Genomic DNA, 72,089 nt, shown 5'->3' on the forward strand with positions numbered 1-72,089 from the left:
ATTCCGAGGGAATTTTCTTCCGACGTATACAAGGAGTGGTGGACTCAAGTTTGCGGGTCTTTCTTTGATAAGTATATCCCGTCGGTACAAAAGACCACCGATCAGACCAAGCCATCGGATAAAGCTCGAAAAATGCCGCTACTTATCTCGGGTGTTCCTGAGAGGAACAATGGAAATTCAAGTACTCACAATGTCGGTTCTTCAAAGCGGACGGTACCCTCGGTCTCTGAACGAAGCAGTAGTGAGCATGATGTTCATTGGAAGCGAGCTCGTCGAGATCCTCATATCATCAACCCGTCAAGTCCTCGTTCGAGCCGACACCATTCTTCGAGCGATTTCGCGAGAGAGGTAACTTCTATCTCTTTTTTTTTTTTTTTTTTAACATGATCCGTTTTTTTTATCCCCTTTTTCAGTTGGAGCAAAGAATCCCGAGTATGGATGAAAAGATGGCGAGCCGAGATTCTATTGTTGAGGTGATTGGAGAAACTAGAGGTGTTTGCAATAAGCAAGTAAAGGATCCTCCAACCAAGCCAATAGTTGTTCATTCCGTTGTGCCCGCGGTTTCAGAATTCTGTGGCGCGAATTTTGTGAAAGAGATCCAACGCGAATATATAGGAAAAGTATGGTCGGATCTTCGGGGTAAGCTTTTGAGGACACCAGCTCGTTTGCTTTCCTCGATTAAGGACGAGGTTGATGTAGTGCTCCAATCAATGAAAAGCTTTCAGTATTCTGACATTTCTCATATTGAGGGCCGAGTCAAGGCCCTTTTTGATGACGCTGCATCTTTTGATGAGGCATGTTCTGACTCGATCGACGCCGTATCCTTAGCGGCTCGTAACCAACAGATTTCCGAGATCAAAGATCGACTGTCGCACCTTGAGACGAGGCATGTTGAGGAGTACGAAGCTATTAAGGAGTTAGAGGGGTGTGTGGAGAATATTGACGTGAAGCTTCGCTCTTTACAAGAGCAAAAAAGAGAGAATGTTTCCCTTATTAAGCGACGTCAAGGAGTTAATGAGAATATCACCATTCAAATTGCTGAAGTCAAGGATGAACTCGCCGCTGTAGAGAATGTCCCCGCGCAAGACGAAGAATACTTAAAAAGCTTAGAAGAGTTGTTGGATATTAGCAAAGAAGAGTTGTATAATCTTAATGTTTAAGATCAATTTGTACTCTTCATTTTGATTGCCAATCAATAAATTTAAATTCTCTCTTCTTTTTTTTTTTATATATATATATATTTTTTTTTTGAGCATTTTTTTTTTCACCCAAATCCTTTATCACTTATTTATTTATTTCTTTATTTATTTGACTGAACTTGAAGGTATATCTCAAGCTGCCTACGTACCCGGTAAAGGGATCAAGTCATAACGTAGTTCAAAGCAACTTGAATTTGCTTTTATTGTTATTTTGCAGTTTATCCTCATGCTAAGGAGTCTTGATTTGATTTGAAGGTCTCACGCATAATATCTTTTGAGGAACCTCCCGTTGATTGGCCCTATCCGGAGTCCGTCTTGAGATGTCAACTTGTATGCACCATTCGTGTAAACCTGAGTGACAACGTAGGGTCCATCCCACTTGGATAAAAATTTATTTCCCGAACGAAAGTTGATCACAATGGGCCTTCTCACAGCAAGAACCAAGTCCCCAATTTGAAAGGATCGTGATTTGATTTTTTTATTGTAAGCTCGAGACAATCGTGCTTGATAACACTCCAGTCTTTGTTGAGCTTGTAGTCTTTTCTCGTCGAGAGCCTCTAGCTCTTCGAGTCTTAATCTGACATTTTCTTCAGTCGTCAATTCTTCCTGGAGAGCAATCCTTAGTGAAGGAATTTGTCTTTCCAATGGGAGGACAGCTTCGACCCCATATACAAGTGAGTATGGTGTCGCTTGTGTTGGAGTGCGGAATGTAGTACGATAGGCCCACAAAGCTTCACCGATGCGGTCATGCCAATCTCTTTTTGATTTGGAGACAACCTTTTTCAGCAAGTTACAAAGTGTTTTATTGAATGCCTCTGCGAGTCCATTTGCCGGTGCATAATACATCGAGGACTTCTTTTGTTGAAAGCCAAACTTTTCACAAAGCTTGTCGATGTGAGTATTGGCAAAAGATCTTCCATTATCAGTGATGATACACCGAGGAACCCCATAACGGTAAATGATGTTGACTCGTATGAAGTCAGCTACCGTCTCCTTTTTGACTTCTTTCAAAGGAACTGCTTCTGCCCATTTGGAGAAGTAGTCTGTTGCGGCCAAGATATAGAGATGTCCAGCGGACGACTTTGTGAGTGGTCCTACAACGTCCATGCCCCAGGTATCGAATGGCCACGAAGCAATAGTTGGGTGCAATGGTTCCGGTGGTTGATTGATAAAGTTAGCATGGAATTGACACGGTTGGCAGCTCCGTGCGAATTCTATACAGTCTTTAACCATGGTTGGCCAATAATACCCCATCCTCTTTATTCGGAAGTGTAACTTTGGGCCAGCTTGATGAGCTCCACAGATTCCGGCATGAGTTTCCTCCATAGCTTGTTTGGCTTGATGATTGCCGAGGCATCGAAGGAACATGTTCTCGAACGACCGACGATAGAGTATGCCGTTGAAGTAGGCGTAGCGTGCAGCTCTTCTTCGGATATCTGCTCGTCTGCGCGGGTCACTCGGGAGCTTGTCATATTTTAAGAAATCTAATATTGGTTGCCGCCAATCTTCTTCTTCTTCTTCAATTTCAAACACCTCGATGAGGTGATTTACTTCTTTTTCAACACATTCTTCTTCTTCATACTTGCAGGAATCCACCCAAACTTTGCGTATCGGAATATACACCTGTTGATCCGGGATGGATAGAGTCGATGCCAATTTAGCCAGGGCGTCAGCTTGCCCATTCTCTTTCCTTGGGACATATTCAATAGAGACATCCCCGAGCAACTCAATGAGTGCCTTAGCATACTTTAAGTAAGGCATTAGTTCTGGTTTCTTCACTTCAAACTCTCCAGTGATTTGATTTACAACCAGCTTGGAATCCCCGTATACTTGAAGTTGGCGTTGCTTGATATCTACCGCCATTTTTAGGCCGAGGATGAGTGCTTGATACTCAGCCACATTATTTGAACACTTTTCTTTTAAGGCAAAAGAGTATGGAAGGACTTCTCCTTGTGATGTGACAAATATTACTCCGGCTCCAGCTCCATTTTTGTGTGATGAGCCGTCAAAATACATTTTCCATGGTGGGGTGATTTCGAGAAAAAGCGCGTCTTCATCAGGGAAGTCGTCAGACAACTCCCATTCAGCGGGGATGGGATGATCAGCAAGGAAGTCAGCCAATATTTGTCCTTTTACAGCTTTCTGTGGTACATATATGATTTCGAATTGTTGCAGCTGCAGGTACCACCTCGCAAGTCGATCAGAAAGGACAGGCTTTGACATGACATATTTCAAGGGATTTGCTTTGGACACCAACCGGATAGTGTGCGCTTGGAAGTAATGCTTCAACTTTTTTATGGCGAAGATGAGCGCCAAGCATATCTTTTCCACCGGTGAATAATTTAGTTCATTTGGTGTCATCATTCTGCTGAGGTAGTAGAGGGCATTTTCTTTCCCTTTATTGGCTTCCTGTGCTAACAAGGCTCCAACTGAACGCTCTTGTGCAGCGATGTAAAGCGTCAACGGATGTCCAGGAATTGGGGTTGTCAGCACTGGTGGTTTTGTCAAGTAGTCTTTGATACTTTGGAATGCCTTCTTGCATGCTTCATCCCAATGGAAAGGCACTCCCTTCTTCATGATTCGGCTGAAAGGTTGACATCGTCCAGCGAGGTTAGAGATAAATCTTCTTATATATGCTAATTTTCCTTGTAAGCTTTTTAGCTCGTGGATGTTACGAGGCTCAGGCATTTTTGTGATGGCATCTATCTTTGCTTGTTCAATCTCAATTCCACGACTATGGACAATGAATCCGAGGAATTTTCCGGAGGTGACTCCAAAAGCGCACTTGAGAGGATTCATTTTTAATTGGTAGCGCCTCAACCTTTCAAAAACCTTTCTTAAGTCTTGCAGGTGATCTTCTTTTCTCTTGGATTTGACAACCAAGTCGTCAACATAGCATTCTACATTTTTGTGTAGCATGTCATCAAAGATCTTTTGCATTGCTCTTTGGTAGGTTGCCCCAGCATTTTTCAATCCGAAAGGCATAACTTTGTAACAGTAGATACCTTTCGGTGTACGAAAGGCGGTTAACTCTTCGTCTTCAGGTGCCATACGAATTTGGTTATATCCAGATGATCCATCCATAAAAGAAAGCGCTTCATGTCCTGTCGTTGCATCAATCATCAATTCAGTTATGGGTAAAGGAAAATCATCTTTTGGGCATGCTTCGTTTAAATCTCGGAAATCCACACAAACTCGGATTTGTCCATTCTTTTTCTTTACAGGCACGATGTTGGAAATCCATTGGGGGTATTTGACTTCCCGGATGAACCCCACTTCAATGAGTTTGTTGACTTCATTTTCAATTTGAGGGATGAGTTCAGGACGGAATCTTCGTTGCGCTTGCTTCACAGAGCGAGCTCCTTTCTTCACGCCTAGATGGTGGACCGCAACTTTCGGGTCTAAGCCGGGCATTTCTTTATATGACCAAGCGAAGACATCTTGGAATTCGTTGAGAAGTCGGATGTAGGCATTCATATCATCCTCACCCAGCTCTTTGTTGACATAAACAGGTCTTGGGTGATCTTGATTTCCCAAGTTGACTTCTTCTAACTCGTCCACTGCAGCTTTGATCCCTTCTTCAAGCGCGGCGGGTGCATTTCCTGCATCTTCTTCAATCATTGTCTCTTCTCCCCCTTCAGTGATGTAGCAGGATGATGCAACACTTTCTTCATTATCTTCTTTGGGTTTGGTGAAGACAACGGTTTGCCATTTAGCCTTTAAAACTTTACCGCAATGTATCGTCATTTTTGTTTGACGCGTCATGCGGGATGGAAAGCGGCTCTTGATTTCTTCATCCATCTCCACATATTTTGTTGATGTGGAGTTCGTCTTGTTTTTCTCTTTATTGATCTTTGGTCCTAACCTTGTGAAGACAGAAGGTTTTAGCCTCTCGAAAACCGATACTCTTGCATTCTTCCCCTTTTGAGGTGAATTGGAAGACAAAGTCTCGCTTTCGGTGATATGATGATTTGCAGCCCTTTTGATAGCGATGCGTACGGGAGCTTGTGGCATGTACCCAAGACCAGCCCTCGAACCTTGGGTTGTCTGTGGTGGTAACCTTCCCAGCAGTGATTCCTCATTTGGATTATATCCAGCTTTTGTGAGAAGTTTGTAGGCTTTTGGACCAAAGCTTTTGTCCTTTTGCAATCGCATAGCCTCTATTTTTTCTTCTTTTCCATTCCTTGTTTGTGATGGGGAGATTGGGTTGAGTGGGGTCTTCGGAAGAGTCAAATCTTTCAGAGGCTCAATTAATGAGTCTGCAGAACCTGAGGCAGGTGTTTTTTCTTTATCTCTTAAGTTTGCCCCCAAGTTTAGTTGTGGTGCTTTGACATTTTCATGTACCTTGGATTTTTTTGCTTCTGTAGAGAAATATTTGGCGTCCGCAAAGTGTGACTCGGCTTCTGCATATGGCTTTGTGTCTCCAAGAACTTTCTTTGTCATTCCATTTTGAGTGTATTTGAAGCATTGGTGCCACGTTGATGGAACTACACCATTCTCATGTATCCATGGTCTTCCCAAAAGAACGTTGAAAGATGTCTTTGCGTCTATCACGTAGAACAAAGGGTTAGTTTCCATTTCATCGATTAAGAGTCTCAATCTTATGGTGCCAAGTGCTCTTTGCCCCTCTTGATTGTATCCATGTATTGTCATACGACTCTCGAACAACTGATCTACTGGTATTCCCAATTTTTGCAATGTGTATAGAGGAAGGACATTGACTGCAGCTCCTCCGTCTAAGAATATCCGGTTAATCCTTTGTTCATGGATATAACCCACGACCAGTAATGGACGATTATGGGGTTTGGATCCTAACACCAAATCTTCATCAGTGAAAGTTATCGTGGCACATTCTTCACTCGATTTGTCTCTGATCGCCTTGCCACCTTTCTCGGTAGTGAGACAATATGATTCTTTGTCTTTTATGTCAACTTCGAGAGACCCGAACATGATTGAAGTGACATTAACAGAAGCAGAATCGTCTTCAAGGGTGATCTTTCCTTCATGAGCCAACTCCATGACTTTGTCTTTAAAGATGAAACAGTTATGGATGGGATGTCCTACGACACGATGGTATTTGCAATATCTTGGGTCATCAACCTTTCCAGCTTCCTCCGGTCTTTTTGAATTCGGAAGTTCAATGAGGTTTTCTCTGAGTAGATCGTCAAAGATTCCCGAGACGTCAGAATCCAGGAAAGGATAAGTTTTGGATTGCAACTCTTTAAGGGTTGGCCTTGGCGGTCTTTCTGTCTGAGTTGATTGTCTTTTCCTCGCAACTTCCTTTTCTTTACTTTGGATCTTCATAGGTGCTTTGGTCGTCGCTTTTATGGCCAAGGCTTCTTTTCCAAAAGACTTGATAGGGGCGTTGTTCCCCTTCTTTGCGGCATCATATCTTTCGTATCTTTTTGTTTTTGAAGATTCTTGAACTGGTGGTCCGTGCATCCCGCTTGAAGCCATACTTAACTCCATGTCATGAGCGCGGGTAGCAAGTTCTTCGAAAGTGTGGGGTCGGATCCCTTGCAGGATGTATTTCAACCCCCAGTGCATTCCTTGGACGCACATCTCTATACCGGAGGCCTCAGACAACCGGTCTTTGCAGTTCAAGCTCAAACTCCTCCAGCGGTTGATGTAGTCGATTGCTGGTTCATCTTTCCATTGACGAGTATTGGTGAGTTCTGTCATACTGACGGTCCTTTTTGTGCTGTAGAACCGGTTCAAGAACTCGTACTCCAACTGCTCCCAACTGTCGATGGAACCAGCCTCCAGGTCGATATACCAGTCGAAGGCGTTGCCTTTTAATGACCGTACGAACTGCTTTACCAAGAGATCGCTGTATGTCCCAGCGTTGTTGCATGTTTCCATGAAGTGTGCCACATGCTGCTTTGGGTTGCCTTTGCCATCAAATTGTTGGAACTTTGGTGGTTGATATCCCAACGGCATCTTGAGGGCGTCGATCCTTGAAGTGTAAGGCTTGGCATACATATTTGTTGGCCTTGAACTTCCTTCAAACTCCCTTTTGAGAGCTCCTTTGATATACTCGTCAAGTTGGGATAGATGGATGAAAGAGTCAGATGATGTTTGAAACGGCATTGGTCCCGCCATTTTTTCTTTACCGTGGCGTTGATCCATGGATGTTTCTGCTTCATTTTGGGCCTCCGAAGCATTCTGGTTGGTTGGTTCCGGCTTGTCCAATTTTGCAAGCAGTTTTGCGATGATATTGTCTTGTTGCTGCATGTGTTGAGACATCCCTTCAACAACTTTGGCCAGTGCAACAAGTTGGTCTTCTATGTTTGAAGCGTTCGTGGTCATCACCGGGGCATAACTCGATGCGGTCGAACGAGTTGCAACTTCTTGAGGGGTGCCCGGTGCGGAGGTACTCTTGAAGCTTTCGCCCTCCTCATAGAGTGAGTTTTGCTCTGTGATTTTCGGATGTGCATCCTCGGAAAATGACAGTACTCTTTTAGCCATACTTCGTGTCATCACTCCAGCATTCATTGAAGCACTTGAGGTTCTTGATGTAGTAGCAGCGACTCCTTTGGCGGTGGCGGCTAGAGCAGCAGCTTTCGACACAGCATTGGAAGTCTTGATTTTGTAGGAAGCCATTGATTGTTTGAGAATTCGACGGAAAGAGAGATGAAAGGTAGAGATGTCCCACTGGGCGTGCCAAAAATCTGTAGACAAAAAAATTGTGTTATATTTTTATAAACACAAAATTTGTACAAATTATATTTGTATTTAAATTTAATGCGGGTCCTATTCTCTATTCGGATCCTTTGATTCTCTCTCCGGGTCGATCCATTTTTCCAATTTGGATTTGGGTGGCTTCTTTGATCCGAAGGGATTTTGGTCTTCGGTTTGACTTCGCCGGCTTTTGAAGGACTTTGGTATCCATGTTGGCGATTTTGATCGTCGGCTTCGGATTGATGCCTCCTTTGGATGATCCGACGGAATTTGATCTTTGAGGGAGAGATTTAGTGCTCCATAACGCTTTTGGCGGCGTGTCCCTTTGACTTTTGGATCGAAGAGGGCCTGGTTTGCGCCTTTTATGAAGAACGCGACGAACATCTTCAAGCTTTGGGAGCGACTTTGGAGGCTCTTCCTTGGATTTGATGGATTCCTCGATAGCTTTGAGAGATTTGATCCTTCCTCCGGCTCGGACATACGACGAAGAACGTTAACTTCATCGATTCGTCAACCAATATTGGATCATTTGTCCAAATCGGTGACTTTTCGACGAAGAACGCTTCGAAGGACACGAAGAACAATGAAGAACATTGCAGAGAGTCTAGAGAGACTTACCCTTGCGTGAGTCTTCAAATGAACTTCGGTGTCTAAATGAATTGGCCAAGGCTCCTATTTATAGGGGAGGGTGGCATTGGCTTCCTTTTCGGATGGTGCTACGTGGATGGAAAGATTTTATAATCTTTCCTTTTCCCTCGGATGCCGTTTTCCATTTTTGACAGATTTGATTATGCACCTTCCTTTCTCGTCAAAATCTTTATATCATTGCCCTTTTTGGAAGATATTAATTTATATACTTCCTTTATTGACAAGATTAATTTACTTTGCTGCCAAATTTATTATGGCTCTATTTATGCACGTAATATTTGTACGATATCTTCCATTTTAAGCAGATTTTGCATTAATGGTTGATATTTATTGTACAAAAATTAACATATGTGCATAATTAAATACCATATATTTATTTTATTGGAATTTTATTTTCTTCCAAAATACATGATATTTAATTGATTTTAGACATATATTTTTAGTGTCTACACGTACAAAAATAAATAAATAAAATAACATTCAAACTTGCCCATACAAAAGAAAATATCAATTTTTGTGGACCAAACATGCCATTTTGTGTGCTTTTTTTCTCCATCTTCAAACCTGTCATCAGCTGCACCACCTTTTTTTTGACAAATTATTTTTCCGGCACACCATAAATATTTTTCCTGAAAGAAAAAGAAAAAAAAACATCAACATTAGTTGACATGATAAAAGAATTGAAAAAAAAATTAAAAATAAAGAAAGTACATCAACATTAATGTACATAATGTAAGAGAAAGGAATTGAACTACAACCTCGTTCGAACACATACAAATGTCTTAGTTGTGTTTATCTTATATATATACTATATAGAGATGTTAGAAAGAATAAAAGAAATATATAAAAAAAACTTTTCGATTACTACACTATCATTATTAACTGTTACTGTAATCATTAACTGCAATATTGAAAACTTAAAACCTCTTCGTTTTTCACCTTAGCATTATTATTTAACACTTAATTAATATTTTTATTTTCAATGTTATTTATAGATTTTTTATAGACTAAATATGTTTTCATTGTTTATTTTATTATAAAATATATTTAAATTTATATATAATATATATAGAAATTTATTTTTTTATTTATGTATATGAAGTATATTATAATTTAATTATTTCAAACATATATGTCGGTAAAATAAAAAATAATTATAAGTAGTAATATTTGAGACAAAAATATTTATATTTTTATTCATTTAATATATTATAAAAAAATTATTATCTAATTTAATAAAAAATTATATTACATTAATATACAATTTTTGTATGTTAAATTAATTGTATTAATATTTTGAGTATGTTGTATATATATATAATTAAATTCACCTTTTATATGTCTATTGTATTAAATTTAAATTTTAAAATAATTTAAAATTAAAATATCATATTTATAGTTTACTAATATTTTTGAATCTATGAAAAATATTTTTTATATATTTTTAATTATATAAGATAATATAAGATAAAATAAGATATACACAAATATTATTTAATATTTAAGAAATAAATAATTATAGATATTATGTATTAATCTATATTTACGCAGTAGCCAATCAAATATTAAGATCAATAAAAATAAAAAAAAAAGTAAAAAAATATTAGAAATTTTTGCTTTTCAAAAAAATAAATAAATATAAAAATATGTTGGTCACACATAATATCTAGCAATCAATCAAACATTCTAATCAATCAAAAAAAAAAGAAAAAAATTTAAAATAGCTAAAAATTCATGCTTTTTGGAAGATAGAATCTACAGTGACTTCAAATATATATATATATATATATAGAGAGAGAGAGAGAGAGAGGATAAAAAGGAGAGAGTATATTTTACTTCAACAACTAATTAATAAATTGGAATTAGTTATATACCAAAACCATTGACGTCCGTCAAGGGAAAAAACACTATCCGATCACATGACGATGTGATGGTTCGTGTCGCATTCGCCAAAATTGTCCAGAGTCACGTGACGTCGCACGTGGCGTCGTTTCATATGCAGAAACTGTTTAACGGCAGCCGGCAGCCGGCGCGCCAGACACGTGGCACAATCCTGAGACTCGACAGGGAAACGACAAACTCTGCCGCAGACACGCGCCTGCCGTCAGTTCACGCGCCGTCTGCATGCATCGATCATTGCGCTGTTCGCGCTGTAAAGGCGAGCGAGGTGGGGCAACCAAGCGCATGCGACCATGACCTTGTACTGTGAATTACTACTGCAATGGATGCCTTTTCAGGGTTAATCATGTGCGAGACATTTTTTTCCAATACGCCGTCGTTTTAGGTCTAGGGCTTGTGTGAAATCGGTGATTAGGGCACAGTCAAAACTCATCCCCCAAGTTACTGCAATGGCTTTTAGGGTTTAGATGTTAAAATTTGGTAGTTAGGGCACCGTCAAAAGTGATTGCCAGTACAATGTGGGGATTGGGGAAAGGAAATTGCGGTCAAATTGGGGTGTCGTTGTGATAACTGAGGAGCTTTTTGAGAGATATAACTTTGCTTTTGGAAAGCAGACAAGCACTGGTCCTTGCTGCTTCTTCTGCTTCCTCCATACTTGTGTTTGCTCCATGTTCGTCCCCTTTATCTCTTCCTTCAAGCCCAGTGTTCGTTAAGGAATATGAATATCCGCTGTTCAATCTTCTTGTACTGAGTCGTGATATTCCTCTGTAAGTCGCCTATCAATTCTGCATTCATCCACTTGTAAGTCAAGTTTGAGCAAATTTCCCGAAACTTCAATTTTCTTTTTCTCATAACTGAAAACCATTGTGATGATGACAATTTGTGTTATTTGCGTTGAACTGTTAACCTGTGATAACCTGTGAATAAATCTTGTGGTTGTAAGGATAGGTTTTGGAGTAGAAATCACAAATTAGACTCATGAGTTGTTTATCAAATCAGTTCTTGTTCAATTGTTCATTTCATTGTAGAATGTGGTTTGCTGAGGCTACAGTTTCTTTCAATCTAATCTGTGCATTATATTTGGGTCAATTCCATGACCTGTTTGTTGGCATGGAGAAAAACTTGTGATGAAGAAGCTGTCCTTTTTTTTACTTTTGCATTTTTTATTTTTTTATTTTTTGTTGTGGTGGGGTTGAAGGGTGGGGAGTGGGGGGGTGTATGATGTAATGCTCTTCCCCACACGCCATTATACGCTGTCTTCTATAATCTCAGAGAAAACCAATTTCGATATTTTCATATATTTTTGTGTGAAGATATTTCCATTTTAGGCTTCATATCATTTAACTCAGCGCGGAAGGATTGGTATTATAACTTAGATCCTTGTGTTTTCATTACCATCTGGCTGAGTTTGGTCAATAATACTTCACTTTGCATTGATATCGATTCAATTATAATCGTCTGCCCTTCAGCTGAGCTCATTATGTTTATGTTAACAGAGGATAAAAATTGAGCAGATGACGCGAATTAGCCCAGAATATGGAGATGTGGCACAGCCCGCATGGGTGTTGTCATCTGATGTGAGCTTTCCCTCTAACCAGTTTCCCAAGTATAGATTGGGACCTGATAATCAAATTTGGGACGAGATCATAGAGGACAGCAAGGGTCCTCCCCTGAAGGAGGTTGTTGTGGAGGAAATAAACCATCTTTCCGAACAACACAAGCGCCTATCAGTTCGTGACCTTGCTAGTAAATTTGACAAGAATTTGGCTGCTGCAGCGAAGTTATCTGAGGAGGTTCGACTCTATGATTCGCCTAGAAAACTCACATCTATTCTGTTTAGGTCTAAATAATTTCATATGTTGGCAAAATGTGAAAAGTGCTATTTGTATGTAATCCAGGCTAAGTTAAGAGAAGTGGCTTCTTTAGACGGACACGTGCTTCTGAAAAAGCTTAGAGATGCATTGGAATGTCTGAAAGGAAGATTGTCGGGTCGAAACAAGGAAGATGTGGAGAAAGCTATCTCAATGGTCTGTTTACCCTTGTTACTGTAGAAATTTCTATCGAATGAAATGCGGTGGTCCTGATGCTTTAACGTCGATCATTTAGTCCTTTTTGGTTTGTTCTATCTGGTGTTAATAAACGATGTCCATAGGATAGTAACATATTGGTTAAAGCCATTCTTTTTCTCGTTCATGTTAAGCAATTAGGATTCTTATTGTTTCAATCTTGCAGTCTTTCCAATTTTATTTTATGCACCACGGAAATTTACTGTATGAGGTTTATACATGCTGGCGTCTATCGTCTCCAGGTAGAGGCTCTGGCCGTAAAATTAACTCAGAAGGAAGGAGAGTTAATTCAGGAGAAGTTTGAAGTGAAAAAGCTAGTGAATTTTCTCAAGCAGGTCTGCAGTTTTTATTATACACCAAATGTTCCTATCTCTTTTTTTTTCCCTTTTAATGTGTGTGGCTGTAAGAAAAGCTGCATTGACTCTGCTTTTCTATCGACTTGAAATGTTTCTGGTGATTTTAACTGATCCCTGAGACATACCTTGCAAAATTGATACACTAAATTTGATTTTCTACCGTAGGCTTCTGAAGATGCTAAAAAACTGGTCAACCAAGAGAAGTCGTTTGCTTGTGCTGAAATAGAGAGCGCGAGAGCAGTTGTGCAGAGGATTGGAGAAGCTCTCGACGAACAAGAAAGAAACAACAGCTCAGCGAAGCAGCAGGTAATCCTTCACTTTTCCCGTAGCTTTCTCTTCTTCTTAAAATAGTCAATAACTCACTGATTCTTACAATAGTTGACCTTGTTTTATGTTTCCGTACACTGATTTTTTTCTTGCTGATAGGAACTTGAGGAATTAATTGAAGAGGTCCAAGAGGCAAGAAGAATAAGATTGAAGCATGATCCCACAAAGGTATGTCAATCCTCATTCGAAGCTTATGCAATACTATGTAATTCTCTCGATTTTCCTTGTTCTATTTATTGTTAATTCCATCACTTCCTACTATATGTTTTTGTAGGTCATGGACATGGAGCACGAACTTCGGGAACTTAGGCTTCAGATTAGGGAGAAATGCACGATTTCGATTAATCTGCAGCACGAGGTTCGCCATATTTTTCTAATAAAAACTGCACAAATTGTATGCATTCGAAAACTTTATGTAAGCGAATATAATCAAAGCTTAATATTCTAGCTGGCAATGAGCAAAAAAGCAGAGGAAAATGCGCACTGTGTATATGCGCTGAATGGTTCCGAGACGTTAGGTTTGAGTTTGAGAATCCAACCCTGCTCGGAAGAAGCTGTAGAACTCGCCAAATGCTCGATCCAGTGGTACCGTTTGTTGTCTCAATGCAGCAGAAGGGAGCCTATCTTAGGTAACTCGCCAATTCCTTGTTTTCCTATTTTTACGCGACCACACGTTAGATATTATCATCTCAATTTATAACTGAGTTTATATGCTTCTGCCCATCAGGTGCTACCAAATCAGTTTACGCGCCTGAGCCAATTGATGTAGGACGAGTTCTTGAAGTCGATATAGTGGCAAATGGCCAAAAGTTCTCGCTTACTACTAATGGCCCAATTCAACAAGGTTCGATACCATTATTGCACATAGATTTAAGTTTAAATTTTTAGGTGAGACGGTTATCAGAGTTGAAATGTCCCATTACGTGCTAGATTTGTATGTAACGTATATCCACCTTGCATAGCGTGTTGGTCGACTATGTAATAAATAAATAAATAAATAATGTGTATCCCTTTAAGCGTAAATTTTTAGGCGAGATGATTATTTAACAGAGCTAATTTTATTTGTCGTAAAATTTTTTTTCCTTGCGCAGCTATTGACTTGGACAGCTACTTAGAGAGCCTTTTTCGGAAACCCAACCATGACTTCAGCGTAAATAACCCCGTCTTTTCCGTGGCATTATTTTGTTGTTCTGAGAAATAGATTGTTGCGTTATCCAAATCTGTTTCGCCTCGACAGGTAGTTATCTCCCAAATGAATGGTAGAAACTATTCGTCACATTCGACACACGTGTTTCATATTGGTAAATCGAGGATTAAACTTAGCAGGGGATGGATCACGAAGGCCAGAGAATCTTACTCCCGTTCTATGCAGGTATAAACTTAATACAGCTTTGATTAACGTCGAGAACTTTTTTAACTCCTCGATAATTGAAGGCAATGCATCGGAAATGAAATGATGTTCGTTTCTTGTATTATATTCGGTTTTCAGCTGTTTGGATTTAGAGGAGGCGGCAACTCTGCAGGTAAATCGCTTGTTTGGCTAGCCCGAAAAGGACAGTCTTTCGTGCTGGTGTTTGAATCTGAGCGAGAAAGAAACAGTGCCCTTCTTCTTGCTCGGAAATATGCTTCGGACTGCAATGTACGTCGTCACACATCCTGATATACATACATACATATAACATATATATATATATACACACAAGTGTAAAGCAGAGGGAGGGGAGGTAACGAGGGTGGAACTTCCATGTCAGGTCTTGCTTGCTGGTCCAGATGACGATGCGTTGCTGTAGCTGTAAAGACCGAACGGATTTCGACTAACTTGAGCTCTGAGGCATTATGAGGTGAGTGATGTTTGGGTGCTTCATTTGTGTGTGTCTTAATTTGAGCTTTGGTAGGCATCGTTTTTAGTTTGCCTTCATCTTGATCTGTTGTAATAACCTTATCTTATCTTACCTTACCCTAACTTCTGCTAATCTCATTCCATTCTATGCTGCTGATTTGATTTGATTTGATTTCTTTTGTTGTTGTTCGTTTATTTTCAAGTTTGATAATTTAAACGATTTCAACAAATCTAACGTTTCCTATTAGTATTTGTTTGTAATTTTGCTCATTTACATTTCAAATTAGAGTACTACCTTTGTCCCTTAATAAGGCCAGGGTGTGTTTGTTTTGTTTTTTGTTTTTTGTTTGAAAGAATTTTTCTTTTTTATTTATTTATTTATTATGTAAGGTATAAGAAATTGTGTAGAATATTAATTTTTTTCTTTGGAGAAAATATGTTTTGGGAAATTTTTGGGTAAAAGAACAAAGCTGCAGCGTTTTTGTTTATTTTATTAATTTTTTTTAATATTTTAATATTATATATACAAAAAGAGTTAAAATGATATTTATATTCCTATCAATGTGTACTAGTTTTGTAATTTTGTTAAACAAAAGTATTTATTTGTGAATATAATATATTGTAAGTTAGTAATATTATTAATGTTAAAAAGATATTCTTAAACATATACATGAGAAGCAGTACGGTTGACTACCTGTTTTTACTAAATTATTTTTAATAGTCTAACATTATATATTTACATCCGTCGTACATAGGGGTAATATTGTGGGCAAGTATGACTACTTTCGTCAGTTGTCAGTTATACTGAAGATATTGAGTGTTGTTCAGGGTTGTATTTTTTCATTTCAATTTGCTATTTTGTTGTGATTTACTTGTACTATGGATATCGTTTGTTAAATCGTAACTTTTACTTTAATACAATAACTTACTTATAACATTGTAATTAGAGTTGTTAAACGAACCGAGCCGTTCGTGAACTCGGGTCGGTTTGGCTCGGTTAAAGCTTGTTTGCGAACGTTAACGAGCCGAGCCGAGCCGAACAACATAAACAGACTCGTTTGGTTAACGAACGAGCCCGAGCTTTGTTCACGAACGTTCGTTTAAATAATATATTTATTATAAATATTATATATACATATAAAATTATACTTTATAAATAAATAAAATATTAATTTAAAATATATAAATAAAATAATTTCAAATTTTATTTATAATTTATATATAAATTTTAAAAAAATAAGACAAACGAGCTCGAACGAGCTTAATCTAGCCTAAACGTGTTGAATATGAACACGAGCTCAAACAACAAAAATTCTTAACGAGCCGAGCTCGAACACTATGAACGAGCTCGAAAGCTTAACGAACAAACACGAACCTTGTTCGCGAACGTTAACGAACACTTAAAACTTAGCTCGGCTTGGATCGTTAACAACTCTAATTGTAATACTATGATTTCTTTAAAATGACATTTTATAGTAAAAAGGGGTTTTCGAGTTTGTTGGGCACGCAAAACAAAAACAATTCAAGTTCGACTAGATGGTGGATTAATCAATATATGATTTTTCGAAGTCATTACTTAATACTGCAGAGTTAAAAGAAAAATAAGAGGTTTTTATAATTCATATATTTTTTTTCGCTTATCTTTCCGTATGAGCCGACTACACGGTTTTATTCAATGTCATCCGACCTTATCGGTCAAGCTGTATGGAAGACTACATGTTTTTAGTAAATTGCTTTTAATAGTGTAACATTTTATATTTACAACAGTTGTACTTAGCGGTAATATTGTAGCCAAGTATGACTACTTTTGTCAATCCGCACCCGCGTTGTCAGTTATACTGAAGATATTGAGTGTTGTTAGATCGTAAATTTTACTTTAATACAATAATATACTTATAATATTGTGATACTATGATTTATTTAAAATGCATTTTATAGTAATCAGGGGTTTGGGACTTTGTTGGGTACGCAAAACAAAAAAAAAACCAAGTCCGACCTCCCCAACTTTGCACTGACCGGACGGTTGTCCTTCTTATTATCCGACCTAACCCACCACTTTTCCTCCTCTTTCCATTTCCACCAAACGGACGGTCCTCCGATCAGACCAATTCTTTGAGACACATTTTTTTGAAAACTTTTCTGTCTTCCCTATTTTCTCATATTCTCTATCTTATAAGCGTTTATTTATTTAAATTATTATATTAGTTTCTCCCCTCTCTGTATCCGAACCGACTGGATGTTTCTACTTATTCTCATCCGTCGAAATTAGTCAGATTCTCTCTTCTTTCCATTTCAACCGAATGAATGTATTATTCTCTCTCTCTAGCCTAACCCACCACCCCCACCGGCTAATATTTCGCCATCTCTTGTTTTTTCTCCACCGCTTCCACTGTTATACATAAATTTTTTTTTTCTCTTTACCCCTTTTCTTTCAATCCGACCAAATCAATTGACGGCTATCTTCTGTTTTAAAAAAAAATAGCTACATTTATATTATTTTGATTTGTAGATAATATTTTTAAAATAATACATAAAAAAAGTAATCAAAGAAAGGTATAATTTCAAAACCCTTTGTGAATTTTTATTTTTTACCTATTTACGATTACAATATAAATGGATCTTTCGTTACAAACAATCGCCACGTGGCCCATATTCATTGTTCCTCCGTACACTGATACCCTTATATTATTTTACCTTAACAATATGGATATATAAATGTATGTCATTCCTGTCATACCCTACTTTGCATTTAATGCATTTATTTGCGCTATTAGTAACCTTATTTTATTAAATCTCACCAAATCTTCTACAACATTTACCTATGAAAGTTATAATTACCTATTACCTAACTGCAACTATAAGAATTAGACTTTAAAGTTCTCTATCGTTGTAGTACTTTGTACAATTCTTATCCTACCTAATCCTTACATTACGCGTCCTTGTTGGACACAACTAACACGTTACTTATCACCTCAATTTTTAAAAATTACAGCGAACAATCCAATGTACGAATCTCTGTAAAAATTATTTAATATAAACATACCGAAGTTTCAATTACAATCCATTCTTTCTTCATATTTATATTTCTTACAACAACCTCACACCGAAGCTTATATATCTCATTTATCTTTTACTCAAAACATCTTTCACCCGCATAACTTTGTTCTGAACGAGCAAACACCTCTTAAAAGATATATGGTTTCTCCATACAATTCGTTCAAGTATATACAATAATTGAATTTATAATAGAAAACGCATAATTAATTTACTAAATGATGTTTTAATTATTACCACAACTATCTTTGCCCAAATATTTGTCTCATTCTTCTTACAAGTAAGTTGGATAGATTACAGTGTACAGTTACCCGGCAGGAAAGATACAACCTACTATAAACATGAATTATAGGTTACAATTTATTACTCATTAGTCAACAACTTGTATTCCTGCATTCATATGATTATGCTATTAAAGAGCATTGAAACCTCTTTAATTCGACGTGCATGCAAATAATATAACTACATACACAACATGAGAACAAAACATAAATACTACAATTTCTAATCTGCACTCCATCGTTACAAAAGACTGCAATACATAAACCAGAGATATGCCTACGATTTACAAACATATAACAAACAGAATATCCATACCTGTAACTATTTTCCAGTTTACAAAAGCCAACCTCCAAGAAAATACATCATAGGAGGCTGTGAAATTCCCGATATCAAATAGGTAAGTCTAATACCCAATAGAAGACTCGCAAAGGCGTCAGTAGCTGCATACTCAATTTTTTTCTCTGTCAAAAGTTCGGAATCCTAGTTGCTTATGGTTTACATGTAGTGACTTTAGTAGCTCTTTTCCCAAAACAGCTAATACCATTGTCTTCAGTCCCCTGTAAACATGTGCAGCTAGATCAACATTTAAACAAGCTCTTTTGTGGAGCGTGTTAACATCTTCAAAACTACGAACAAGAAGACCGTAATGCCTATGCAGCTTTACAACGTCTGCTTCTTTACCAACACCACAAAACAGAAAACTAGGATCGGCCAGAAATCTGCCTTTAAAATTTGAAAAACAAGACAATACGAAGAAAGACAAAGTTGGATGGTAGCGACAGAATTGTCCTCCCCAGAGCGAACGTTAGGCCGCCATTCCATATCAAAACCGACAACATTAGGACCATACGAAGAACATGACCAACAAAACCTACCCACTGATCAACTTCGATTGCTTTCTTAGTGACTGTTACTGCGAAAACGTCATTGTAAAAACAAATGTTACAGAAATAACTCGACATATTCACTAAGTTCATAGTGGCCATTAAAGATCGGTATTGTTTAAATAACGCAACTTCACTATATAGAAGAGCAAGGAATTCTCTAAAGACAATTAACGGACAAACTTTCACCTCCTTTAATCGATTAACAGAAAATCTCTGCGAACCTTTTCACTACGATGACTCATTATATAGAGCAAACAAGTTGAATTTTTTTGCAAAAAATATTTACTATACTAAGTTGTTTACAAATATTAATGCCATGTAAATTCTAATACACAAATCCTGCAGATTTTTTTGGAAAAACAGTTCCAATCAAACCACTTGCTACCTTTAATACTCAACTATTTCTCTGTCTAGCAACTTGTAGTTAACCCTTCCAAGAAAAAATAAACAAAAGTCTAATAAACTTTTCCTCCATTTTTCACAACAACAGTGCTTAACCTTAATCCAATTTTCCATCCAACATTATTATTTTTCGGACCATTTCTTGGGAATAATATACGATTTAAAGAAACCCAAAAAATAAAAAAGAAATAATTATTGTTAAAACTAAGAGACTAAAATTTTTCATTGATTGGTTGCACAACAATAAATTCTTTGTAATATAATTCATTCAATTTCTTCCACTGCTCGTTCTATCCGACCTACTGGGTCGGTCATTTCTTTTTTCCCAATTTTCCTCTTCTCACTAATGTATTTCTTTCTCTCATAATACAAATTGAGTAAATGTCAAATCACTGAAATAATTTCTATTTTTTTGTGGTAATATTTAAAACAAAATTTTGTCAAATCACTCGCTACCTTAATTTTCCACTTTCCACTTGTACATTATATACACTAGAGAAAATTACCAAGGATTCTCATTTATGAAACTTTGATCCCCAGATAAAGATTCTGTAAACGATTGCCTTTGCCAATTTACCGTGCCTATAGTGGTCCGAAGGTATTAAAAAAAATTCCAACATACCTTTATTTATTTACATGTTAACTTACTGTAAGTAGTGAATACTAAATCATTGTAGTCCTGTTTATACAATGCTGTCATTTTTCTCTTCGCTGATCGTTCTACTTCTTGCCTCATATATAAGTAAAGAAGGAAGTTTCATCTGAAACCTTATTTTACGCCAACAAGCCGCTTTTCAGGTACATAAAAAATTTCTTCCATTTTTAAATACCGATCGTTTGTTTTAACAATGATCTTTGTTAAAGAACTGCTAATCTTTACATTTGGAGTTATTTCATCGAAAATTTCATTTTAAAATTACGAAGTGTATATACGTATACGAATTGTATATATCTTTGTTTTTATTTTCATCTTTTCTCTTCTCTCATTCTCTCTTTCTCGTAATGATTTATTGATTTAAATTTATATATTCACATTTATATGATGTAATTTTTAATTTAATTAGTAATTAGAAATATATGAATGTATATATATATATCTATATTTATATTTATAAAATTCATAATATTTCTTTCTCTCTTCTTTCCATCCCAACTGACTGGACGTTTGTTCTCCTTCGCATCCGACGGATTCAGCCACTATCTCTTATCTTTCCATTCGAACCGACTGGACAATTTTCCTCTTCCATCCGACCAAATCAACCACTTCCTCTCATCTTTCTATCCCAACCTACTGGATGTTTCTTCTCATTCTCATCCGACGGATTCAACCACTATCTCTCCTCTTTCCATTGGAACCAACTGGACGGTTTCCCTCTTCCATCCGACCAAATCAGCCACTTTCTCTCATCTTTCCATCCCAACCGACTGGATGTTTGTTCTCCTCATCCGACGGATTCAGTCACTATTTCTCCTCTTTCCATTCGAACCGACTGGATGGTTTCCCTCTTCCATCCGACCAAATCAATTCATTTCTCTCATATGTCCGTCCCAACCGACTGGACGTTTATCTCATTCTCATCCGACAAATTCAGCTACTATCTCTCCTCTTTGCATTCGAACCCACTCGATGGTTTCCCTCCTTCCATCTGATCAAATCTGCCACTTTCTCTCTTCTTTCTATCCCAACCGACTGGACTTTTTTTCTCCTTCTCATCCGACGAATTCACCCACTATTTCTCATATTTCCATTCTAACCCACTGGACCGTTTCCCTCTTTCCATCCGACCAAATCCGTCACTTTCCTTCCTCTTTCCATCCCAACCGGCTGGAGGTTCTCCTCCTTCCATTCGACCAATTCGGTCAGACACTTTATTTATTTATTTATTTTCTCTCTTCTCTATTCTCTCTCATAAAGCTTTATTTATTTAAATTTATACATTCATATTTATATATTGAAAATTTTTAAATTCATTTAGTAATTTAAAATATATCATCAATATATATATTTTGTACAAAATAAGCTTTTTAATAAAACACAAAAAACTCATCAAGACTTATTTTTCTCCCTTTCTCTCATTTTGTACCTCTTTCATCAGACTGATTCGAAAACTATTTCTGATGAATAATTTTTCTCTTTTTCTCTCATTATCTTCCTTTTTTATAAGACTATCAATTCTTTCTCTCTTAAAAGAATATATTTATATTATTTTTTCTCTTTTTTTCTCTTTTTCTTTCATTATCTTCATTTTTTATAAGACTATCAATTCTTTCAAATTTATGGATCTTCTAATTATCAAAATAAAGAGATTCATAAAATTTTTAAATAAGAAATGTAATTTACGATTTCTGCTTTATTTGTAAAGCATTTTATTTTAAAATTTTATTTGAGTTATGTTCTTTTCCAGTACAAAAAAAACTTTTCAACTCAAACCTTAGTTTACTAGAAGATTTGCCGTTCCAAGTAAATAATCAAATTGTCGCATTTACAATAATTGGACAGTTCTGTTAACATGAATGTTTATTAAGCAGTACAAGGGTTTTTAGGTCAACCTATTTAACCGCGAAAATCTATATTGAAATTACCATATTTTACACAGTCTTTCGAAAGACAGGTTGATCCACACTGTTTGGACCTTCTCTATTAAATCAAATAGTCTATTTTGGATGCTACGAGTACATATTGACAAAATATTATATGTATTTCGCAAAGCACCTTTTTCTACAATAACATTTGATTAAAAACGACAAATTGTACAAATATGTCTTCAAATCATAATCTACAGAGTGTTAGAGGACGAATGATACGTGAGGATGCTATTCGACATTCTACACATACAAATACAACCACTTTGTCACCATGGATTCTACCAAATGTGTCCCCATGTACTCATTGTGGTGCAATTCTTTTCTACCATGAAACCATGAGTTTTGTTGTGGAAATGGTGCATTTGTTCTTGCTCCATTTGAAACACCTCCTATACTCCAGGATCTCATACTGTATAACCATAACATGTCTGGACATTTCATGCCATATATTCGTACATATAATAACTCTTTTGCATTTCTTGGTGTCAAGTACAATGTTGATATGTGTCACAACAAACATAATTTGTACATATTCCGAGTGAATGGAACAATGCATCATTTCATAAATTCATTAACTCCTACAATTGATAAGAAACAAACTTTGCAACTCTGTTACCATGACTCAAACACAGAACTTCAGGCACAACTACAAAATTATCCCAATCTAATACCTGAGTTAGTTGCTATACTTATAAACACCTCCTACTTAAATCCATATGCATGCTTCTTTAGACAATTATATACAATCTCTTGTATCAATGAATATAAGATTTTCTTGAAGACAAATATGCCTTAATAAGAAAAAGTTTACAACCGTCCAACTGTGAACGATATATCTATCATCTGGCAAGATGGTGATAATCCAACTACAGATTTACATCATGATATTTAAGTATATCCTATCAAATGAACTGTGAGAAAAGTTTCTTAATTTTCATTTTCTTCTGACCCACTTCAATATCCGCTGCTACATCCCTATGGCCAACTTGGTTGGCATGCTGATATACTAAAAACAACGGAAGAGCAATAACACAATCTAATATTTCCGCTGCTGATTTTTACAATCAAGTTTTAGCAGATGAAGACAACAGTCAAAGTACAAACACTCAAAGTATACACGCTACGACACTAACTACTTTTCACCTTTAACTTTTTAAGTCATGTCAAACGATTTCATTGTCCTAAATATTATATTTCCACAATTGTATTGTAGGAACAAAGAAAGCAAGGATGGATAAAGGCCGAATATCTATGAGAGTGTACTATTCGTATCGATTACAAATAAGACCTTCTTGTCCAACTATTTTTCTACAGACAGGACGTTTATTACAACAATACGTTGTTGATCAATACATTAAAATAGAAACTCAAAGACTTGATTTTTTTCATACTCAACAATCACGACACGCATTTCGGCAAGATACATATCAAGGAATTCTAGATGCTTACAACAACAATGGACTAAACAATTTGTCTATGCTAGGAAAGCCTTTGGTGTTACCTTCTTCTTTCATAGGTGGTCCCTGAGATATGCATCGTAGATACATGGATGCTATGACACTTGTACAAACCTTCATAAAACCTGACTTCTTTATTACAATGACTTGTAATCCACAATGGCCCGAAATTCAGTCTTACATATCCACTTGTAATAGTACAACTAATCGACCTGACATAATTGCACGAGTTTTTAGATCCAAAATTGAAGAAATAAAGCATGCTCTACTTAAAAAAAATGTACTTGGAGTTGTGAAAGCTTATTCTTATGTCATCGAATTTCAAAAAAGAGGACTTTCTCGTATGCATATCCTGCTAATCATGGATGGTAACTCGAAGTTAGATTGTGTATCATTCTATGACTCTTTTATTTCAGCAGAACTGCCAGACCAATACCAACAATTTCCTTTGTACAATTTAGTCTGCAAGCATATGCTACATGGTCCTTGTGGATTATTGAATCCAAACAATGTATGCATGTCCGACGGCAAATATAAAAACTTACCCAAAAAGCTTTGTCGAAGAAACAACTCATACAGAAAACGGATTCCCAAAATATAGAAAGCGGAACTGTGGATCTATTGCTTATGCACGTGGAAAAATCTTGGATAATCATTGGGTAGTACCTTACAGTCCTAAATTGCTTGAAAAATTTGACTGCTATATAAATGTAGAAGTTTGTTTAAAAATTAAACTTGTTAATTATTTGTATAAATATGTCCACAAAGGACACGACCGGATTGCATACACACTCGACCTTTCCACTGCTGGATAACCAGTTGACGAGATCTCGGCATTCTAATCAGGTCGCTGGGTAGCACCTCCGGAAGCATGCTGGCATATTTTTAGTTTCAACTTAAACGAAATGCAACTTCCAGTACATGCTCTCCAAGTACACATACCAAATTACCAATACACATCATTTAAAATTTATTGTACAGAGAAGTTTCATAATCAACAAACAATGGTAATAGAATTCTTTTACATAAATGCACATAACTCCTGTAGCAACATCCGGCGTTGCAGCATCTTTATTACATAATGGTCAAACAACACATTTTAAATTCAAACTTCCATTAGATTTGACTTATAACAAAACATGCAATATAGCAATATAGTATAATCTTGCACACAAACTAAGAAAAACTTCACTAATTATTTGGGATGATATCTCAGTGACAAGACGAGAACTATTTGAAGCTCTAGAGAACACATTAAAAGATATAACATATTTCACTGATGACTTTGGAGGAAAAGTTGTTATATTTGGAGGAGATTTTCAACAGATTACTCCATTTATTCCCAATGGGATAAAAGAAATGTTTATTGAGGCAAGTGTTGTTTCTTCTTATCTATTCCAAAATGCAAGTAAATTCCACCTTACTACAAATATGCGAGCAAGACAAGATCTTGAATTCTCAAAGTACCTAGAAACTATTGGAAACAATACATGTCATAAAAACAATAATGCTGAGGTCAGACTTCCGCTAGATACACTTCTGAAGTTTGATATACAAATTTAGATTCACTCATTCAAAAAATCTATCCTTCAAGATTGTTACACAATCCTTCATCAGACGTATTTATCAATCAATCAATTGTTACAACAACAAACCACCTTGTAGATGTTATTAATGATAACATTCTTACAAAAGTGTTAGGAAGACAAATTATAGCTATAGGTCGTGATATTACTAAAGATAATGATCAACAAGCTCATTACGAAGATTATCTTGCCACAACTACACAAAATGGAATGCCACCACACACATTAATCCTAAACACTAGGGCACTAATATTGTTGCTTTGAAACCTTGATAAAAAAAATGGCTTGTCAAACGACACAAGAATGATATGCAAAAAATTAACAAGAACTCTAATACAAGCCGAAATAATCATAGGACCTTGTTCAAGAAACCTTTGTTTAATATGTCGTATTCCACTCTAGCCAAAGAATAAGAATATATCGTCTATAGATTTTACACGAACACAATTCCTTGTTAAACTTTGCTTTGCAATGACGATTAATAAGTCACAAGGACAAACCTTAGAACACGTTAGTATATACATAGGTGATCCTGCTTTTATGCACGGTCAGCTATATGATGCTTTATCAAGAGCAAAATCCTTTTCGTCATTACATATTATGATCCGACCACTACAACCAACAAATGGTATTGTACAATGGACAAATAGTATAGTTTACGACAAAATCCTATAGCTAGCCGACATAACCTAATAAATACTTTAGTGTTTCTCACTCTTTATACATAAATACATTATTACAAAAACTTAGACTGTTTATTTTACTGTATTAAGTTTTGTCTGACTGATCGAGTGGTTAGTTTTCCACTTCTAAGAAGTCCCCTATTGTGACTAATACAACCCCTCTCTCCTGAGAAACTAACATACGCAGACCGTATGAGGCAGCATGTACCGCCAAATTTTTGGACGTTTGTGCACCTGCTGTAGGTAACATAGATCAAGCACCCTCAAGGCGGTCAATAAACACCCAAGTCTCCACTTGCCATTTCGTGACTTCCCGACTGGCTGCTGAAATATTTTGCAATGCGCATTTTGTCCTTTGTTGACTTGGTCCCTCAACAACTTCAACCGTTGCCTGAAATCACAATTAATTTGTGGATTAAACATTCTTGTCCCTATCTGATTCCACTTTTATCGACATGTTCTTGTAAAATATGTAACCTCCAATTTCTATGCAATTTACTTGAAAGTCTTTATTTCTAAATCACAATGTTCTATTATATGCTTTCTTCATGTTATTTACCTAACAACATCAACTTTTAAAAAAGAGGTGGTTACGCTTGTTTGTTTGAGCATATTCTTTTCATGTTAAGGTTCATTTCACCTTTTTGGATCCTTCAAACTTCGGAAATTTTGGGCAACAATAATTACTGTGGTTGCACAATACATGATAATTCCCTAGGACAGTTCGTAGGTCAGTCTATTTTTGTTCTGAACGAACCGCTCTCTGTTGTCGATAGGCTATCTGCTGCTCATGGATTAGCCTTGACCGAGCTCCTGCTTGCAGCATTTCTTGAAAATTTGTTAGGTTTTGTCGATAATCGGCAATCACACGTCTCTCTTCTTCGGTGCACCCGTCGAGAGCCATTTATTCTCTCCGAAGATCCTCAAGTTCTTTTTGTAGCCGCTCAACTTCTATCTGCCTCCTGCTTATATCTTCGGATAAAGTAGTTTGAGCTTGCAAAAGCTTCGTCAGCCTCATGTCCGCTTGCTTAAGATCTTCATTCATTTTTGATAAGGAGGCCTCGATGGCAGCAGAATAACTTTGGGACGGTGGATGAGCTAAGTCGACTGCTTGAATCAATGGAAGATCGGCTTGTAGTTCGGTGATCCATTTCATCAGTCGATGCAAAAGAGGTGTGGCGGCAGACTCGGTCAGGTGTTAAATCAATAAATGAACTGTGACTTGAGCAAGATCTTGGAGATCTTCAGGCTTCAAGTCATCAAATGACAAGGTTGCACATTGGGACACCACCGATCTCGAGGTTTCTAGAACGGGAACTTGGGGAGATGATGGAGATCAAAATTACGCTGGCAAAGGGAAATACTGATTTAGAAATCGAAGTACGAACAAAAAAATTCAAAAGTATGCACATTTGTCTACTACATCCTGGACAGTGGTCATCTCCAAAGGAGCCAAAACTGGGGAGGTACGCAATGAGACCCATGGAGACGGTCCCGTACGTACCCAGGTACTGACTCCATATTCCTCGCATGCTGGGAATCGAGTGGAATGAACCGCAGCTGCTTCCGATCCCAGTTTTTTGTCATTGAAAGGTTGGAACTGTCGAGACTTAAAATCAAAATAAAGGATTAACCCACCACTTCTTCCAAATTCTGGTTTATGGAAAGCTGCCCAGAGGATGAAGATGACAACTCTTTGATAACAACTCGGGGGCGGTCGGCCTCAGGAGCGTCTGCAGCTGCCACATCAGCCGCAGGTTGCGCAGCACCTGAACCACCAACCGCCGGAGTGCCAAGATATGGTTGGACAACTACCAGAGGGTTGTTGTGTCGAAGCTCGCCGCGTGAGTGCTCAATCGGGACTTTCTCTACAGGAGCCGCAACTATTGCCTCTGGGAGCACAATGCTTTTAACCTAAAAAATGTTTCACAGGTTAACACATAAATATTAAAAGAGTCAGATTTCTTACTTAAACAATACTTACCGGATTTGGCACCAATACAGCTGGTGTAACCAACTTTGTTGGTTGCGAGGGAGTCTCAGGGTTGGTTCCTCTGTCTGACCAATCATCGGCAGTTGACCAGAGGAAAGTAAAGTCAGAGGTGTTTGAAGTGTTGATTGTGACGGAGTTTGCCTCCTGGTCGGTTCCTATTATTGACCTTCATCGGCGGTTCAGTAGAGGAAGGTACAGTAGCAGGTGTTTGATGTCTCGATACCTATAAGAAAGTTTATTGGTAATGGGGATACCCAAGTAAAATTTCATACAGAGAACTAAATTAGTTGTTACCAAGATGTCTGGGTTAGTCGGTAGATATATGGGTACGGTATCTGCGGATACAGTCACTTGATGTTCTTGTTGTCGAAAGGGAGGATCAACTGCGAATATAAAAATGTTAGAAAAGAAAATATGGCTTGCTTGAAACGTAACATTTAGACTTACTAAAGCCACTGCGTATATGAGGTGCCATCCAATCAGTATCAATCGGAAGGGAAACAAGGTACTCCTCGACTGCTTGACGGTCCACTGGGGGGGGGGGGGTCGCACAACTGCCTGTTCGTCGGTTGCTGTTTTCTTTTTCTTTCTTTTGGGCACACTCGGACTCCTTTCAAGGGCGGGGCCTGGCTTCTGCGCGGGTCCCATTTACACACACTTGACTCAAGCGCCAGTGCTGGAGGCAGTAGAAGAATTGGAATAATTTCTTGAGGAGTCTAATAGAGCCCATGTGACCGACCACCACTCAGGAAAGACTCTACAGTCTGAGGTTGGGTATGAAAAGGCAGGTAAGAATTGAAAGTTATATAGGTAGAGAGTTGGATGAGGTAAGGTTGGATAAGTTCAGGGATTACTCTGCCGTCAGGGCTTTGAGTTATTAAGTGGGTTGGCCAAGCGGGCTAGGAATACCTTGTCGACAACCGAACTGCCGTGCTAGAAATTGGGGTTGGTAGTTGAAGGTATAAAAAAATTTATGTCCCTTGTTATCCATTTGCTTACTAGAGAATAAAGAACGAGGTTTCCGAGAGGCGTCCCAGGAAAAAGGGTAAGTCGGGTGTGGTAAAGGATCAAGATATGGAAACGGAGGAGAAAAGTCGGGATATGGCAAAAAAAGTTCAGTCGCATAAATTATAAGGCTTGTATATACAAAGAATCAAGAATTACTACGACGATCAGATACAGTAGGGGCGAATCGTTGGAGTCAGAACTCAAGATGAAACAAATGACGTTTTGGCGTCAGAACCATCAAACGGCGAAGCGGGAACATACTAATTCACCATGAAAAGAAATTTTTGAAACAAAAGAGAGCTTCGAGATGAGGAAGATGATGAAGAGTTAGTGAAATAAGGAAGCAGACACTTTCTGGCGGTGGAAAAGGGTTTTTGAAACCCCTCTGATTTGACCGAAACAATGTAATGATTACACTGTTTGTATTGCAGAGCCCGAACCGTCATTTCTTGCGCCGATCAAAAGTGACGTATACACATCCAGAAGAAAAGCAGCCAAATTATTGACTACAAAAAAGGATTAGGATTTTGAGTGCAGTAAAGATAAATAAATGGGCCCACTGGTGGGCCAGATCAATTCGGATAGGGATCATTTTTCTGCTCGACGAAACCGTAGGTTACCCCTTCAAAAACATAAACGAATATCAACAACTGCACAACCAACCAATTTTAAAAACTCTAATTTTCTTTCATCAAATTAAATTTTCGTATGATATTTCTCACTACCACACGTCCCCTTTTCTTTGTATACATATTAATTTATATTTTATTGTCTTATACTTTTCGTTTCAAAAGCAGAGTACAAATATAAAAATACCAATTCCATTTGCTATTTTGTAATGATTTATTTGTACAAAATATATTGATATGGATATCATTTTGTAGAACGTAACATTGGTAACCGACCAATTCGGTCAAAAATTTCATTTTTGTTTCAAAAAATCTATATTTATATTCTTTATTTATTTAAGTTTATATATTTATATCCATATAATAAAATTTTTAAAATTTAATTAGAATTTGGAAAAAAAAAGTATATATCATTTTGTAAAAAATAATTTTTATAATAATATAGAAAAAATTAAACAAAAAAAAATATAATATAAAAAAATATTTTGAAAAGAAAATAAATTTTTAAAAAATTGGTTTGTTGCAATGTTATAAAAAAGTTTATTTATATAATTCATTCTATTTTTTTTTTCTCACCTCTTTCCATCCAATCAATTTGGTCAACGCCTTCCTTTTTGTTTCCCAAAATATCTATATTTATTTTAATTTATAACAAAATCATTAAATACGATGACTGCACCTTGAGTTCCTGAACATGCTTCTCCTATAACTCTGTTTTCATCGGATCATACATTGCAGAAAGCACAAAAATATTCTGTCCCCGGCAACGAATGGCACTAAAGATCCAAGTAAATGCAAGAAAGCAATCTCCAGAATCTCTATCAGCAGCCAAACTGCTGAAAGTCTCGGTGCGTGGAAGCATCTCGCAGGAACAACATAAATCTTCGAGACAAACGCAACACAGAGTGCATAAATTATTCTCTACAAAATTATATATTGATATATTTTAATTTCAAATTAAATTTTAAAAATCACATTATATGAATATAAATATAAATTAAATAAATAAAGAATATAAATTTAGATATTTTGAACAATAAGAAACAAATGGCAGACCCAAAAGAGAATGAATTATATAATATATTTTAGGGAGAAAATTATATATTGATATATTTTAATTTCAAATTAAATTTAAAAAATCACATTATATGAATATAAATATAAATTAAATAAATAAAGAATATAAATTTAGATATTTTGAACAATAAGAAACAAATGGCAGACCCAAAAGAGAATGAATTATATAATATATTTTAGGGAGAAAAAAAGGGTTAGGCAGAATTAGTCTTATGGGAGAGAGAATAAGAGAAGAGAGATAATAATAATAATAATAATAATAATAATAATAATAATAATAATAATAAAAGTGGCAGACGGAATTGGTCGGATAGAAGGAGGAGAACCGTGCAGTCGATTAGGATGGAAAGAAAAGAAAAAGTGGGTGAATTAGTCGGATGAGAAGGAGGAGAACCATCCCGTCGGTTGGGATAGAAAGAGGAGAGAGAAATACAATAAATTATATAAATATATATATATTTTATTACTGTGCAACCAACCAATTTTTAGAAAATTATTATTTTCCTCGAAATATTTTTAGAAGATAATAGTCAACGGATTTGGTCGGATTAAAAGAGAAAAGGTAAAAAGGAAAAGAATTACAAAAAAACTTTTCTATATAACACTGGAAGTGGTGGAGAAAAAACCAGAAATGGTGAAAGATTAGCCGCCGGGGGTAGTGGGTTAGGCGGTAGAGAGACAGAATAAGACATACATTCGGTTGGAATGGAAAGAAGAGAGAATATAGCTGATTTTGACGGATGATAATAAAGAGAAACGTCAAGTCGGTTCGGATACAGAGAGGGGAGGAACAAATATAATAATTTAAATAAACAAACACTTATAAGAGATAGAAAATGAGAAAATGGGGAAGACAAAAAATAAAAAAAATAATGTGTCCGAGAGAATTGGTCGGATTGAAGGACAACCTGGTTGATTTGGTCGGATGGAAGGAAGAGAAAGGAAAGTCGGCTGGGAAGGAAAGAGAACATAACTTCACTGAAATAGTGAGATGGAAGGAAGAGAAAAGACAAGTCGGCTAGGATAGAAACAACAGGCTAATTCGGTCGGATAGAAAGAGGAGAAAGGACAGGTCGGTTGGGAAGAAAAGATGACAGAAAGTCGGTGAAATGGACGGATGGACGGGTGAGAATAGTTAAATCGGTTACGATTGAAAAAGGAAACGCAACGGGCGATTGGGTCGGATGGAAGGACGAGAAACGTGCATACAACTCGGAGAAAGAAATATAATAAATTAATAAATATATATTATTTTTAACTGTGCAACCAACGTATTTTCCAAAAATTATTTCGCCTTTTTCAAAATTTATTTTTATATTATACATTTCTTTACAAAAATATTTTTCTGTATTATTATAAAATTAATCTCTACGAATTGATATATAAAATAGCTATATTCATATTAATTATTTATCTAAAGTTATATATTCATATTCATAAAATGAAATTTGTGAAATTTCATTTCGAATTTTAAACATATAAATATATATATCATTTCTACAAAATAATTTAACACAAATTAAAAAACATTCGTAGTTTTTAAGAATTTCTTTATCGGGATTTATTAAATTTTTAAACAATCAAAATTATATTTATGGCTACACTTCTATTTTTTGTTCCTATTCAACCAATGTAAAGGACGTAATCCATGTATTACGTGTATTCATTTTTTTACGTACACCATACAAAGTGGACAACATGCAGTGATGGGTACCATATTATAGTTTATGTGAATATTTATTCAAAATGAGTCTTCTGCTCGATGTGGATATGACAATCACTCTATGAAATTGGTTTAAAAAAGAAGAAGGAAGTAAACATATATAATCCAACAACATAAATATCCCTCTATGCGTCTCTATATGTATATATTTATATATATATATTTATTTTTCGTTCATGTCATACCTTCCTTTCCATTTAATGCCATTACTTGTACTATTACTAACCTTATAAGATTGTATCCCACAAAATCTTATACTACAGTAACCTATCACACCTATATTTAGGTATTACCTAACAATAATTGTAACAATAAGACACTCAAGTTCTAAAATATTGTATTACTTTGTACACTTCATATCTCACCAAATCCCTATATTACGCATACTGATCGATAATATTAAGATGTAATGTATCACCTCAATTAAATAAAATAACAAAGAAACTACGAAACATAGGTACTAAACAATTAAACAAAACTTGAATATAAACAAACTAAGTTCCCAATCTTTTTACACTACACTCTTTCTCCATAATTATATTTCTTTCAACAAATACCTGTTGAATCATATATTTCACTTACTTTTCCCTCAATACACATTTCATTGCTATAACTCCATTAACAAATGGACCAAGAAACACAACTTACATTGGTTGTTGATCTTTCCACAAAGCTTTCCGAATGGGCGATTCGGGTCATGCTACTAGAATGCTCAAATGAAAGATTTTCCCCATGCACAAATACAGCTTACAAGAGATTCATATTTGTGGATGCAAAGGTTTCGTTTACTATGTCTTCAAAGTCATAATTTTTTTCATTTGTAGCAATCCTTTTGTATATAACAATGTCTCTATTAAACAAATAAAAAAATTTTTCTTTCAAAATCAATAACCTATCCAAACTATCATATTGTATTTGTAAATCCAGGGAACAAAAGTGCGGGCTTGCGCATTTGAACCAGATATCGCAAAGTTGGATGAATGCCTAACCTTATTTCACACGTATGACATATATAGAAATTATCTCAAGCCTTTCAACACAACCCTGCCAAGATACAACTCAGAAGTTCAGATCATCCTCAACCAAAAGTCAAGTATAAGCCCTGTTATTAATTAACCGTTCAATATTCTTCTTGGGAAACCGGCTTTCGTCTGGCTATTAACTTACAACCTTTTCTTGAATCAAAAGCTTTCCTCGGTAAATTTTTAACCATTCAACAATTGACAATATAATCATTCTTAATTTTATCTCGTTTAAAAATTATGCCACTGCAAACTTTATCTAACAATCATTTAATGGCGTACAAAATTTTGCCAACATTCAACACAAATTTTACGTTACAAAGACGTCATAGGTATAGCAATCGAAGTCAGCCCCATGAAGACGAGAGGAACATATAAACTACAAGAAATCACAATCATTACAGAGGAGTATTTACAATATTTTCATAAAACAACATTTTATGCACTTCTTTAATTAATGCTAAAATAATAACAATCTTCTTGTCTTTAGGAAAAAGCTAACTCAATTGACGATCTGGAATGACCTCATCGATGTAGAAGGATCATAAATCCTCTTACTTCTTCCAGAAAGACCAATAATTGCTTCACTAAATATCAAAGCGTCATCTTTCAAAGGTAGACCACTATCACAATGTATGTAAAGGCTTCAAGTTTTAAAATAAATAAAAAAATTACAATGAATATAAATAAATCATATAAAGCCTATATTTGTAACTTATTTTTGCTTACTATTATTACTGATTATTAGTCGAGTTTCTCAACATTATATATAAAGCATAGGAGAAGAAGCCAAAAGTTCAATAATTTCAAACTATTTCTTTTTTTTTTTTTATAAACGACTACAAATTTTTGAGTGTTTCAATTCAGGAATCTCGTTGTTGGCCATGTCGATGGCTAACATTCTATTCAATCCTCCGTACCCTGTGAATATGACACTTCAGCAATGGTAAAATATCACAAATTACTACCTAAAAAAATTGTTGTACTAAATTTACATTCACAAGTTACCCACAGGAAACACGATGAGAAAACTTATCTCGATGAGCTCGTTCAAATGAAACACTCTGGAACACCTACTCAACAACATTGCACACAGGCATTGGCTTTTATTACAGTCCAAGAAATGCGTCAATCACAGGTTCTTTTACCAACCTATTTCGAACAAAATTATATCTCATACTACTGTCAACTTAATACATTGTAATAATTACACATATAGTTGGTCGATCATAAGACACGAGGTTCATTTCAAATCTTACTGACAACAAACATGAAATTTTCATACACTGCATGCGGAAAATGCCATACGTCAAAAAATAACCCCTTCACCACGAACATTCTATTGTTTTAAGTGCTCATGTGTCCAAACAAGCAAACAAAGATACACAAATGCTTTATAAACCTTTTACTTATAAAATATAATAAAAAAATCTGTTTTTACCTCTCAGATACATGTTAACAACAACCGTTACAGACAACACAACTTCCATCAAATGTGTTGCGTACAAGAAAATTGTCAGTTTGCTTTTGGGCTGCGACATGGACACTCTGAAAAGAAAAATAGAAAAGGTTATAAAACACAATTAAGTTAAACTATTTTTAAAAAAAATCTCTGAGACTAATGTTTTATACAGGACATGACAACACTTTGTGAAAAGCGAAACAACAAAGTTAAGAGTAGCAACTTCATGTTCAAAATTAAGAAGAAAACATCTCTATCCACAAGATTCAGCACAGATAGCTACACTATCAACACCATAGAACCATGGAATCCAGGTTACAACATAGAATCAGTTAAACATATATCATCTACCAAATCATATTTAGAAATTAAGACATTAATTTACTATTCCAACTTCTCACACACAGATATAGAGGATCTCACTAAGGATTCACCGAATACATCCACCACAAAGAGTGGCCAATCTTCAAGCCTCACTCCGTCATTTTCACAGATTACAACCTCAACAACAACATTTGGAGCCAAAAATTCTGGTTTTTACATCTCCTAAACTACAACAATCGACTACAGAATCTATCTTTGTATACATATTATATTTCACCAATTTCATAGAGTGATTGTCGTATTCACATCGAACAGTAGTCCCGTTTTGAATAAATATTCACATAAGGTATAATATGGTACCCATCGCTGCATGTTATGGTGTACGTAAAAAAGGAATAGAGGTAATACATGAATTACGGTCTTTACATTGGTTGAATAGGAACAAACAATAGTGTAGCCATAAATATAATTTTGATTGTTTAAAAAATTAATAAATCCCGATAATGAAATTCTAAAATACTATGAATGTTTTTAAATTTGTGTTAAATTATTCTATAGAAAATGATATATATATTTATATGTTTGAAATTCGAAATGAAATTTTACAAATTTCATTATATGAATATGAATATATAACTTTAGATAAATAATTAATATGAATATAGCTATTTTTGAAACAAAAAGGAACTCGGATACACTAGAGGGTGGTCACGTCAGAAGGAAACAACACTGGGGGAACTCGGTTTGCCTCATTTTTATTTCAAAATATCTATATTTACATTCTTTATTTATTTAAATTGATATATTCATATTCATGTAATAAAATTTTTAAAATTTAATTAGAAATTGGAAATATATCAATATATATATCAATTCGTAGAGATTATTTTATAATAATGCAAAAAAAGAATTTAGTAAAGAAACGTATAATGTAAAAAGATATTTTGGAAAAAACTAAATAATTTTTTGAAAATATGATGGTTGCATAGCTAAAAAAAAATATAAATTTATTAATTTATTATATTTCTTTCTCCGAATTGTCTGCACGTTTCTTATCCTTCCATCCGACCCAATCCCCCAGTGTGTTTCCTTTTTCCATCCTAACCAACTTGACTGTACTCCTCCTTCCATCCGACCGAATGAGCCAGTTTGTCTCATTTTTCTATCACAGCCGACACGACATTTGTCTTCCTTCCATCCGACCATTTCAGCAAATTTTTGTCCTCTATTCTTCCCAGCCGACCTATCCTTTCTCCTCCCTCCATCCAACCGAATGAGCCAGCTTGTCTCCTCCTTCTATCCCAGCCGACTTGTCGTTTCTCTTCCTTCCATCCCACCATTTCAGCGACTTTCTGTCCTCTTTCTTTCCCAGCCGATTTGTCCTTTCTCTTCCTTCCATCCGACCAAATCAGTCGGTCTGTCTCATGTCTCTTTCCTGGCCGACTTGTCATTTCCCTTCCTTCCATCAAACCAATATAGGCACTTTCTCTCCTCTTTGCATCCCCAGTGACTATACGATTCTTCTATTTCCGCCTTACCATTTCGGTCAGACATTCTTTTTCTTTTTTCACTCTTTTCTATTCTCTCATTCTCTCTCTCAAGAATCATCTCATTTTACATCTTTCATAAGGCAATTTTAGGACTAATTCTGTTGATTTTTCTCTCATTCTTTTCTCTCTTATAATACTAATTTGGTCAATTTTTTTTCTTCGTGGAATATATTAAATTTTTTTTCTTTCAACGAAAAAAAAAGCCAAAATTTGAAAAATTATTGTACCATAACAAAAATATTGGGTACACAGTAATTTTTTTTTGTGGGAACCGATTTCGAGACTTTTGGGATCGACGGCCGACAATGTCAGCATTATTCGGATTGTTCGACGTGAATGGACGTAGAGAAGGGTATATGTAAAAATATTTTTTATCCGTAGATTTGCTGCCAGCCAATCTGTAAAGTTATAATTTTCTATTTTAAAATAGTTTTTTATATTATAAATTTTTGGAATTTTTATTTATCTGAAATACTACAAAAGTTCTTGTCTATAAAATGTATATTTTAATATATTTTTATATTTGTAGTCTGCTTTTCAAAAAACAAAAGCATAAGACTATAAAATATAAAGTAATATGTATAAAAGTAAATTTGATGAAAGAAAATTAGAGTTATTAAAATTGGTTGGTTGTACAATTGTTGATCCTCGTTTATATTTTTTAAAGGTAACCTACAGTTTCATCGAGCAGAAAAACCATTCCTATCCGAATTGATCTGGCCCATCAGTGGGCCCATCTATTTATCTTTACTGCACTCAAAACCCTAATCCTATTTTTGTAGTCAATAACTTGGCTTCTTTTCTTCTTGATGTGAATACGTCACTCTTAATCAGTGCAAGAAGCGATGGTTTGCGCTTTGCAATACCAACAGTATAATCATTACATTATTTCGGTCACATCACAGGGGTTTTAAAAACCTTTTTCCACCGCCAGAAAGTGTTTGCTTTCTCATTTCACTAACTCTTCATCGTCTTCCTCATCTCGAAGCTCTCTTCTGTTTCAAAATTTCCTTTACATGGCAAATCAGTATGTTCACGCTTTGCCGTTTGATGGTTCTGACCCCCAAACGTCATTTGTTTCATCTCGAGTCCTGACTCCAACGATTCACCCCTATTGTACCAGTGTTGAGGATGCAACGCGAATGAGGGATATCCTCGAACAACATTCCTGCCCATCAAAAGTACCTCTTTCAATCCTCCTCGCCTTTTAGATACAATAAGAACCCATGTAACTTGTGTGAAGGAGAGCTTTCGCAAGTGGTATTTCAGGGTTTCCCCTCATTTTCAGAAACAATGGAAACGTCAGGGAATAGATAAAGCCATTCTTCTTGGCACTCAACCACTGCATCTTCATGACAAAGTTCTTCTTGGTGTGGCAGCCTTTTGGAATCAAGAGATTGGGGCTTTTCTGCTGCCTAGTGGCACCATAGGTCTGACGTTGATGGATGTAGCGTTGATTGCTCATCTGCCTATTATGGGTAAGTACCCAGTGGTCGGTTGTCTTGCTGGGCAGGAACCACCATCCAACCATATTGGTTGGTCGTTTTCCGCCCACTCTATCAAAGGATGGACTAACTTTATTGCCGACCATCAGGATGAAGCTGGTACTCCTGTCACCGACCTTGAACATACCGTCTTATACTTTTCTCGCTCTATAGGTATGTTATTCTTTCATCGTCTAAATGCATTATTCTTTCTCATATAGACCTTGCTATTCATATAGGTTCGGGTCGCTTCTTCTCGATCAGAACCCTTTTCCTCGCTAATCTTTATGAGGGTCTAGCCTGAGTTACCTCCCGTCTTTCGGAGTCTAATAAATTAGACACAACCGCGTGAGGGCTTTTTTGGGTTTTAGAACTTTGGCTACATTTATACTTCCCAACTGCCTTTTATGGTCGGCCGCCGGTTAATTGTGGACTCGGGGGTTCACTCGGTTTGACCCTTGCTGCCATGTCTGGGAAACCAGCTGACCTGAAACCAACCAACCCAATTTTAGAGGATACTGTATCTGATCGTCGTAGTAATTCCCGATTCTTTGTATATACAAGCCTCGTACAGTATGCGACTGAACTTTTTTTGCCATATCCCGACTCTTCTCCTCCATTGCCATATCATGATCTTTTACCACACCCGACTTACCCTTTTCCTAGGACGCCTCTCGGAAACCTCATTCTTTATTCTCTAGTAAGCGAATGGATAACAAGGGACATAAATCTTTTTATACCTTCAACTACCAACCCCAATTTCTAACGCGGCAGTTCGGTTGTCGACAAGGTATTCCTGGCCCGCTTGGCCGACCCCACTTAATAAGTCAAAGCCCTGACGGCAGAGTAATCCCCGAACTTATCCAACCTTACCTCATCCAACTCTTTTTCTCTACCTATATAACTTCCAATTCTTACCTGCCTTTTCAAAATCAACCTCAAACTGTAGAGTCTTTCCTTGAGTGGTGGTCGGTCACGGGGGCTCTGCTGACTCCTCAAGAAATTATTGCAATTCTTCTACCACCACCAGCACTAGCGCTTGAGTCGGGTGTGCGTAAATGGGGCCCGCGCAAAAGCTAGGGCTCCCCTCTTGAAGGGAGTCCTAGTGTGCCCAAAAGAAAGAAAAAGAAAACGGCAACCGGCGAACAGGCAGTTGTCCCGACCCCTTAGTGGACCGTCAAGCAGTTGAGGAGTACCTTGCTTCCCTTCCGATTGATACTGATTGGATGGCACCTCATATACACAGTGGCTTCAGTAAGTCTAAATATTACATTCCAAAGAACACATATTATATTTTCTAATATTATTATATTCATAGTTGATCCTCCCCTTCAAGAACAAGAACATCAAGTGACCGTATCCGTAGATACCATACCCGCAGATCTACCAACTAACCTAGACATCTTGGTAACAGATGATTTACTTATCTGTATGAAATTTCACTTACTTGGGTATCCCCATCACCAGTAAAGTTTCTTATAGGTATCGAGACATCAAACACTTCTTATTATACCTTCTTCTGGTGAACCGCCGATGATTGGTCAATCAGATGAACCGACCAGGAGGCAGACTCCCTCACAACCGATATTTCAAAAACCTCTGACTTTATCTTCCACTGGTAAACCGCCGATGATTGGTTAGACAGAGGAACCGACTAGAAGGTAGAGTCCCACACAACCGACAAAGTCGGTTACAACAGTTGTATTGGTGCCAAATCCAGTAAGTATTGCTTAACTAAGAATTCTGACTATTTTAATATTTATGTGTTAACCTGTTAAAACATTTTTTAGGTTGAAAACATTGTGGTCCCAGAGCCAGTAGTTGCGGCTCCTCTAGCAAAAGTCACAATTGGTTTACTGATTCAGCACCCGACCGAGTCTTCCACCACGTCTCTTTTACATCAACTGATGGAATGGATTACCGAACTACAAGCCGATCTTCCATTGATCCAAGCATTCTGCTCGGCTCAGCCACCGTCCCAAAGTGATTCTGCTACCATCGAGGCGTCGTTATTGAAAATGAATAAAGATCTCAAGAAAGCCGACGTGAGGCTGACCAAGCTTTTGCAAGCTCAAACTACTCTATCCGAAGATATAAGCAGGAGGCAGACGGAAGTTGAGCGGCTGCAAAAAGAACTGGAAGATCTTCGGAGAGAACAAGTGGCTCTGGACGGGTGCATTGAATAAGAGAGGCGTGTGATTGCTGATTATCAACATAACCAAACAAGTTGCTATGAAATTCTACAAGCGGCAGCTCGGTCAAGGCTAATCCATGAGCATCAGATAGCCTACCGACAACAGAGGGTGGTTCGTTCTTAACAAAAGTGGACCGACATTCAAATTGTCCTAGATTTTTTTTTATTATCACAAATGTAAACATATTTTAACTACCTAAACTTCTGTTTTGACTTCTCTTTAATCTAGGGAATTATCATGTACTAAGCATTTACAGTAATTATTGTTGACGAAAATTCCTGAAGTTTGAAGGGTAAAAAAAGGTGAAATGAACCCTACCATGAAAATAATATGCCCAAACAAACAATTGTAACCACCTCATTTTTAAAATGAACCCTACCATGAAAATAATATGCCCAAACAAACAATTGTAACCACCTCATTTTTAAAAGTTGATGTTGTTAGGTAAATAACAGGAAGAAAGCATAGAATAGAACATTGTGGTTTAGAAATAGAGACTTTAAGTAAATTGCATAGAAATGGGAAGTTACATATTTGATAAGAACGTGTCGATAAAAGTGGAATCAGAAAGGGACAAGAATGTTTCATCAACAAATTAATTGTAATTTGACGCAGCAGTTGAAGATGTTGAGGGTCCAAGTCAACAAAGGACAAAATGCGCATTGCAGAATGTTTCAGCGGCCGGTCGGGAAGTTGCGAAATGGCAAGTGGAGAGTTGGGTGTTGATTGACCGTCTTGGGGGGCTTGACGCATGTTACCTAGAGCAGGTGCGCAAAAGTCCAAACATTTGGCGGTAGAGGCTTCCCCATACGGTGTTCATTTGTTGGTTTCTCGGGAGATAGGGGTTGTATTAGTCGGAAGATGGGACTTCTTAGAAGCGGAAAACTATCCACTCGATCAGTGAGACAAAACTTAATACAGTAAAGTAGACGGTCAAATTTTTTTTAATAATGTATTTATGTATGAAGAGTGAGAAAGACTAAAGTATTTATTAGGTTATGTCGGCTAGCTGTAAGATTTTGTCGTAAACTATATTCTTTGTCCATTGTACAATACCATTTGTAGGTTGTAGTGGTTGGATCATAATATGTAATGACAAAAAGGATTTTGCTCTTGATAAAGCAACATATAGCTGACCGTGCATAAAAACAGGATCACCTATGTATATACCAACGTGTTCTAAGGTTTGTCCTTGTGACTTATTAATCGTCATTGCAAAGCAAAGTTTAGTAGGGATTGTGTTCTTGTAAAATCTATAGACGATACATTCTCATTCTTTGGCTGAAGTGGATACGAGGTATTAAACAAATATTTCCTGAACAAGGTTCTATGATTATTTCGGCTTGTATTAGATTTCTTGTTACTTTTTTGCACATCATTCTTGTTCCGTTTGATAAGCCATTTGTTGGATCAAGGTTTCGAAGCAACATTATTGGTGCCCTAATTTTTAGGATCAATTAGTGTGGTGGCATTCCATTTGGTGTAGTTGTGGCAAGATAATCTTCATAATGAGCTTGTTGATCACTATTTTTAGTAATATCACAACCTATAGCTGTAATTTGTCTTCCTGACATTTTTTTAAGAATGTTATCATTAATAACATCTACAAGGTGGTTTGTTGTTGTAAGAATTGATCGATTGATAAATACATCTGATGAAGGATTGTGTAACAAACTTGAAGGATAGATTTTTTTAATGAGTGAGTCTAAATTTGTATCGTCAAACTTCAAAAGTGTACCTAACGGAAGTCTGACCTCGGCATTATTGTTTTTATGACATGTATTGTTTCCAATAGTTTCTAGGTATTTTGAGAATTCAGAATCTTGTCTTTCTCGCATATTTGTAGTAAGGTGGAATTTACTTGCATTTTGGAATAGATAAGAAGAAACAACGCTTTCTTCAATAAACATTTCTTTTGTCCCATCGGGAATGACTGGAGTAATTTGTCAAAAATCTCCTCTAAATATAACAATTTTTCCTCCAAAGTCATCAGTGCAATCTATCATATCTTTTAATGTGTTGTCTAGAGCTTCTATTAGTTCTCGTCATGCTATTGAGATTTCATCCCAAATAATTAGTGAAGTTTTTCTTAGTTCATATGCAAGATTAAACTGTTTTGCTATGTTGCATGTTTTGTTATCAATTAAGTCTAATGGAAGTTTGAATTTAGAATGTGTTGTTTGACCATTAGGTAATAAAGATACTGCAACACCGGATGTTACTACAGGGATTGCTGATAGATTTGCATTATTTGCATATGCAGGGTGATTGTTTAACTTTTGAATAACAATATCATAAATTACTTGTTGTTCTGGATTAAGGCTTTCACGTGATGGCAGTTGTGTTGTGGAAATAGCCTGACAGAGAAAGTTTTCTTGTTGTATTTGCTGACAATGGGAAGATGTTTCACTTTGTAACGGTTGGATTCACAACAATTAAAGCTTGTGTCTCAAAGGTTGATGTATCAGTCTGTGTAGAAGAATTATTTTCAGATAGACAAAAATAGTAGATCTGTTCCACAACAACTGAGGTTCTGTTGGACTACAAAATATGAGTATTGTAGCAAACAGTTGAGCAAATGCTGATGGTATTTGACATTGGGATGTTTCTTCAAGAGAATTAATTATTCCTGTATCACTATCTAATAAATGAAGTGCAACGCATGCAGCTCTAAAGTTGTCATATTAAATGCCATTAACGGTTTTAAGGTCTTCGAAAGACGTCGGTGCTCGTTGAAATTGTAGTAACATACAAATGAAGTATCTTTTATTTTCAGCTGGGCGTGCAGTTACAATTCTTCTAATAGCTGTCCCACGTTTTCGTATATTCCATCTATGTGTGTTGCTATCCCATATAAAGTGTTGTGGAACTTCTCTGTACAATAAATTTAAAGCTCTAGCATGTGAGTTATGTGCATTTATGTAAAAGAATTGTATTAGCATTGTTCGTTGATTAAGGGTGGAAGTAGTGATAGTAGATACTGAATTATTTTTTTTAAATGATGTGTATTGGTAATTTGGTATGTGCAGTTGAAGAGCATGTACTGGAGATTGCATTTTGTTTAAATTGAAGCTAGAATTACGCCAACATGCTTCCGGAGGTGCTACTGATAACAAATTTTGAGTGGTGTATATATAGTCACAAGGAATTTTCATTCTAATATTGAGATGTAATGGATTGTAGATTGCGATCAGATATAGTAAAAATTTATGGTTGTAGACCCTGAATTGTTATCATAATTATTTATACTATTTGATTGGTGAGTTTCCAGGTCGAACACAGCGATTTTAAGTCATGATTTTCAGTCAAGTATTGCTCTCATGAAAGTGGCGGAAATGCAATAAAAGGATCCGCTGCGAAGCGGGTCTAAATTTTATTCTAAACAAAACTGGAAATGAAAGCGGTAAAGAGCGGAGCGGTGGCGAGCGAAGCGGTGGTGAGCGGGCAAAGTGCCAGCGATGGATGAGTGAGAGGGACATGGGTGGATGACACAACATATATGTATATAGATTAAATGGTAGAAATTAAAGGAGAGGTGTTGTGTCTGGACTGTGCATTACTTAATGGCTAGGTTTTCCTAGAGGAAGTGAGCAAGCGGTGCTGGTGTTTAAACAAACATATATCTATAATATGGAAGCGGGAGAATGAGATAATGTAAATATATAAACCAGATTATAAGGAATGTTTATCGTTGGTACTTGACCTTAAGGGATTTACAACAAGACTCCAATGACGCCCAGACTCAGAATATTATAATAAAGAAACCCTACTGTCACTAGGAGTTTCTGCAACCCAATAGACCACTGCCTATGCCCCATTAATTATTCCAATTTCTGCCTCATCAGTGGCTTTACCCATTTGTTACCTCTTTTTAATCAAAATTGAATTCAAACCAGTAGTTAAGCAGGTCAACAAGGCTCCCACGTACTTAACTACATTGAAATACCTTGAATTTGTTTGTGACAAAAGACAAGGCTTGGATAATCAATCTTTCTGTGCTCTATACCAACAAAGTGAAATTCTTTACAATTAGGGTTTATATAAATGTGGAGAGTATAGAGGAAGTGATAATGAAGAATGAATGATATTTCATTATTTACTACCAAAGCTGGAATTTCTAATTGTACAAAAACTGTAATTAAAGTAATAAACTAAACTAAGTAAGCAGTAAAGTGGTGGCCAAGGGAGAAGAGGAATAACTAAACTAAGTAAGCAGTAAAGTGGTGGCCAAGGGAGAAGAGGAATCTCAACTCCCTTGGCCATTCCTGTGGAGAACTTCCTTACAGGGTTAGAGTTCTCGGGAAACAGGAAGACAGCTAGAATGCACAAAAAGTAATTGCTAGTATACTTCTCTCGAAGCATATTTTACATACAGATATCTGGCCCTATTTATAGCAGGTATAAGTAGCGGTTGCAAGCAGTTACAAAGTGGTTTCAACCGCTAGGCAGTTAGGCAGTTGGTGACGGTTATTCTGTTAAAGCAGTTGCTGGCCATAACTCCCAGTGTGCTTGTTTCGCTTGCTCTGGCATGTAAGGGCGCAGATCTTCTTCGTTTGCAAGATGGCTAGAGGGCATCAGCTCAGTTAAGTGGGCTTGCTTGTGCTGGTTGGTAGTTGAATTGTTGTACCGATGCGGGTTGGACACTTAGGCGATATTTGCATTGAATTACCGTTGCTTCGCTGCGGTGGGTGTCTGATTGCTGGCCTGAGCGCTGGAAGTTGTCGCTTGTGAGCGGTAGAAGCTGTCGTTTGCCTCTCTTGCCTTAGTTTTTTTCTGGGCAATAGAGTCATCACTTGTCAGCGGAGATGACTGTCGCTTGTTTTATTTGCCTGCCTTAGCTTTTTTGGATCCAAGACAATGCTTAGAAATTGTTAATAATCTCAACAAACGAACTCTAGATCATGCCAAGCAAGATAGATCAATAAAGTATGCCATAAATCAGTTATTGTGATAGTTTTTATACAAGAATTTCAAATAATACGTAGTTTTGTCAAGTGAGGAATATGCTCATATTTGGAGTCATCAAACCTCCTCACACTAAACCTTTGTTCGTCATCGAACAAACTATATTATGAGATCAAAGAGTTATTCTGTTCACTGCAGTCAAGTATTGCTTAAGATTGTGCCATGGTTGGGAACAAGGTGAATCTTGGATAGAGACAATTGATCCTTAAGCATTCAAACTCGTCATTTGATCTAACATGAGCGGAGTTGTCCCGGTATCGTTTACTTGTTCGCTTAGCAGGAATTATTTTTTATTAAGGAAGCCTTCAGCCGAAGGGTGCAGAGAATCGTCATTTTTTTTTGGATCAAGAGTTTCAAACAAACATTGTGTCTGCTCATGATCTTATTTGATTTTCGCGCACCTAGGCCTTTTCAGCTCCTTTATAATGATAGGTCCTTCATGCTTTGCTTACATCGTGTCTTAAACCATATTTAAGGATTTCTCTTTTCAAGTTATCTCTTGTGAACAAAGTTGATAGGCAGAAGTTCGCTTGCCCTACTGAGTATGGGAAATTTGAAACGAAGGGGGCACTAATCCTTACAAGACATATCCGTTGTTACTTAGTTTAACACCAATTTTTGCATCATTGAAAAAGGTCGAGGGACGATTACTCATTCTGGTGTTTGCAAGTTATCTAACTTTACTCTAAAACATATTACAGGGCTAATGCAGCGGGGTATTAAAAGTATCTCAAATAAAAACACATGCTTTAGATTATGGTAGACATACAATAAAGATAAATTTCACTTGTTACCAAAAATTGTTGTATCGTTGATCATTTGTCCTTTGTATAGCCCTTGCCATTTTAAAAAATTATGTACACGGGAGAGGACCTTTCTTTATTTCTTTTTCTCGTCTGTGGGTCTTCGTCCCGTAGGTAAATTATTTGTCAGCTGCCGCACTAGCTCTTCCATTCTTGGGAGACTCTTAGCTATATCAAGCTGTTGTTCCATAAGGATCATGTTCTGCTGGGTGATGGCCGAAAGTGCCTTCAGAATCTCTGTTTGAAATGCACCCAAGCTTGCAGCTTGAGTCTCCACTGCTTTTACCCGCGCTTCTAGTGCGGAGCTCGCCCTCCTACCAGTGGCCAGTACCTCAGCCAAATTCCCTGCATGTGTATATATCAGTGATTGGAGTAATAGGTATTGGCTGAGCATGGCTTCGCCGAGTTCATCCAGTCATTTTCCTAGGGTGTCAAATGCTGCGTGGGAGGCTGATGTGCTTGCCTCCGCGGGTGCTAGTGATTGTCCCTTAGACTCGGCCGAACTAATGTCCATTGGCTCATTCTCTTTAGTGGAATCGGGTGCTGGCTCGGGAGTAACGTCCCTTAGGAACACAAGCTGCCTCGCTACCTCGTACTCCAGATGCTCTGTTTTCTTTTGTTCCAAGTACTTTCTGAATCGCAGCTGGATTGGGTCAGCGGCTTCCAATATTTTAGCAACTTGGCCAACACCTTCATCTTTCTCTTCTTCTGTCACTCGCGCTCCATTTTTGTTGTAGTTGTTGCATTGCAGCGAGCAGCTGAGCTTGTTCTTCCCGAAATATTTTTTCCTCTTCATCCTCATCCTCATCGAATATTGTTTTATCAAATTTTTCTGAGGCCGGAGTCAGAGTTTCTACAGGTGTTCCAGTTTTTACTGGTGTTTTGGGACTGTATGGCATCGGATCTCCTTTTGCCGTCCCCGATGTTGTCTCTGTCGCTTGCGTAGACACCTGCAGAATAAGAAGAGTTGTTATGATTGCCTCGACCTTTTCGGTTTCATTGGCAGCTTCAGCAGTTGTGTCAGCGGGGACCTCAGCGGGTTGTTCTTTATAGGACTCCACTATGACATCGATCCCGCCTATGGTTTCTTCAGTGATGACAGTCTCCCGCTCCTCCTCTGGTCCAGCAACAGTAGGCTCCTCCGCTCCCGGCTGGTTAATGGGTGTGGTTTCATTGCGTGCTCCAGCAGCAGTTGGCTCACTTGCCCCCTGCTGGTTGACGGGGGCAGGTTCATCGCTAGTTGGACTCAGTGGCTTAGGTGGCACCATCTCTCTTGTTGGCCTCGCTGGTGAAGGTCGTTCGGGTTGAGTGGTGAGTTCTCTAATAGTGATCCCCTTCCTGAGTCTGGACAGCGGGATCGTATCCTTATTTTCTTCTTCTTCTACCGCTTTACCCTTCCTCTTCTCCTGCCTTCACCCTCTGCTTCTTCTCGGCAAGCTCCGGGATCGGGGTCTTTTTTCCGCTTTGACCTCTTTTCACCAGCGGCTGCCTCCGGGGCCTTTCCTCCCTTATAGCTCCTGGCTTTTTCTGCATCGAATAGGTCCTTCTCTATCTCCCGAGCAAAGCGGAGGGACTCCTCCTCCTCACCAGCGGTAGTTTCATTGGAGACGGTTCATTCTGAGTCTGGTCCTGCAGCGGCCTTTTCCCGATCAGCTTCGGGTGCCACCTCTTCTCAAATTATTTCCTCCCCCACAACTTTCATCCTTCTTTATGATGGAGGGGAAGGAATAGCCGTTTTCGCCTTCCTCTTTTTCTGTTTGGGGATGAGGGTGAACCCTTTGGACTCCAGCCATGCTTTGTGAAAGGCAGCTGGGAGCAGCGGCTTCATTTGTAGATTTGGAGCTGGAGTTGGCAGACTGACACCCGGGCATCGGTATAGTTCTGTAATCAGGGTCCCGTGACCCAGCGTTCGTTCTACTTTTCTTCTTGCCCAGATGTTTATGCCAATAATCGCGCCCAAATCAATATCAGTTTTTTCCCCCAAAATTGAGCGCAAGGCAAGGAGGAAATCAAGATGGATGTCTGTAGTGTGAGTGGTAATCATTATTCGGCTCAACGACCACTTGAGCCATTCCTTTTTCTCTTCGTCCACCGACCCAAATTTCAGGTTTCTCTTATCATATTCTGGGGTGGTAGCGAAGGTCCTATAAAGTGTCTGCAGCTCGAGTGAGCTGCAGTCCTCCATTGCCTGTAGCCTGCTCTAAATCTCCTGGGTGGGGTAGTGGTGTTCCCAGCCCAGGACCCAATTGATCTTCTGCACTGAGTAGTCTACCCATCTTCCTCGAACATATACATTTCGTAGACTGTCAGGTTGGCTCAAATTCGCGTAAAATTCCCTCAGCAGTGACACTTTGATCGAAGATTTTTGGAGAGTTTTTAAAATATCTTTTAAGATACAAAAAAAATGATATATGTATAAAATGAAAATAGTGTCGTGTGTGTTCGTGTAGTAACTCCAAAAAGTTCGTCAAAAATAAAAAATCTCTTTAACCGGTGAGTGTCCGGGTCGAACTCAGGGAATATGCGAATATCTATATTTAATTAGAAAAAGTGCAATGAGTTAATGCAATCGAAGAAACTGAAAAGATAAATTGCAAAAATTAAATCTAATTAAAAAATGATAAAATATACGTATCTCGAAAATGATGAAGCGAGGCGTTTGTGTCTGACTTTTGCGTTCCTTAATGGCTAGATTTCCATGGATGAAATGAGCGGGATGACGATGGCGTGATAGCGAAAAATATATGTATAATTGCGGGGCGGCACGGAGAAATGAGCGTGATCGCATTTGCTCGCTTAAGCCGATTCTCGACTCGGTTGGTACTTGACCTTAGGGGATTTACAACGAGGCTTCAGCGACACCCGGCGAAGAACATTATAAGCAAGAAACTCTACTGTCACTAAAGATTTCTGTGACCCAATAGACCACCGTCTATGCCCCATGAATTATTCTTCCAACCGTTCCGCTAGTGGCTCTACCCCTCTGATACCTCTCTTTAATCGGAATCGAATTCAGAACAGCAACTAAGCAGGTCGACAAGGCTCCCGCGTACTTAGCTATGTTGAACTACCCGGAATCTGCTTTTGGCGCGAAACAGGGCTGAAATAGTCGATTCTTCCATCACCCTTCCGCAACTTTGTTGAAATCCAACTTGAACAATTCAAATCGAACATGGAATTTTTTGGGGTGAAGGTGAGGCGGAGAAATATGATAGGATTTTACTAGATAAAATAATATGCAGAAATTAAAAGAAAAAGGGGAGAAAATCAGTTTGCTCGTTACACAAAACCGAAAATCTCGTATTATTAAACTAGATAAAAATATAGGAGAAAAGAAATAGAGAAAATGGAGTGTATGGAATTTTTATTATTGTGTATATATGGTGTATATATGTATGTCTATCATGTATATATATGGTACAATTAGAGGGGATATTTATAGGGGAAAAAGCTTCTAGAAGCTTCGCGGTTACAACCGCCCATAAATAACTACTAACTATCTCTAAAAATAACCATAAATAACTAACTCTAAAAATAGCTACTAATATAACTACTAATAACTACCTATTTTCTAGAAGGTTCTAGAATAAAGATTACACAAAAATAGCCAAAAATTGGCTAAAAATGAGTGCAGGAATTTAATATAGGAGCTGAGAGAGTGCAAAAATAAATGCAGGGTTGGAATAAATGCAGGAGCTGGGGGTGCAGAGCAGTAAATACAAGCAATGATTGCAGCGAGAATTAATGCAGCCGCCGCTCATGGAGTCCGCGCCAGCCGCCGCTTCGCTCACTTCCACGCCAAAGTTTCCGTGCAGCCGTCGCTTGTTTCCGTGCAGCTGTCATCGCTTCACTCATTTCAACGCCAAAACCGCTCGCTTTCCGCGCTTGCGCACTTTCGTGTCAGCCGCCGCTTGTCTTCCGTGCTCGGTTGACTTTGACTTTCGCGCGTTGACTTTTAGGCATTGACTGTTGACTTTTGTTGACTTTCACGCCAGTGACTATTTTTCGCTTCTGAAGCCATTTTTTCACTTTATAAGGCCAGTTTTGGACTCCCATATCAGTTTTCAAGCATTATTTCACCTATATAAATAACGAACATCTTATAAATATTTATTTAAATAAAATAATACTTATTAAATAAAATTAATTTAGTTAAAATTAAATACTTAAATAGCACATAAATAATGCCAAAAAATATAATTCAAGAAACACATCAATTAATTTAATTTATACACCAAAATAATTATAAATTACACTTAAAAACTAATAATTTAATATTATACAAACAAGACGAAATGAATATAATTATTAGAATAAATTAACATAAATAATACCAAAACTCGACATAAATAAATAATTAATTAAATAAATATAAGCTATAAAATATGGCAAAATCAAGAGTTATCACACTTCCACTGGGTCCTTGGGATTCTGGATCAACTAGGTCAGGCCCCGCTCCTTCAGCTAGTTGGCGAGCGGGCCTGAGATTTTCTCAAGGTCAAATCCTCTCTCACAGAGGATCCCCATTGTTTTTGCCTTCTCATATGCTGCCGCTGCCTCGACGCTCACAAAATAGACATAGTCGAACTGCTTGCGTCTCAACACGTCCTTGGCAGCATCGGCGGCGTTCTTCTTTGAAACTTTCTCGCTTCTGAAGGCCTTCATTTTTTCTCCTATCTATTGGCGAGCAAATTCTTTCCTCAACTCCTTCAACTGAAAGTCTTTCAACTCCTCTTAATCCAACCACCAATCGCTCACCGGATACCTCTGTTCTGTTTCCTCAATGTATTCAAATATGAGGTAATCCTCCAGGAACTCTGGGATGAATTTCCTAAATGGAATGGAGTTAAGTTCTCTGAGCTTTCCCCAGTCCTTATTTAACTCCAGTGGCCTCCTCCTTCTGTACTATGCCTCTGGCGGTGCTGGTTCCACAAATTCGCCCCCGAGGTTGTAGTTACTACCTTCCGCCCATCTGTAGATGTGATTCGTTGAATCCTTTTTTTGACTTTCTCCTCAATCCTCTTGAACTCCTTGCATGATGCTTCTTGCTTGCTTGGATCTATTTTGCTGGCTTGTTTTGAACCTAGGGTTTTTTTTTAGATTTATATTGTTTAATTTGGGAAACTTTATAAATCCTGCCTTATTAGTTCCAAAATGTAAACAATATTCATATAAATGCAGTAATTTCCTAAATCTCAGTGATTTGAACCCTAAATCCTCCCCCTCACTACGGAATAGAACACTTCAGTAAGTGTTTCGTTGCAAAATGGAGAAAATAAAAAAACAATGCCCAAACATACAGGTTATTTTAAAATTGATCCATACGAAGCAAGTATATCAGTTATTATATCTAAATCTAGCAGATAACAAACTTAGATTCACAGAAATCGAAGGTATAAAAAGTTTCGCAACAGTTGAAGAACAGACAGTTTTCACAAAAATAATGTTTGATTCTGTGTTATTGTTCAACAAATCAAGGAAAATCAACCATGAAATCGAAGTTATGGACCAAGGTTAGCCTAGATCTTCTTACCTTAGATTGAGCTAAAATTGGCTAAAAAAATCGAGATATTTGAATTTTTGTGCGCAGAGAAATGACAGTTACTGAAGCGTCTTGAGGAAGTTACTGTGGGGTGAAAGTGGAAAATGGCTGTGAACTGGGGTATTTATAGAGGACACTGGCGCTTATATGAAAGGGTGAGCGAAGTAGTAAACTAGTCCAATGCATATTAATATAAAGGTATAAGGGTGGGATTTCAGGGCGGGTGAGCGGTTAAAATAGTACTTCTAAATACCTTTGTATGACACACAAGCGATGATGAAAGTGGTACTGGGTGAGCGGTACTGCTCTTCCAATATGTATCAGAATGAGGCAAGCGAAGCGATGATTGGCTTGGGTCAGGCTTAGGTTAGAAGTTAAAATTCTAACTACTTCTCCTAAGAAGGTAAACGTTAAACTACTTCTAAAAAACAATAATCCTAACTATTAAAGCAATGACAACTATTCTATGGAAAGCGATGACTAAAGCTGTAAACTCTAACTATGAAAGCGGTAAAAAAAGCTGTAAATCCTAATTATGAAAGCGGTAAAGGAAACTGTAACCTCTAACTACAAAAGCGGTAAAGAAAGTTGTAATGTTGACGTTTTTGGGATAGGGCACTCTGGATATCATTTGTAATTCTATCACTGAGCGAGTTTCTGCACCTCCACCAGATTAATATCTGCATTGGCCCGCTGCAAAATAGGCCCTTCAATATATGGTTTCAATCTCGCTCCATTGACAAGGAAGGAATCGCTTTCCCTGGGGTTGTCCACATTACTGATTCTTATGGCTCCACTTGGCAGAACTTGTCTGACTATATATGGCCCAGTCCACCGTGATCTCAATTTCCCTTGGAATAAGTGAAGCCTAGTATCGTATAACAGAACCTTGGATCCCTCAGTCAATTCTTTCTTCTTCAACATCCTGTCGTGATAGAATTTCATCATTTCCTTATGGAGTTTTGTGCTTTCATATGCAAGATATCGGAACTCAGTCAGATCGAGCAGTCGTTCGGCGCGCTTCTTCTGCGCAGGAAGAAGATCAAAATTCAGATATTTGATAGCCCAATATGCGCGGTGCTCGAGTTCTAGAGGTAGATAGCAGGCTTTTCCATACACAAGTCTATATGGGGACATTCATATTGGAGTTTTGAAGGTTGTTCTATATGCTCATAGTGCATCATCCAATTTTTCTGTCCAATTCTTACGACTTTTATTTACTGTGGTATGGAGGATATGCTTGATCTCTCTATTTGAAATTCCCACCTGACTGCTTGCTTGTGGGTGATAGGGGGTAGTTAGATGCTGACGAACACCATTACAAAATGGGTGCCTTCATTGCTTATGATAGTTCTAGGGACCCCGAACCTTGGGAAAATGGTATATTTGAGGAATTGGATCACTGATCGAGCATCATTTGTTGGGAGCGCTTGCGCTTGGACCCATTTGCTCACATAATCCACTGCCACTAGAATGTATAGTTTCCCATTTGAGTTCGGGAAGGGGCCCATAAAATCTATCCCCCATACATAAAAAATATCCACAAACAAGACTCCAGTTTGGGGCATCTCATCCCGCTTTGAGATAGAGCCTAGTCTCTGACACTTGTCGCAAGATTTAGCAAAGGCATCAACATCTTTCTATAGGGTAGGCCAAAAGAAGCCTGACTGCAAAAATTTGGCCGTTGTGCACAAGCCAGCGAAATGCCCTCCTACATAGACCCATGACATTCGTTTAAAATCAGCGGGATCTCAGATTCCGCTACACAGTGGCGGATTATCCCATCTAAGCCAATGTTAAACAAATAGGGTTCATCCCAAAAATAATCCTTCGCCAAACTGAGCAATATCTTCTTTTCCCTTTGTATTGTATGCGCAGGAAACTGTCCCGTGGCAAAGAAATTTGTCAGGTCAGCAAACCATGACTCATTCGCTTGAACCAGGAACAGCTTCTCATCTGGAAATAGTTCATTGATAACATGAGATATGTCCTCTGCTTGCCTTAATCTGCTGAGGTGGTTTGCAACGTGATTTTCCTTCCCTTTTCTATCCTTGATCTCTATATCAAATTCTTGGAGCAACAACACCCATCTGATCAAGCGGGCCTTTGTCTCCTTCTTCTCCATCAAATATTTGATTGCTGCATGATCTGTATGAACAATGGTCTTGCTTCTTATAAGATATTGCCTAAATTTCTCGAAAGCGAAGACAATAGCTAGCAGCTCCTTCTCGGTTGTAATGTAATTCTTATGAGCAAAATCCAATGATTTACTTGCATAGTAAATAACATTCAGCTTGGATTCCACTCTTTGTCAATGGCTCGCTCCACAATGGTGCAGAAATGATGGGAGCGGTGGTTAGCTTTTCCTTCAGAATGAGGAAAGGCTCTTCACACTCGCTCGACCAATCAAATTGAGCATCCTTGTACAGCAGTGCCGTAAGTGGTTGTGTGATTTGACTGAAGCCCTTGATGAAGCGACAGTAAAACCCCGCATGTCCAAGGAAACTTCTTACTCCATTCTCATTCGAGAGGGCTGGCATCTTTTCAATTACACTACTTTTAGATTTGTCTACCTCAATTCCCGCAGCTGAGATCTTATGGCCTAAGACAATTCCTTCATTCACCATTAAATGACACTTCTCCCAATTCAGCACGAGGTCAGTCTCAATGCAGCGAAGAAGTACTTTTGCCAAGTTATTCAGGATCTAGAAAATGTCTTGCCATAAACCGAGAAGTCATCTATAAAAACTTCTATGCAGGAGTTCAGGAGATCACTAAATATATGATACATGCATCGCTGAAAGTTGGTCGGGGCGTTGCAAAGCCCAAACAGCATCCTCCTATAAGCGAACGTACCATAAGGACAAGTAAATGTGGTCTTCTAACAGTCTTTTGGCTTGATGGGAATCTTATGGTAGCCTGAGTAGCCATCGAGGAAACAGTAGTATTCGTATCCTGCGAGCTTCTCCAGGCATTGATCAAGGAATGGCAGAGGGAAATGGTCCTTTTTTGTTGCAGCATTCAACCTCCTATAATCGATGCATACCCTCCAACCAGTGACAGGTCTTGTCATAAAAACCTCCCCATTGTCCCTTGTCTGCTCGATGAAGCCTCCTTTCTTGGGAACCACCTAGGTTGGGCTGAGCCACTGGTTGTCACCGATAGGGTAGATGATTCCTGCATCGAATAGTTTGATTATCTCTCTTTTAACTACCTCTTGCATATTTTTGTTTAAGCGCCGTTGAGGCTGTCTGCATGGTCGTGCATCAACGTCTAACCTGATATGGTGCATACACACCACTGGGCTGATTCCCTTTATGTGAGTGATCTTCCATGCAAATGCCGCTTTTCTTCTTTTTAGAAGTGAGACGAGTTGAGCCTCCTAGTCCGACAGTAGTGAGGCGGAGATTATCAATTGGTAAGTCTCCTCCAGGAAAAATTATATGTATTTGAGGTGCTCAGGTAACTTCTTCAACTCGTCTTTAATGCAGGAATTGCTCTCTAGCTCTCGCTTTGCTTTCTCAATAGACTCAGTGGGAGTTGTTCTTTCATTACTTGCCCCACTGGAGTCAATAACATCGTCCAGCTTGAATGATCCATTATCTGAAATTTCTTTCAGAGTTTAAATGTCATATAGTTATCAAAAATTGATAATTCATTTAACTCATCAATAAAATCACAATTTTCTTCTTGAGGATGGCGCATTGCTTTGTTCATGGAAAATGTGACCCTATCTCCACCTAAACTCAGTGTGATTTCTCCTTGGGCGACATTAATAGTTGCTCGAGCGGTGGCTAGGAAAGGTCTCCCCAAAATAATTGGAATTTCGCGATCTTCACTCATTTCCATTATTATGAAATCTGCAGGGAAAATTTGTTTACTTGCACTAGTACATCATGAATAATTCCTTTCAAAAGTCTTATTGATTTGTTGGCAAGTTGAATTACAGTCCTGCATGCTTCTAATTCATAAAGCCCTAATTTAGAAAAAATGAAAAAGGCAAACAATTGATATTTGCTCCTAAATCACATAATGCCCTAATCGACTCTAAATTTCTAATAGTACAAATAATGATAAAACTCCCAGGATCGCTTAGTTTCTTTGGGAGGTCCTCCTTAAATACAGCGCTGCACACTCTCTAGTTGCACCACTGCCGCTTCATCAAGAAATGCCCGCTTCCGATTGATTATATCTTTCATGAACTTATATAGTAACTTTAAGACTACGGAAAGTATGCACAAACGTATCAAATTCCTTGGAATTGTCCTTTTTCCCAAGTCTGGTAAGAAAGGGAGCCCTAACCACAGGCTGAGCGGGACTCTTTTCTTTCTGTTCAGGTATCTGAGCGGCTGGTATCGCTCGTGGCTGGGATGGACCTTCTTCCTCAGTTGGAATCTGTCTAACGTCATCCTATACAGGAAAATTAGCAACAAAAGAAGTAGAAGAAAGATTAGTACCTTTGTCTGGTAGCGGTGGCTATTGTGTTTGTTTTCCACTCCTTGTCTCTATGGCCTTCGCTTGGTTCGGGGCAGTCTCAACTGTCCCAGGAAATGTTCCCTTCTGCTTCAGCTTCATAGCCTCGGCTATCTGCCCGACCTGAATTTCCAATATCTTGATCGAGGCAAACGTATTTCGTTGGAACTCCTAATTTGCACGCTCGGTGTTCCTCTAGAGCTCCTCCAGTTTCAGCGGCTGTTGAGCCGCTATGGGAGGTTAGGCAAAAACAGGTGTCTGCTGCAAAAAGTGGGGGGTCTGAAAGTACTGTTGTTGTGGATAGAATCCCCCTTGATGATATTGTTGCGCAGCGAATTGTTGCGGCTGTTGAAATTGATGCTAAGGACGCAGTCCAGTGGGCCCTTGATTATGCCCTTTATGATATTGTTGGAACTAAAGAGCATTTCTGTTGGCCATATAAAAAACCTCCATTGGATTCTGAGTCTGCTCAGATGAGCTCTCAGCAACCTGCGGGCTTGATTGGTTCACATAGGTGCACTCCTCAGTGACCGTGGCCTTATCTACTGTTTGTTTTCCTCTGTTACGCAATTCCTGCTTCACGAGCTTAGACAGCTCTTTAACTTGAACTGACAAACTGTCAATCCATGCATTGTGTGAAACTGAAACAAGGACCTAGTATAGACCCCTCGATGGCTCTGGCCTGTTGGTCTCTGGCCAACTAATCTGATTGGTCGCCATCCTTTCTATCAAAGCCCTCGCTTCTGAGGCACATCGCCCCATCAGCGAGCTTCCTGCCGCTGCATCCAAGGACATCCTTAGTTCAGGAATGATTCCTAAGTAGAAAATCTGCAGCTCCATGAAGTTAGGGATCTCATGATGAGGGCAGTTGCGAAGCAATTTCTTGTAGCGGCTCCAGGCTTTAGGAAGGGTCTGGTCACTCGCAATCTTGAAACTTAAAATTTTATTCCTATGATGAATGGTCTTTGATACAAGATGATATTTGCTCACAGAGGCCTGCGCTGCTTCCTTAAAAGTGGCAGGAATGGGATAGAAATTATCGAACCATTTCCTGGCTTCTCCTGTTAAAGAAAAGGGAAACAATATTAACTTCACAGCGTCCTCCGTGATGCCGTGTGATTTGGAGGTGGCAGCAATCATGTTAAATTTCTGTAAATGCTCATACGGACTTTTGTTGAGCAGCCCATAGAATTGGTTCTGGCTTGCCAAGCTGACAAGCGCTGGCTTCACCTCATAATGGCCAGAGCCTCTGGGCGCTGAACTTGTAATTGGTGTATTATCCATGAGGGACTGATAGTGAACGTCCATGGGGACTTCAGCAAGCGGGCGATCAGTAGCCCTTTGTCCCTCATGCCTTTGGTTAGGCTCAATAGTAGGTGGAGGAGAAGCGATGATGGCGGGTGTCGCAGCGGCGTTGGCGGCTTGAGCCGCTTGAGAAGTGATGAATGCCCCTTGAGCAGCTTGAGCTTTCTCCACATGAGCGAGGTGCGCTTGTAGTCCAGCCATCCCTTGTTGAATGCTGCCGAGCGCTCTCATGAGTTGTTCCTCGGTCGGTGTCAGCGTATAAGGAACAACAGTCGGAACTACAGTGGGGATATGGAGCGGCACCTCCTGCGATGAAGCTGATGTGGCCAAATTTGAAGAAGTCCCAGCGGCAGTCTAGAAAGCTGGGACGACAATAGATGGAGCGTTGGCATTTCCTTGATTCGCCATAATCCTTTCTCTAGTCAATTCTCTGAACAAACGTCTCTATGAGCGAGCAGAAAGAGTGGGACTCGTAGAACGCTAAAACTCTTTAGACCCCTACATAAAGATGGCCACACCAAATGAAAAAGTTAGAACCATTGTTAGGAAAACATAAAACAAGAAACAAAATTACAGAATTTGAAGGTAATATATGGCGCTTCAGAAGATCTTAACAAGATTAAATTTCTTGAGTTTAAAATCCCCGGCAACGGCACCAAATTATGATAACAACTTTTGAGTGGTGTATATATAGTCACAGGGAATTTTCATTCGAAGATTGAGATGTAATGGATTATAGAATGCTATCAGATATAGTAAAAAATTTTGATTGTAGACCCTGAATTGTTATCATAATTATTTATGCTCTTTGACTGGTGAGTTTTCAGGTCGAATACAGGGATTTTAAGTCACAATTTTCAGTCAAGTATTGATCTCATGAAAGCGGTGGAAATGCAGTAAAAGGACCCGCTTCAAAGCGGGTCTAAATCTTATTCTAAAGAAAGCTGGAAATGAAAGCAGTAAAGAGCGGAGCAGTGGCGAGCAAAGCGGTGGTGAACGGGCAAAGTGCCAGCGATGGATGAGCGAGAGGGACATGGGCGGATGGCACAACATATATGTATATAGATTGAGCGGTAGAGATTAAAAAAGAGGTGTTGTGTCTGGACTCTGCGTTACTTAATGACTAGGTTTTCCTGGAGGAAGTGACCGAGCGTTGCTGGTGTTTAAACGAACATATATGTATAATACAGAAGCGGGAGAAGGAGATAATGTAAATATATAAACCAGATTATAAGGAATTTTTATCGCTGGTACTTGACCTTAGGGGATTTACAAAAAGACTTCAATGACGCCTAGAATCAGAATATTATAAAAAAGAAACCCTACTGTTACTAGGAGTTTCTGCGACCCAAAAGACCACTGCCTATGCCCCATTAATTATTCCAATTTCTGCCTCATTAGTGGCTTTACCCATCTATTACCTCTTTTTAATCAAAATTGAATTCAAATCAGTAGTTAAGCTGGTCGACAAGGCTCCCACGTACTTAACTACATTGAACTACCTTAAATTTGTTTGTGAAAAAAGACAAGGCTTGGATAATCAATCTTTCTGTGCTCTATATCAGCAAAGTGAAATTGTTTACAATTAGGGTTTATATAAATGTGGAGATTATGGAGGAAGTGATTATGAAGAATGAATGATATTTCATTATTTACTACCAAAGCTGAAATTTCTAATTCTACAAAAACTGTAATTAAAGCAATAAACTAAACTAAGTAAGCAGTAAAGTGGTGGCCAAGGGAGAAGAGGAATCTCAACTCTCTTGGCCATTCCTGTGGAGAACTTCCTTACAGGGTTAGAGCTCTCCGGAGACAGGAAGACAGCTAGAATGCATGAAAAGTAATTGCTAGTATACTCCTCTCGAAGCATATTTTACATACATATATCTAGCCCTATTTATAGCAGGTATAAGTAGCGGTTGCAAGTAGTTACAAAGTGGTTTCAACCGCTAGGCAGTTAGGTAGTTGGTGACGGTTATTCTGTTGAAGCAGTTGCTGGCCATAACTCCCAGTGTGCTCGCTTCGCTTGCTCTAGCTTGTAAGGGCGCAGATCTTCCTCGCTTGCCGGATGGCTGGAAGGCATCAGCGCAGTTAAGCGGGCTTGCTTGTGCTGGCTAGTAGTGGAATGACTGTACCGCTGTGGGTTGGACACTTAGGTGATATTTGCGTTGAATTATCGTCGTTTCGCTGCGGTGGGTGTCATATCGCTGGCCTGAGCGCTGGAGGCTGTCGCTTGCCTCTCTTGCCTTAGTTTTTTGTGGGCGATAGAGTCATCGCTTGTCAGCGGAGATGACTGTCGCTTCTTTCATTTGCCTTAGCTTTTTCGGATCCAAGACACCGCTTAAAAGGGCAAAAATTGTTAATAATCTCAACAAACCACCTCCGGATCATGCCAAGCAAGATAGATCAATAAAATATGCCATAAATCAGTTATTGTGATAGTTTTTATACATAAATTCAAATAATATGTATTTTGTCAAGCAAGGAATATGCTCATATTTTGAGTCATCAGCTACCCAGCGACCTGATTGGAATGCGGATATCTCGTCAACTAGTTGGTCAGCAGTGGAAAGATTGAGTGTGTACGCAATCCGGTTGTGTCCTTTGTAGACATATTTGTACAAATATTTAACAAGTTTAATTGTTGAACAAACTTCTACATTTATATGGCAGTCAAATTTTGCAAGCAATTTAGGACTGTAAGGTACTACCCAACGATTATCCAAGATTTTTCCACGTACATAAGCAATAGATCCATAGTTACGCATTCTATATTTTGGGAATCTATTTTATGTGTGAGTTGTTTCTTCGACAAAGCTTTTTGGGTAATGGTTTTTACATTTTCCGTCGGACATGCATACATTGTTTGGATTCAATAATCCACAAGGACCATGTAACATATGCTTGCAGACTAAATTGTACAAATGAAGTTGTTGATGTTGGTCTGGCAGTTCTGCTGAATTAAAAGAGTCATAGAATGATACACAATCTAACTTCGAGTTACCATCCATGATTAACAGCATATGCATATGAGGAAGTCCTCTTTTTGAAATTCGATGACATAAGATTAAGCTTTAACAACTCCAAGTAAATTTTTTTTAGTAGATCATGCTTTATTTCTTCAATTTTGGATTTAAAAAATCGTGCAACTATGTCAGGTCGATTAGGAACTATTACAAGTGGATGTGTAAGACTGAATTTCGGGCTATTGTGGATTACAAATCATTGTAATATAAAAGTCAAGTTTTCCGAAGGTCTGTACAAGTACCATAGCATCCATGTATCTACGATGCATATCTCGGAGACCATCTATGAAAGAAGAAGGTAAGACCAAAGGCTTTCCTATCATAGAAATGCATTTTGTGATTGTTGAGTATGAAAAAATTCAAGTCTTTGAGTTTCTATTTTAATGTATTGATCAACAACGTATTGTTGTAATAAATGTCCTGTCTGTAGTAAAATAGTTGTAGAAGAAGGTCTTATTTGTAATCGATACGAATAGTACTCTCTCATAGATATTCGGCCTTTATCCATCCTTGATATCTTTGTTCCTACAACAAAATTGTGGAAATGCAATATTTAGGACAATGAAATCGTTTCAAATGACTTAAAAAGTTATATGTGAAAAGTAGTTAGCATCATAGAGTGTATACTTTTGAGTGTTTGTACTTTGAGTGTTGTCTTCATCTGCTAAAACTTTATTGTAGAAATCAGCAGCAGAAACATTAGATTGTATTTTTACTTTTCCATTGTTTTTTATTATATCAGCATGCCAACTAGGTTGGCCATAGGGATGTAGCAGCGGATATTGAAGTGGGTCATAAGAAAATGAAAAATAAGAAACTTTTTTTACAATTCCTTTTATAGGATATACGTGAATATCATGATTTAAAACTGCATTTGGATTATCTTCATCTTGCCAGTTGGACGGTTGTAAACTTTTTGATTAAGGCATGGATTTGTCTTCAAGAAAATCTTATAGTCATTGATACAAGACATTGTATATAATTGCCTAAAGAAGCATGAATATGGATTTAAGTAGGAGGTGTTTATAAGTATAGCAACTAACTCAGGTATTAGATTGTGATAGTTTTGTAGCTGTGCCTGAAGTTCTGTGTTTGAGTCATGGTAATAGAGTTGAAAAAAAAAATTGTTATCAATTGTAGGAGTTAATGAATTTATGAAATGATGCGTTGTTCCATTCACTCGGAATATGTACAAATTCTGTTCGTTGTGACACATATCAACATTATACTTTACACCGAGTATAAAAAATGCAAAAGAGTTATTATATGTACGAATATATGACATGAAATGTTCAGACATATTATGTTTATACAATATGAGATCCTGGAGTATATGTGGTGTTTCAAGAGGAGCAAGAGCCACCACTTCCACAACAAAAGTCGTGGTTTCACGGTAGAAAAGAATTGCACTACATTGAGTACATGGGGACACATTTGGAAGAATCCATGGTGGCGAAGTGGTTGTATTTGTACATGTAGAATGTTGAATAGCATCCTGATGTATCATTCGCCTTCTAACACTCTATAAAATGTGATTTGAAGACATATTTGTACAATTTGTCATTTTTAATCAAATGTTATTGTAGGAAAAAATGTTTTGCGAAATCCATATAATATTTTGTCAATATGTACTGGTAGCATCCAAAAATAGACTATTTGATATAATAGAACAAGTCCAAACAGTGTGGATCAACCTGTCTTCGAAAGACTGTGTAAAAGATGGTAATTTCAATATAGATTTTTGCGGTTAAATAGGTTGACCTAAAAACCCTTGTACTGCTTAATAAACATTTGTGTTATAAGAACTGTTCAATTATTGTAAATGTGGCAATTTGATTATTTACCTGGAATGGCGAATGTTCTACTAAACTAAGGTTTGAGTTGAGAAGTTTTTTCTGTACTGGCAAAAAACAGAACTAAAATAAATATTTAAAAATGAATGCTTTATAAATAATGCTGAAATCTTAAATTGCATTTCTAATTTAAAAAATTTATCAATCTCTTTATTTTGATAATTAGAAGATCCATAAATATAAAAGAATGGATAGTCTTATGAATGAGGAAGATAATGAGAGAAAAAGAAAAAAAAAATAATATAAATATATTTTAGGTGCAAAAAGAGAAAAAAAAAAAATTCACCCGAATTAGTCTTCGAATCAGTCCAATGAAAGAGGTACAGAATGAGAGAGAGAGAGAGAAAAATAATTGTTGATGGGTTTTTTGTGTATTATTAAAAATATTATTCTATATAAAATAATATATATTGATGATATATTTTAAATTACTAAATGAATTTAAAAAATTACATTATATAAATATGAATATATAAATTTAAATAAATAAATCGTTATGAGAGAGAGAAGAGACAAAATAAAAAAAAATAAAAAAGTGTCTGACCGAATTGGTGGATGGAAGGAGGAGAACCGTCCAGTCAGTTGAGATGAAAAGATGAGAGATAGTGGCGGATTTGGTCAAATGGAATGAGGGAAACCGTCTAGTCGGTTCGAAAGGAAAGAGGAGAGATACTGGCTGAATTCGTCGGATGAGAATAAGAAGAAACGTCCAGTCGGTTGGGATGGAAAAATGAGAGAAAGAAATATAATGAATTATATAAATATATATGTTCATATATTTCAAATTTCTAATTAAATTTTTAAAATTACATTACATAAGTGTGAATATATAAATTTAAAACAATAAAGCATTATGAGAATGAGAGAATGAGAGAAGAGAGAAGAGAAAAAATAAAAATAAAAACAAAGATATATACACTTCGTATCTGTATATACACTTCCTAATTTTAAAATCAAATTTCTGATGAAATAACTCGAACCGTAAAGATTAGCAGTTCTTTAACAAAGATTACTGTTAAAACAAATGAACAGTATTTAAAATTGGAATAAATTTCTCATATACCTAAAAAGCGGCTTGTTGGCATAAAATAAGGTTTCAGCTGAAAGGTCCTTCTTTACTGATCTATGAGGCAAGAAATGGAACGACTAGCAAAGAGAAATATTGGACAATTGTATAAAGAGGGCTACAATGATTTAATATTCACTACTTACAGTAAGTTAGCATATAAATAAATAAAGTTATGTTGGAAATTTTTTGAATATCTTCAGACCACAGAAGGCACGGTAAATTGGCGAGGGCAATCGTTTACAGAAGCTTTATCTGGGGATCAAAGTTTCATTAATGAGAATCCCTGTTAATGTCCTCTAGTATATATAATGTAGAACTAGGAAGTGGGAAATGGTACAAAATGTGTGTATGATTCCAAGAAGATAGAGAGTGATTTGACACAATTTTAATTTTAATATTACCACAAAAACATAGAAATTATTTCAGTGATTTGATAGTTACCCAATTTGTATTATGAGAGAAAGAAATACAGAAGTGAGAAGAGGAACACTGGGAAAAAAGAAACGGCCAACCCAATAGGCCGGATAGAACGAGCAAGGGAAGAAATTGAATAAATTATATTAAGAAAATTTATAACTGTGCAACCAATCAATGAAAAATTTTAGTCTCTTAGTTTTTAAGAATAATTATTTTTATTTTAAATTTTTTTAGTTTATTTAAATCGTATATTATTCCAAAAAATGGTCCGAAAAATGATATTGTTAGATGCAAAATTGGATTAAGGTCTGAGCTAAGGAAGTTAAGTAGTGTTGCTGTGAGAAATTGAGGAAAAGTTTATTAGACTTTTTTTTATTTTTTGTCGGAAGAGTTAACTACAAGTTCCTACACAGAGAAATAGTTGACTATTAAAGCTACCAAGTGGTTTGATTGGAACTATTTTTCCGAAAAAAATCTGCAGGGTTTGCGTATTAGAATTTACATGGCATTAATATTTGTAAACAACTTAGTATGATAAATATTTTCTGCAAGAAATTCAACTTGTTCGCTCTATATTAATCGATTAAAGGAGGTGAAATTTTCACATTAATTATCTTTAGAGAATTCCTAGATCTTCTATATTGCCGTTGGGTTATTTAAGCAATACCGATTGTTTAATGGCCACTATGAGCTTAGTGAATTTTCCGGGTTATTTCCATTACATTCATTTTTGGAATGACATTTTCGCAGTAACAGTCAATATGAAAGAAGTCGAAGTTGATCAGTGGATAGGTTTTGTTGGTCATTTTCGTTCTTGTATGGTTCAACTGTTATCGGTTTTGATATGGAATGGCGGCCTAACGTTCGCTTTGGGGAGGACAATCCTGTCTCTACCATCCAACTTTGTCTTTCTTTATACTGTCTTGTTTTTCAAATTTTAAAGGCAGACTATATTCTAGTGTCACTTCACCATTTTTTGGCCGATCCTAGTTTTCTGTTTTGTGGTGTTGGTATAGAAGCAGACGCTGCAAAGCTGCATAGGCATTACGGTCTTGTTGTTAGTAGGTTTGAAAATGTTAACACGCTCCACAAAAGAGATTGTTTAAATGTTGATCCAGCTGCACATGTTTACAGGGGACTGAAGGCAATGGTATTAGTTGTTTTGGGAAAAGAGCTACTAAAGCCACTGCATGTAACCCTAAGCAACTGGGATTCAAAAGTTTTGACAGATGGAAAAATTGAATATGCAGCTATTGACGCCTTTGCGAGTCTTCTGATGGGTATTAGACTTATATATTTGATATCCTGAATTTCACAACCTCCTATGATGTATTTTATTGGATGTTGGCTTTTGTAAACTGGAAAATAGGTACAGGTATGGATATTCTGTTTGTTATATGCTTGTAAATTGTAGGCATGTCTCTGGTTTATGTATTGCAGTCTTTTGTAGCAATGGAGTGCATATTTGAAATTGTAATATTTATGTTTTATTCTCATGTTGTGTATGTAGTTATATTATTTGCATGCACGTCGAATTAAAGAGGTTTCAATGCCCTCTAATAGCATAATCATATGAATGTATGAATAGTAATAACTTGTAACTTATAATTCATGTTTATAGTAGGTTGTACCTGTCATGCTGGGTAACTGTAGACTGTAATTTATCCAATTTACTTACTTGTAAGAAGAATGAGACAAATATTTGGGCAAATAAAATTGGGGAATTATGCATTTTCTATTATAAATTCGATTAATGTCTTGACTTCAACGAATTGTTTGGAGAAACGATATATCTTTTAAGAGGTGTTTGGTCATTCATTCCTGAACAGAGTTATGCAGGTGAAAGATGTTTTGAGTAAAAAATAAATGAGATATATAAGCTTCAGTGTGAGATTTTTGTAAGAAATATAAATATGAAGAAATGATAGACCGTAAAAAGATGGGAAATTCGGTCTGTTTATATTAAATAATTTTTAGAGGGATTCGTACGTTTGATTGTTCGTTGTAATTTTTTAAATTTGAGATGATAAGTAACGTGTTAGTATTGTTCAACGAGGACGTGTAATATAAGGATTAGGTGGGATAGGAATTGTACAAAGTAATACAATGATGAAGAACTTTAAGGTCTAATTGTTATAATTTCCGTTTGGTAATAGGTAATTATAGCTTTTATAGGTGAATGTTGTAGCAGATTTGGTGAGATTCAATACAATAACATTACTAATAGTGCAAGTAAATGCATTAAATAATATATATCACGGTATGACAGGAATGGCATACATATATATATCCATATTGTTAAGGCCAAAAATAATATAAGGGTATCAGTGTACGGAGGAGCAATGGATATAGACCATGTGGCGATCGATTGTTCCGGCAGATCCATTTATGTCGTAATCTTAAATTGGTAAAAAAAAAATTCCACAGAGGGTTTTTAAATTATTCCTTTCTTTGGTTACTTTCTTTTCTGTATTATTTAAAAAATATTATCTACAAATCAAAATAATATAAATATAGTTATTTTTTTTAAAACAGAAGAAAACCGTCAACGGACTTGGTCGGATGGAAAAAGAAGAGGTAAAAAAAGAAAGAATTATAAAAATTACTTTTCTGTATAACAATGGAAATGGTGGAGAAAAAACCAGAGATGGCGAAAGATCAGCCGGTGGGGGTGGCGGGTTAGGCGGTAGAGAGAGAGAATAACACATCCATTCGGTTGGAATGGAAATAAGAGAGAATCTGGCTGATTTCGACAAATGAGAATAAAGAGAAACGTCCAGTCGGTTCGGATACAAAGAGGGAAGAAACAAATATAATTATTTAAATAAATAAACGCTTATAAGAGAGAGAAAATGAGAAAATAAGGAAGACAGAAAATGAAAAAAAAATGATGTGTCTGAGAGAATTAGCCGTATTGGAGGAGGACCGTCCATTTGGTTAAAATGGAAAAAGGAGGAAAAGTGGCGGCTTGGATCGGATAATAAGAAGTACAACCGTCCAGTCAGTCGAAAGTTGGGGAGGTCGGACTTGAATTTTTTTGTTTTCCGTGCCCAACAAACTCGAAAACTTCTGATTACTATAAAATGACATTTTAAATAAATTATAGTATTACAATATTATAAGTACATTATTGTATTAAAGTAAAATTTACGATCTAACAAACGATATTCATATCAATATATTTTGTACAAGTAAATCACAACAAAATACTAAATGGAAATGGAAAAACACAATCCTTAACAACACTCAATATCTGCAGTATAACCGACAATGCGGGCGTTAATTGATGAAAGTAGCCATAGTTGGCCGGTGTTAATTTGATGAAAGTAGCCATAGTTGGCCACAATATTACCACTAAGTACAACTTATGTAAATATCAAATGTTACACTATTAAGGGCAATTTAATAAAAACAGGTAGCCTTCCGTACAGTTTGGCCGATAAGGTCGGACGAGATGGAATAGAACTGTGCAGTCGGCTCATACGGAAAGAGAACAGAAAGAACTATATGAATTATATAAACCTCTTATTTTCCTTTCAACTGTGTAGCATTAAGTAATGAGTTAAAAAATATATACATATATATTGATTAATCCACCATCTAGTCAGACTTGAATTTTTTTTGTTTTGTGTACCCAACAAACTCGAAAACCCCTTAACACTATAAAATGTCATTTTAAATAAATCATAGTATTAGAATATTGTAAGTAAGTTATTGTATTAAAGTAAAAGTTACGATCTAACAAAAATATTCATATCAATATATTTTATACAAGTAAATCACAACAAAATACCAAATTGAAATGAAAAAACACAACCCTGAACAACACTCAATATCTTTAGTATAACTGACAACTCGGATGTTAATTGAAGAAAGTAGCCATAGTTGCCCACAATATTACCGCAAGTACAGCTGATGTAAATATAAAATGTTTACACTATTAAAGGCAATTTAGTAGAAACAAATAGTCATCCGTACAACTTCTCATATATATATATTTTTAAGGATATATAGTTATTTTAAAAAAATAAATTGATTTGGGTCGGATCGAATAAAATAAAAAAAACCATTATCTTGTTAAGGGATTCCTTAAATTTTAGAAACAAATTATGTTACACTGTGTTTGTTAAAATTTAAAATTTAAATAATGGTATGATGTGATATAAATAAGTATATATGTTATATTTTGAATATAAAATTGATTTTTAAAGTGTGTTTTACAATTAGCTTATAGTTTTTAGCGATTAGCTGTTAGCTGTTAGTTGATTTGACTAAGCTTATTAACTTAGTCGATTGAATTAAATTATTTGGTAAACCAACTGTTATAAACTGTTTATATATAAAATGTAATTGAAGATATTTATATTTTAATTTTTTAACATGTTCATTTGTATTCTTTTAGGTTTAAAAATTTTAAAAATTTTGTTATTAATTATTAAAATTGTGAAGGTATTATTAAAAAATTATCTTAGATTTTAAAAAGATAATATGTTTTTATTAGAAAATATTAATATTTTTTATTGAAAGGTGTAAAACATAAAATAATAAAAAAATTGTATATATATTTATATTTTTTATTATCAATTAATTTATTATATTTATAATTTTAGTAAAGTTATTCTATTTTATTTATTATAAAAATAAATTAATAATATTTATTTTCTATTATGTTTTAATTTTAACAATTTTATATATTTTACAAATAAAATAAATTATCTATTATTATTTTAAAGTTTATAAACATAAAGTTATAATTTAGTAAATAAAATATATTAAAATAATTAATATTTACCGCAATACAATATATTATATGTTTGTAAAATAAATAATATTTTTTTAAGGACAAATAAAGAATAAAGAAAATAAAAGTAAAAAAAAACACTTCTATAACGCTAGTTATATAACTTTTTAGATCCATAAGTTATTTCAAAAAAGCTAATTCACCAGACATTTAAATTAATTTTTTGACTGATTAAACAATTAAAATGTTAAACAGTTAAAAGATGTTCAATAAAAGCTCTTCGAAAAACTCTTTGTCAAACACTTGTATGATATTAAAAATAAAAAATATATGTTTGATTTTTTTTTAAAAAAATAGTTTATTGAAGAATTTTTATTTGTTTAACCAGTAAACTAGTTAATTTTTTTTCTTTTGCTAAATTGGCTTTTTTAAAATAGCTTATTGAACAAAAAAAAAAAAACTAATTTTTGAAACATTGTATATCTCAACCTTTTAAATTGGCTTATTAATTTTAACTTTTACTATTCTTTATACACCCTTAAGAATTAATTCATTCTTTCGCACAAATATTAATATGAAGTATTTTTTATTACACTATTTATGAATTATTTGCAAAATATTATTTCTAATAATTTATTAATTTATTTTTATAAATATAAATTATTTGAAATTGTTTTATTATATGTCAATAATTTTAATTATAAAATTTTTAGATTTGTTAAAATAAATGCAATATAAAAAATATTAATATTATTAATTCATTTATATATTTTCTATCACATAAATTTTTTATTAAAAATAATTATATTTATTTTAAAATTATAAATTTAGTGGCAAAATATACTTCATTCATCTTATATAATTTATCCACTTTTTCTATCTCGGTCCGTTCTATTTAATTTGTCATTTTGTTTTTTAAAAATATAATTATACACTTTAATCATATATTAAAATTAATAATTTATAATTATTTTTACTTTAATTAAACTATTTAGTTATTTTAATCTTAATCTATAATTATTTTTATTATATCATAATTTTTTTTACTAATTCACTCCTTAATTACTTACTAATTATATAATACCTAAAACTCTGTATCCCGCCAAAGTGGACAAATTAGTTGTAACGGATAGAATATTAATTACATTTATATTATTTCTAATAAAAAAAATGTTCATATTTTTTATAAAAATAAATATATTTTCTTACAAAATATTTAAAATTGTCTTGTTTTAATTTCTTGTATTCCTTATTTATTTTTAGGAGGTGTTTGATACAGAAAAATAGAGATAGAGAAATAGAAATATATTCATTTCCTTTGTTTGGTTGAGACAAGGAATTTGGAGTTAGAAAATAATTTCTATTCTCTTATTTCATTTCTGTCATGAGAGTTCAATGTGTGTTAATTTATTTATTTATTTTTATATTTAATTTTTACAATTTAATTTGTGTTTTTTTTTTACTATTATTTATTATTTTATAATTTTATATTATACAAATCTCATGAAATTTCATATTTAAATTATTATTAAATAAATTATCAAACTAAAAATTACAATAATATTTTTTATCTAATTTATGAATTTTTAATGATCGATTTATTTATTTTTCAATTAACACGTATTTTCTTTAAGTGTTGTATTTTTTACATTTCTCAACTTAAATTCTTTGTTTTAACAAACAAAAGAATCGATTCTTTTTCTCTACTTAATTCATTTTATATATAATTTTATTATATAATCACTTGTCTCTGCAATTTCATTCTTTGTATCAAATACACTCTAAAATAATTTATTTTTTTAAACATATTAATATATTTTTTCATTGCAATATTTATTTATTATATTATTATATTTTCTTTTAATAATTTATAAATTTGCTTTTATAAATTTAAATTAATTAAAATCATTATTTTTATATATAAAAAATTTTAATAGTAAAATTTTCAAATTTGTTTATATAAAGACAAAGAAAAATATTAGTATTATTATTGTACACGTAGTGCACTCATGTACAAAACATCGATGCTACGTAGTGATTGTGTATGCTTTTGATTTCTTCCAAGTGAAGTACTCCTGTGTATAAATAATGGATGCACACCCTTAATGAAATATATAAATTCCTGCATTTACTCTCTCAATTTGCTTACATTTCCCATCATTATCTCTATAGTGTATTACACATATATAATATATTCATTATATATTACACACACACAACATACATACACACGCACATGCAATAAATACACTATATAATATATATATCCTGCCCACTCACACATCCATATATATATATATATTTCATATTATATTATATTATAATATATATACAATAAATAAAATAGTGGTTAGCGGTAGAGATAATTAATATTTTTATTGGCTAATTCTATAATAATATTACAACACGTTATCAGCACGATTATATATTTTAATTTCTGCAAGGTAATATTTCATATTTTATCTGTTTATTATGACTAACCTTGCCAAACAGGAATTTCTCCCTCTCCTCGTTTCTGGCCAAAATTATATGGCATGGGCTCACGATGTTAAAATGCATCTGGCATCAATGGGCTTGGAAAATACCATTGCCCGGGATAAAAACTCCCCGAGCCAAGATCGTGCAAAGGCCATGATCTTTTTGTGCCATCACATCGATGAGGCACTGAAAATGCAGTATGTCACGCTGGAATCCCCACTCGAATTATGGGAGAGATTGAAAGAAAGATATGATCATTTGAGGCTGACATTGTTGCCAAGGGCACGAAGCGAATGGCAAAGCCTACGGCTTCAGGACTTTAAAACAGTCCAAGAATATAATTCTGCCATGTTTAAAATAACATCACAGCTGCGCCACTGTGGCGAAAATATATCTAAATCTGATATGATGGAGAAAACTTTCTCAACTTTTCATGCCTCTAACATGGTTTTGCAGCAGCAGTATCGCAAAAGAGGCTTCCAAAGATATTCTGAGTTGATCACCTGCCTTTTGCTGGCCGAACAAAATAATGAATTGTTGTTGAAAAATCACGAATCTCAGCCGACAGGTGCAAATCCATCTCCAGAGGCAAATGCAATACAACCGGCAAATCCGGTGCGTGGTCGTTGACAAGTCAGAAATCAGCGAATTGATCGCGATCGAAATCAGAATCGCGGACGGGGCCGGGCAAACACATATAGTCATAATAATTATCAAAACAGGCCCCGACATGTGCCAAATCGGCGTTATAATGACAGAACGCCGTACAGACCTCAACAGAGGTCCAACACCGGAAGAAATAGAAACAATGACGAGGAATGCACCCAGTGTGGAATCAAAGGCCATTGGGCCCATGTTTGTCGCACAGCCAGTCACTTGGCTGAACTGTATCGGGCCTCAAAAGAAAGACAGGGAAGAATTTCCCCCGAAACAAATCACGCTGCCCACGATGACACATTTGACGATGTGATGAATGAAAATATCACGCACCTGGATG

General features: G+C 36.4%; 2 protein-coding genes across 5 annotated transcripts; one reads left to right on the forward strand and one right to left on the reverse strand.

The window, feature by feature from the left end:
* Positions 1-10,837: 10,837 nt before the first annotated feature.
* LOC127264187 (stomatal closure-related actin-binding protein 2) lies at positions 10,838-30,465 on the forward strand. 4 transcript variants are annotated; one of them, XR_007841638.1, is made up of 14 exons: positions 10,838-11,194; positions 11,924-12,220; positions 12,326-12,454; positions 12,736-12,828; positions 13,015-13,155; positions 13,276-13,344; positions 13,451-13,534; positions 13,625-13,805; positions 13,904-14,020; positions 14,268-14,326; positions 14,414-14,548; positions 14,666-14,815; positions 14,928-15,017; positions 30,322-30,465. XR_007841638.1 is itself a non-coding variant. In XM_051293636.1 (13 exons), exons 2-13 carry the CDS (start codon positions 11,942-11,944, stop codon positions 14,964-14,966), a joined length of 1,476 nt encoding a protein of 491 aa, XP_051149593.1. In that variant the 5' UTR covers positions 10,838-11,228; positions 11,924-11,941; the 3' UTR covers positions 14,967-15,188. The 4 variants fall into 4 exon arrangements, 3 of the variants coding, with proteins under 3 accessions (XP_051149593.1, XP_051149592.1, XP_051149594.1); XM_051293636.1 differs by lacking the exon at positions 30,322-30,465 and having other exon boundaries at positions 10,838-11,228; positions 14,928-15,188; XM_051293635.1 differs by lacking the exon at positions 30,322-30,465 and having other exon boundaries at positions 10,839-11,194; positions 14,928-15,188.
* A 21,907-nt stretch (positions 30,466-52,372) lies between these two features.
* Positions 52,373-52,867, reverse strand: LOC127263938 (uncharacterized). Its single transcript, XM_051293261.1, has one exon. The coding sequence runs from the start codon at positions 52,865-52,867 to the stop codon at positions 52,373-52,375; it is 495 nt and encodes a 164-aa protein (XP_051149218.1).
* Positions 52,868-72,089: the final 19,222 nt, after the last annotated feature.

This window comes from Andrographis paniculata, unplaced genomic scaffold (genome assembly GCF_009805555.1).
Source record: "Andrographis paniculata isolate CXL003 unplaced genomic scaffold, ASM980555v1 Contig69END, whole genome shotgun sequence".
NCBI classification, from domain to species: Eukaryota; Viridiplantae; Streptophyta; class Magnoliopsida; order Lamiales; family Acanthaceae; genus Andrographis; species Andrographis paniculata.

Coding starts and splice junctions, on each gene's coding strand:
- LOC127264187 (XM_051293636.1), top strand. CDS start 11,942: ATGACGCGAATTAGCCCAGAATATGGAGATGTGGCACAGCCCGCATGG. Junction 12,221..12,325: donor CAGCGAAGTTATCTGAGGAG/GTTCGACTCTAT, acceptor TATGTAATCCAG/GCTAAGTTAAGAGAAGTGGC. Junction 13,806..13,903: donor CAGAAGGGAGCCTATCTTAG/GTAACTCGCCAA, acceptor TCTGCCCATCAG/GTGCTACCAAATCAGTTTAC.
- LOC127263938 (XM_051293261.1), bottom strand. CDS start 52,867: ATGTCCCCATATAGACTTGTGTATGGAAAAGCCTGCTATCTACCTCTA.